General features: G+C 35.3%; 1 pseudogene; it reads left to right on the top strand.

Annotated features, from left to right (window-relative positions):
• The first annotated feature begins 19,514 nt into the window (after nt 1-19,514).
• Nucleotides 19,515-67,071, top strand: LOC112645649 (nucleophosmin-like; annotated as a pseudogene).
• The last annotated feature ends 5,018 nt before the right edge of the window (nt 67,072-72,089 follow it).

Below are 72,089 nucleotides of genomic sequence, written 5' to 3'. Positions count from 1 at the left end.
TATTATATCATCAGATTAGATTAGTATGGACTCCGCATTCTCTTGTCTTCTCCTCCCGTGGTAAGTATTTTTCTTTCTTTTTCTTCTAGTCACAGTGGTTCTTCACCTGTGCCCTGGGGATGGCAGGATTACTAACTTCTCTCTCAGTGGCATAAGCCTTTGTTCTGTTTGGGAGAAGGTTTTGGTGGGGTTTTGAAAATACAATTGACAGCTGCTTCTCTGTTGCTCTGCCACAGATGACCAGGGATCATGCCTCATCTCTTTTGGAATTGGCCTGTTTTTACATACTCACTAATTGGTTCCATTGAGACCACAATGGTTCTAGAAAAGTTATTATTTTGTAATTTATTTGCTTTTTTGTACTCAAGGTAAGAGCAAAGTATTAGCCAGCTCTTAATACCCTAGGAAGGGGATTTTACCAAAATACCTTTGAAACATCAGCAAAGACATGTCCAGGGAATAGAGTGGTGGTCTCCAGCAGCTGGGAGGAGGCCGAGATGGGAAGCTGCTGTTTGACAGATAAAATGTTTCCATTATGCAAACTGAGTAAGTTCTAGAAATCTGCTGTACAACATAGTGCCTATAATTAATAACATTGGATTGTGCACTCCAAATTTTTTAAGAGAGTAGATCTCATGTTAAGTGTTTTTACCACAATTAAAAATAAAGGAAGAAAATGTAGACTTCTGAGGTTATAATCAGCTGTTCTCCACAGAATTATTCTTGGACTCCATTCTCAATACTTCTTGCCACTGGATTAAACTTTGCCATAAATCCATTGTGGCTTTGTAAATATTCTTCATGTAAGCCAAAAAAATCTTGTCTAATTAGCAGTGGAAGATACAATCCAGAGGTCAAGAAACGTTTAATATTTGAGAAGTAATGGTATATATTTTTGCCTACTCTGTCATTTAATCTGTAACATAATGCCTTGAGTTAGCTTTTCATTTATATCACAATAGAAAGCCAGGACTCAGAATTGGAATTTGTGCTCATAGCCATCACATTATACTTCATCTATGTCCTAACAGTAACTTCAAGGCAGTGTAAGTAAGCTAAGAAGCACAATACACCTACCATTTTTGTCATTTACTTTCACTAGAAAAGTGAAAGGAGTTAAAATGATTTCGCTAGCTGAAGCTGCCAATTAACCACTAAGAAGAGAAGATCCTAAGAGTCTATGATAAGCCTTAAAACTCAAAGGCTGATGTTGTCTCCTGAAGTATGGAGAAGTTGGGTAATTTTAAAGTCAAAATTTAGAAGCTTAGCTCTGAGAATCTCAGCTCTGGCTTCATAATTAAATGATAATAAGTGATAATAAGAATATATATATCTGTTTATTAATCATGACATGGGACTTAGGAGATATAGAAGTAATTGCTTCCAATATAAGATTAGGCATCAGTTGTATAGCAGAAAGAAAGAAAAGCATTTTTCCAGCAGTAGTTTTTCACTGTAATAGTCTGAAAATAAAATACCCCTTGCAAGAAAGATTTATTAGTATAAAGAAAAAGGATATATTATAACTGACTGAAAGAATTAAAAAGTATACCAGCTAATTGCTAGAGAAAATGTATAGATTCATACTGAACCAGCATTAGAAAGTTTGAAATAAATATTTCATTTAGAAGTTTGATTTAAATTGCTACATCATGAAAATGTGATGAAAAGCATTTAATATAAGTATATACATAATATATAATCTATAATACAAATATCTATATTTCATAGCAAAAGTAACCAAACCAATTATGCATCTTAGAAGGCCTCCAACAATTAGGTCAACATAGTTTCCACTATATGAGTAGCCACAAAAAGTCAAGTGAGAAGACTAATGAGGCATATGTTTGAAAGGGCGCATAAATCATGTGCTTTAAGAAAACTTTTTATAAGGAAGAGATAATTACAAAATCTGTGAATGTTATCAGATATAAGCTTTTCTCATCAAATTTGAGTACCTGGATTATCAAGAAAAACTGAACAGCAGAAGTATGGATGTGGAGAACATATGATAAACTTCTTTTTAAATCCATAGGGGTGTGTTTCCTGAAATACATGAGTGGAGATGTCCAATGATCAACTAGAAATACTATAGAACATAGATATGCAAATATATATGAACGTTTTCAATATAAAAGTGGTTCCGAATTTATATTTGAATGATTTACATCATGAATTAGAATAATATCCAATAGAATGTGTTAAGTGATGAAAGAAAAAGACTAGAAACTGGATAAATGTAAATATTTAAGATATAAGAAAGAAAAGCTCAGCAAATGTCATAGATAAAATATGGGCCATGTACTTGAGAAACAATATTAAACAAAATGTCACAGAAACCTCTTAAGACAGAAGACAGAAGCCATAGATGGGGGTAATGCCTTTGAATACATGGAGGATTTGAAATGTGTCTGCCATCATTGATAACTTCCCCATGATGGATTCCAAGAGTAGTAAAGACACAGGATGGGAAACCTGCATGTAAAAATGTGGAGGCAGAGGAGAACAATGAAAATACACTGGCTGTAAGACAGGAAGTATTTAAGAATAATTTCCATCTGATTAGGAAATAAATTTATTTTTATTTTTTAAGATTTATTTATTTATTTATTTATTTATTTATTTATTTGAGAGAGAGAGAAAGACAGCACAAGCGGGGGGAGGAGTAAAGGGAGAGGGAGAAGTAGGCTCCCCCTGAGCAGGAAGCCCCATGTGGGGCTGGATCCCAGGACCCTGAGATCATGACCTGAGTCCAAGGCAGACGCTTAACTGACTAAGCCACCCAGGCACCCAGAAATAAATTTAAAATAAGAAATAGTGAGACGCAAAATTGGTTGGCATTTTATCGGCTATCACAATGGGTTATAAAGGCTCCATAATGAAAACATTGATTGTAGCAGTCTAACGGACATATGGAACAGAATAGAGTCTATAAACAGAAACAAACCTTCAATTTATGATTAATGTGGCATGGCAAATCAATGTAGGAAAGCTATGCCTGTGATATAAGAAGTTGGCACAACTGCGTAAGCATCTTGGTAAAAAAAATTTGGATCCGCACTTTACACTATACAACAAGAACAATTATAGATGAACCAAATGTTTCAATGGAAAATGAGAAAGTGAAAGAATAAGAGGAAAATACAGTAGGGTTTTTTTTTATGTGCACTTTTTAATTGTGGGAGAATACTGAAGTGTTGTTAGTTTGTCAGAAATTAGGGAAAAATTGCTTCCACTACACATGTGCATGCACACACACAATTATGAAGGAAGTATAAATAAAAATTAAAATCTGGGAAGATATTTACAACCAGTAACATATTATATTTTTCTTGTAAGAAGCTCTGTGAAATGAATACCAAAAAAAGACCTAAAATGAAATGGAAAGATTAACTAATTCTTTACAGGCAAACCCCACCAAACCCAAAAAAACCCACAGATGTTTTACTTAAACATATGAAAAATGTGCAAACTCCTTTAAGTAAGGTAAAATAAAATAATTTAAATAAAATGATTAAAATTCAGGGGTGCCTCAGCTGTTTAGCGCCTGCCTTCAGCCCAGGGCCTGATCCTGGAGACCCGGGATTGAGTCCCACGTCAGGCTCTCAGCATGGAGCCTGCTTCTCCCTCTGTCTCTGTCTCTGTCTCTGTCTCTGTCTGTCTGTGTGTGTGTGTGTGTTTCTCATGAATAAATAAATATATATTTTTAAAAAGGTTAAAATTCCATGAAGATCCTATCCAAAAGTTTGAATACAGTTGATGTTGGTAAGACCTGACTTAAGCAGGGATTTATTTGCATTACTGATTCAGCGTAAATAATCCCACTGGAAGGAGAATTTAGAATATTTACAAAAATTATGAATGCAGATTTGTGTTTCTCTTTCAGCACAAATTTCAGCACATTATTGAAATCCAAATAATGAGAACAAGACAGAAAATTCTGCCCCCTGTCCTCTCTTCCAGCAATATTGGCCCCCTTTCTGACACATCTATGCAGGCAGTTCCTGCTAAGGGGTTACCCATGAGTTGTCATTCAGGCCATTCCTCATACTATGAATGTTCTCCCAAATATTCCTAAATAAAATTCTTCCCTCCTTCAGGTTTTTGTTCACGTGTGACTGAGCCATGCCCTGACCCTATTAGCACATTTATATGGCAAAATGATCCTTGGTGGAATCTCTTTACTTATCGAATAAAGAGAGAAATTAATTCCATCAGTGAAAAATTAAGGCAAAATAAGTATCTGAGAATAGATCTGTTTAAATTGAACCAGAGGAGGATTTTTCAGAGAAGCTTTTGGTGTTCTTAAAGAAGATCTTCAGTAAAGTTAATGGAGCATTGCAGACTTCCCTGAATTCATGATAGAAGTCATATTCTACAAGCTATAGTTGAAACTGCTTTTCATTTCTTAATGAGGAGAGTGCTCTGTAAAACTTTTTTCTCACTGGGTTTTGTTTTTCTACATTATTGACTTTTCATTGTATTTAAATAGCAAGACATGACAGGTACTGGATGCCCGGGTGGTAGTATATATATTTGGTGTAAAGAATAAATGACTTTTGGAACCCCAATATACAACATTTTAACAAATGTTAAAATACCTCATTGCTTTAAGAAACAGAAATCTTATATTACCAGAAAAATCAAACTAGTTTAGGGTCTGAAATATTTCTCAACAAATACACCACAATGCACATAATAGTTGAAGCACCTTTTCTCTTTTGTACTGTGGAATCACTGGCAAATTGCACACTGTGGCATTTAAACTCTACCAGAAAAGCTTTCAGTGATAGTTACAACTTTTGAAGACTATATCTAAAATAACTTTTCCTTTGACCAGCAAATAACCCTTAGTACCTAACACTGTACCCAGGAAGAAGACAAAGCCAGAATATTCTTGCAATTGCTTTGCAGCAGCCATGTTATAAGTGAAAGACCACCACCACCATCATCACCACCACCACAAGGTAAACGTCTTAGAGTACTTTCCAGTGAGTTTTTGCCATGAAGGAAAATATCTTACCTTTCTTCTTATTTTGCTTTCATTAATTGTAAAGTTACACTGACATAGAGATGGGAATATCTCAGAGAAATCAAGAATACTTAAAATATTTTGTTAAATTTCACTCTTAGAAGGAGCAGACCAACATAAAAACACAATTAAAATTTTGAGGTGAAAATACTGGAATTCTACAAGATAAAGACAGTCTTTGTATAAATATAAATTCAAAATATCGTTAATGCAGTGGTGATAATTATTGCTTGGCAATGAATTAAGTACAGACCAGAGAGTCAGTTTACCAGGGTCATCTTGCTAGATGAAGATGGTTGGAAAATACCTACATGTGCCTCAGGTTTTCTGTGTGTGAACTGGACCATCTACCACTTTGTTATTTTTTTTTAACATTAAATTTTTTTCATCAAAAAAAAGAAGCAGGCTAAGGTAATATTTTTATCATGTTTTCTGTAAAAGGAACATAGTATTTTTTATTAGTAAAAAAACATAATCAAAAATTGTATCAGTTGGAAGGCTATCATCAAAAAGAGCCTCTTTCTGAAACTGGACTATTGCATGTGGAAAATCTATTACCTCCTATAAAAACCTGTGCAGGATAAAACAAGAGACCAGCTGTGTAACTGTACGATTCTCTTTCTGGATCTTTGTGATCCCTTCATTTTTCACTTTTACTCTGCCTTGCATTTCATGTGTCTCTGTCCCCAGATATACAATGGCTGCATGTTTGCTGGTATTTGTTTCCTAAGCATAAATTCCATAGAAAATCTAATGGATCTTGTTGAAATATATCTATACCTATATCTATCTATATCTATATCTATATATCTATATCTATATCTATATCTATATCTATATCTATATCTATCTATTCAGCTAAAGGCACTGCTAAGAGAATAAAAGGACACAGATTGAGAGAAAATATTTGCAAAAGATATATCCAATAAAGAACTGTTGAGACGCCTGAGTGGCTCAGTGGTTTAGTGCCTGCCTTCGGCCTAGGGTGTGATCTTGCAGTCCTGGGATGGAGTCCTACATTGGGCTCCCTGCATGGAGCCTGCTTCTCCTTCTGCCTGTCTCTCTCTCTCTCTCTCTCTCTCTCTCTCTCTCTGTTTCTCTGTGTATCTCATGAATAAATAAATAAAATCTTAAAAAAAAAAACAACTGTTATCCAAAATATACAAGAATCCTTAAAATTCAACTGTAATAAAACAGCAACCCAATTAAAACATGGGCCAAAGGCTTTAACAAACGCCTCAGCAAAGAAGATATACAGGTGGAAAATAAGCATGTGAAAAGATGCCCCACATCATATAGCATCAGGGAAATGCAAATTAAAATGGTGAGAACACTACTACATACCTATTAGAATGCTACAAATCTGGAATACTGTCAACATCAAATGCTGGCAAGAATGTGGAGCAAATAACTTTCATTCATTGCTGGTAGAAATGTTGAATGGAAGAGCCACTTTGAAAGACAGTTTGGCAGTTTCTTAACAAAACTAAACATATTCTTACCATACGGTCCTGCACTTGTGTTTCTTGGTAATTACCCAAAGGAATCGAAAACATGGCCATACAAAAGCCTGTACAGGCTTCTTTACAGCAGCTTTATTTACAGTTGCCAAAATCGGGAAGCAATCAAAACGTCCTTCAGTAGCTAAATGGATAAACTGCAGAATAATCAGACAAACAGAACATTATTCAGGACTAGAAAGAAAGAAAATATCAAGCCATGAAAAGACATGGAGGAACCTTAAATGCATATTACTAGTTGAAAGAAACTAGTCCGGAAAAGCAGTATAGCATGTTTTCAACTATGTGACAGTCTGACGAAGACAAAATTATGGAGACATGGAAAAGATCAGTGTCATGATCTCATGATCTTTGCCTAAACCCACAGAACACACCTCGAAGGTGACCTGTAACGTAAACTTGTCTTTGGGGATGGTGGTGTGGCAGTGTAAGTTTATCAGTTGTCACAACTGTACCAGTCTGGAAGGAGATCTAATGTTGACAGTGACAGTGTGGGGCCAGGAGTCACATGCTAAATGTCTGCTCCTTCCTCTCTCTTTTGTTATAAACTTAAAGCTGCTAAAAACAATAGATACAATCTAAGATAGAAAAGAAAAATGAACAGCCAGATTTGGGGAACAAAGAAAGAATTCCAAATTTAGTATTAAATGGAGAGGCTAAACAGCAGGTCAGGAAAAGCTGAATGTTAAATGAATGGATAGAAAATAGAGCTAAATTATTTACTCAGAGAAACTTACAAAGAAAAATGGTACACACAAAAACCAACAAATAAAACCCCTAGAGGAGGAGAGGTTTTAAGATTTGTCCAATCAGAAGCTAAGAAGAAAGAAGAAAGCAGATAGAGGGTAGTAGTATTTGAATAGATAAGAACTAAGAAGTTGCATAAAGTAAGGAAAGGCAGGATTTGCTCAACAAGAACACATCATACCAAGCAGGTTCATATAAAGGAGGTCACCATTTATAACTCCTCATATATGTGTACATAGAATATATTTCATAATAATAAATTTTACATACATTAAATACATGTTACATATTAATATATACATATAATTGAATAAATAAATTAATAAAAGGAAAAAAGCATAAAACATGTTTATTTGTGGTAAACATATAGTTAATAATTAAATTGATATTATAATATGATCTAATAATGCAGAGGAATACTTAATAAATGCAATGATAGTAATGGCAGGTAATATTTATGAGATTGTGCCTACTAGGCACACTGTGTAAAGCTTTCAACATGTATTGTCTCTTTTATTTCCCCTCATAATCCTATTTTAGAAAAGATATTTCTTGATGTTCCGTGGTCGTATAGGCATCAAATCTCAGGGCTATTCAATTCCCAAGAGTCTAGGTTCAATAATTGAACTTAATTCTTTTTGGCTATTTTTAATCTTTTATTTCAAATGCTCCCATATCTAATTGTTTTAAGAAGTAGAGGGATAATTAAATAACAGCACTCTAGTTTTGCAAGTTTATTTTTGCTCCAGATACCCTCAAAGTATGAAAAGTATATGAAAATAATTTGTTTCCTTGAGTAAATCTTCTGAACTGTATATATCATATATATCTGGTATTTTTCCCCCTCATTTCTGGTAGTTAGCCATAATTTTTGCTATCACTATTTGTCTTTATAGAAGGAAATTTCTATCTGGATCTCCGCTGATTAAAATTCATGTGTGTTTTTGGAATTACAAGGGAGTCGGGGGAATGAGCCTGTGGGACATACAGGCACAATTAGCAACTTCAGTAGAAAATTCGGTCTGAATTTGAGTTATCCCTTTCTCTTGAAACTTCTACCTTCATCTTGGCATTCCTTTTCTGGTCGACATGCCCCCCATGCTACAGTCAGTGTGACATCTAGGGATATCTGTAGTTTCTGGTTTATTGCCACATCTTTGCTTTGGTTATTATTTTTACTAAATTTAGCTCACTGGCTACAAAATCAACCACACAGTTGTTTGTCTGGTTGTTTCTTTGCTTCTTTCTTTCTATCTCCTCCCCAGAAGTTTCAACCTGAAGGTTGTTTCTTTATGTTAATTAGTGAGACATCTAGAACAGACAACTAATGATCATGATGATCTGTGTTGTCCCTCCTTTAGTCATTTATTAACTGGATGTCATGTGTTGTGCAAACGGACTTCAGATATATTTGCTGCTTTCCTTGGGCTTCCTGTATATGCAGTTGTCTTCTGCGATAAAGAAAGATACATCATCATTTAGGTTCTTCAAAAGCATTTTGGTTTCCCTCTTCAAACGGTGCATGGTGCCAGACACCTGGGGGGGTGTACCGGTAGCCAGAATCCTCCCTCAAATTAATCCAAATTTCACTGCAATGTATGTGGTAAATGATCTTCTTGATATGTGGTGGGGATCTATATTCTATTTTAATCAAATGTGGAATTTTTTATAGTTTAATTACTGTCTCCCTGTGGTTTTGAGAGAAGAGTAAGCTATTTTTAATTTTAACTTGTGCAGATTTTACAAGAAGCGAATGATATTAATTTAGATCAATGCAATTGATGGCCTAGTAAAAGAGCAGGTCTAAAAAAAAAAAAAGCCAACAGAACAAAAACAAAAACAACAAATTATTCCATTCATTTGCCACTCCTAAAAAGAAAAGTAAGCATTTTAAGCTAATGTTCATTTTCTTTCCTATCCTTCTCTTACACTACGACTGTGTATGTTTTAGTGTAACCATCTGTTTTAGAACCCATTTGAGTCCACATGACACCTATTACTTAGATTTATAAGACAGGTAATATTTAGCCAAATTAGCAATCAGAATGCCTGAATGTTTTAACATCATTTATAATTAACTGCTGGGTGTAATAACAAATAGAAACAGCAGCTGCAACAAAACTCCGATTAGGCAGTCAAAATGGGAATAATTCAAATTTATGGAAGGCCCCAAACTCATCTTCAAGCATGGAATAACATCTCAGTAATAATTCACCCTGTCCACTGTGCACCAACATCCTGAGCCAGTTAGAGAATACTTTCAGAAAATGAGGCCTCATTCCAAATCAACCTCAATCATTCTTTGAACCTCAGGATGAGATCTAATCTGAAAGTTGTATTTAGCCCTAGATGCACAAATTATTTGCAGTGGCCAAGAATATGGAATCTAGGAAATAACTTAGATTATTCAAGAATAACCTCTGAAACTTCTGTTGGGTGCATCATATCCAATCCACACTGCCTATGAGTAGATTAATGTTTCAGACTAAGTGGGGAGAGGTATTATTTTACTAAAAGAATTTCACATGCTCTGGAGAGATCATTTTAAAGGGACAGATACTAGTAGCTCCTGCTTCTATAGTATTTATTACATACTAGACACTGCTATAAAAACTTTGCATAAAATAACTTTTCTGTATCTACAGCTCTATTAGGTGTTTTATTATTTCTCTCCTTTTACAAATGATGATATTGAGACACAGAAAACATGAGAAGCTTGCTCAGGATGGAACATTAACTACAAGCTAGAGCTGAGTTTCAAAATCAGGTTGTCTGTTTCAAGACTTTAAGCCCAACCACGGTGATATCCTGCCTTTCTACAATAGACAAACCCACATTCTCGGTAAATGAAAGGTGCAGCTAACTAACCAATTAACTAACAAAGTAAATTTTAAAAGAACCCTCAAGAAATCAATATATACATAGAATATTTTAATAGAATGAATAGTCTAAATCAAATCTGAAAATAAAATAATACTCAAAAAAAGAAATTTCAGGGAAAAAAAATGAGAAACATCAATTCAGATGCTAGAGATGTTTAAACAATAACAGAAATGTAGCCACTTTATGTCAATAGGGAAGAAGAAAAGATTCTGATGATTGCTGCTTCTTGCCATATTATAGAAGATGTCCTAATTAGTACAGTAAGAAAAAATATGTAAATAGCCATATAAGGAGTTTAAAGCAGATGTAGAACTGACTTTTTTTAGCAGCTAAGATAATATTGTAAGTAAAATATAAAATTACGTATATAATTAGAATTATTATCTATATTTACCCATACTTCTAAATACCAGTTAATATGAAAATACATATCTACATTAAACTGTTTGTAAAACATATGTAGACATACCAAGAACTAAAAATTGTAAAACCAGGCAATCTTGAAAAAGACAATGACATAGCACTTCTTCTATCAGAAAATAATTTATTATAAAGCTATAGAATTTATTATAGTGTGATGATGACACAGTTTAGAGAAATAGCCCAATGATACAGAATAGTGAGTATAGGATTGTCTGTTATAATATTGTGACACTACAGTACAGTGGAGAACCTATAGTCATTTTTAGAAATGGTGCTAATTCAATTGGCCACACAGAGATAAATAAATAAATCTTAATTCCTACTGCATGCCTTACAAACTAATTGTGGGTGGATTATAAATCTAACGGGAAAAGTAAAAGAATAAATAAATAAATAAATAAATAAATAAATAAATAAATAAATAATAAATAAATACATAAATTTTATATAGTTTATTTAATAATATTTTGTAGTTAACTTTTTATTCCTATTCTCTGCTTCTCACTGGATAATTCTGATTGCACTATCTTTAAGTTAACTAATTTTTTTCTTATGCAGGCTCCATTTTTATTGAGTGTCTTGAATGGAATTTTATTTCATTTATTATATCGTAGAGCTGCAGAATTCTATCTGGTTCTTTTAATAATTTTTAAGGTATGAAAGAAATTATTATTATAGTATCAGCCATGCATCGAGAAAATTCCAAGGAAAACCTATGGAGAGTCAAATGTAGTGAATGACTCAAGTGGATGACAAAAATTGTGTGAGAACGTGAGTGAACAAATGCATCACTGCATAACTGATTTGAAGAGTGAGGACTCCGGTATGCTTCTCCACTATTCAAACTCTGGGCAGCACTTTACGATTATTGGGAGCAGGTGTAGAGTGGGGTGATTGTTCATTTTATATTTCAAATCCAAAGTAATCTAATTGTACAAAAAGCATATGACATTTTTTACTCAAAAGGGAGAACAGCAGTAAATGAACAGACAGGTATATTCTCTCGTGATGTAAAATGGTGCTGCACTGCACCTTTATCGCGTCCCTAACTGGAATGTCCACCTTGTCTCCCAAGACATGCTAAAGGCAATCCTTCAGCCTGATTCGGAAGGGCTCTGGAGGGTAACTGAAATCCACATAGAGAATAAACAGCGCCAGTGTAGTGGCTGCAGAGGTATCATGAAAGACAATATAAATACGTTTTTGTTTGTAACTTTATGTTCTATTATCTATTTATGATTAATTCTAAACCTATGCTAAAAGGCTTCTAACATATACAAGTGTAATTTGTATGATGGCAATAATACAAAGGAGGAGGTAGGATGTATATGGGAGAACATTTCTGGAGAGTATTGAAGTTAATATTATTTTGAACTAGATTGTTTTAAATTGAGATTCACATTTAGTTTTTTAACAATTACTAAATGGTAACATTATGTAGTGTATGTTACATATGTATTATATATTAGATATGTGTATATACAGGCAGCATTAGGTAGTATATATTATATATTATATATATGTGTATATATATGGATTATATATTGTATATGTCCATGTGTATATGGGTGTATACATATATACACTTACTCTCCTTGTGGAAGAATGATATAATTAGAATATATTATATTATAATTAGAATATAATGTAAATGCAATGACAGACGTATAAATGGGGTTCTCTGTGAGTCCTGAGTCTGGGGTGAACAGAGATCAGTGTTGAGAAGGTGATGGCTGACCAGAATCCTAGTCAGATGGGGGCAGAGCACTACAGAATAAGCAATAACACAGAAGAAAAAATTAACAAGAAGATTACATGCAGAGTAAAGCAGTTGGGAGCTCATTAAACATAGACAGTAAAGCTCAGAGGGGTTGTAAATAAGACTGAGGAAAAATAAAAGGATAACATTATTTTAAGGAAGAGAACAATGATCTTACTTTGATAGAAATTAAATTTTTTTTCAACTATACATTGCTGTGTAAAAAGTGAAGAAGAGCTATATGACATGAAAATCACATTCAGGACAGAAGGAGCAATAGTGAAGGTGGGGGATTGGATAAATGGTAAGAATATTCCAGAAAATAGAAATGATGGTGTAAGCAAGGGCATTACTTGTAGGAAGCAGAAAGTCATAGGACAAAGAAAAATAAACAGTAAAATGAAAAGAAAATTATGGAGGATAAACACAGGTAGAAAAAAAATCAAAGAAAAGTGCAAACTTTCCATGTGAGAATCTCACCAAATAGACAGTAACAGTTGTACCTGAGAAGGGAAGTTAGGGTTCCAATCCTTCTGTTTTTTTTAATAGTCATCCAGCAAGCTCCCCAAAAGCAGTACTGATAGATGCTATAGGTTGGATGAGCTCTACCCTCTCTCTCTATTCAAGTTAAGATGCTCTAGTTTCACAGGATACAACCCAACTAGACAAGCTTTATTTCATTGCTTAAATGCACCTGTGCTAAGAGTAGCCCTCATGCTATCTGGAGAAATAGCTTAGGGTTAACTCTAAAGCAATACTTGGCATCTCACTTTTGGATAATTTTATTTTGAATTAAAAATCTTAAAATAGTGTTATTTATACATGTCTATTTAGAGGCCTACTTTCTTAACACATGTTTGGAATATGCATAATTCTTTTCGCTTTTAGAAAGACAAAAAATAAGATGATAGTCTATTTGATAGATCACATTTCATGATTAAAATAGCTTAGCTTAAAAATAGAAAAAAATGGCTCTACTACTAAAATGAAATTTATCTAAATGCCATGACATTCTCCAGAGGCACCACTGCTCACTCTATGCTTCATTAAAAAAAAATCATATGTCTGTATGTATATGTATACAAACACAATATAAACATATAAAACCCACATGAGCATATAAACATATAAAATATAATATACAAACAATAAATGTTTATAGACAATATAAGCATACATATATTAATATAGAAATAATATACACATACTTTATAAATATACACATACATTTATAGATAAATAGTATGTGAAACATATTTTCACTTCTATATTTTTTTCCTCGTGAAGTGAAGAGAAGTGACCAAGTCAGGAAGCTTTTATACCTTGTAGACAAGGAAACAATACATTTGTGAAGCATAGACAAGATAGAGAAGTTTATGGCTTGGGGTAGTAAATTAGTGAAGAAGGAGCAATGTGTGTTTACACAGCCTTCTCAGCTCTCAGCTCCCTGCCCCTGGTGATAAGCATGTGTACCTCCTGGTCCGGGAGAGGGTACCTTTCACATGGGAGATTCATTCCCTGCTTATGAGGGGGGCAAATAAGAGTTCTTTATGCACTGGCTGTTCTTAAGTAACTCAAATTTAAAATAATCAATATGCCCAAGTGGTATCTTTTGGGGCAGTCCTCCCCGAGCTCCATCAGTAACAATGAGCTTCGTGCACCTAATGGTTTAGGTGGTTCTTTGAGCCGTGAAGCTATCGGAAGTATCATTCAGCATTGCTCGGGAGCCTTACACGTAAGAGGGTTTGTGATATTCAGGAAGCAAGAGAGCTGAGGCAGGAATGATGAGGAAATGCATGGGATTCATACCAGCCTGTGTCTTCCTCCCAGTTATCCCTAGAGATACTGTGACAGATAATAATGAGTTTACCAGGGAAAGATAAATGTTCTTCCAGCCAGTCTTATTTTTGTATTATCAGGCAGGGTTAATGCCAGCAACATGAAACACTTGAAGGAAGCTGAGAGGGGTGAGTTCTGGATATAAGAAAGAAAGAAGAAAGAAAGAAAGAAGAAAGAAAGAAAGAAAGAAAGAAAGAAAGAAAGAAAGAAAGAAGAAAGAAAGAAGGAAGGAAGGAAGGAAGGAAGGAAGGAAGGAAGGAAGGAAGGAGAGAGAGAGAGAGAGAGAAGAGAGAAAGAGAAAGAGAAAGAGAAAGAGAAAGAGAAAGAGAGAAAGAGCAAGAGCATACTATCTGTACACCAATTGAATTTTACTTTTCTAAAAACTAAGTTGAACATCTTGGCAAATTATAAATTAAAATCATCCATTGCATTTGTCATTAGGAACTCAGATGATTTTTTTGAAGTAGTAATGCTCTCCCATCTATATGTACAGTAGTTATATAATAAAGAGAATGTATACATGTGCATATATGTGTGTATATATATATATATACACATATATATTTGAACCTTACATTGTTATTGGATTTAGGTAAATCTGCTTGTGATTGTCTCTCAGCATCCTCACTGACATTGTCTGACAGGGTTTGTAATTCTTGCCACATACTTTGGAAATAGACCTTCTTAGGGCATTTCAGGTGGCATATTTGGGACAGTAAACTTAGTCCCTTGGTAATTATCGTAGATTCTGTTCCCTAAAGGCAGAGCATAACAAATCTTTTCCTTTTCCTTATCCTAAAACATTTCAAGTAAAATAACTGTGAGGCTATATCCACGTTTAGCAGGTGGGTACGCTCGGTTTACATGATCAAAAATCCTGTAGCTGCAACCCTCAGCCTAAATAAATGGTGGTATTATGTCATCTAGATGTTCTACAAAGGCTGAAACCAGCTGGGACTCATCGCAGAGCCAGGCACCTGCAACCTCTACTTTTTGTGTTTTCTCATAATTTGCTAGCATGTGTTCAGCAAGTATAATGCACAATGTCAGATGAGGCAGAGTTGGCCTAAAAATCCCTCATTAACCAACACTTGAATTAGTAACTAGAGTGTCTGTGGCATAGCACATCCTACATTTTGTGATTATACTTTTGATTTCACTTAAATGGAGAGTATACTTTTTTTCTCAAAGAGAGTATTTTTTTAAAAGATGGATTTAATCTGTTGTAAGAATATGGAAATAGTGTGATGGATTCAGTATTTTGACTTTCTAGACCATCTTTTGAATGTTTATTTTCCTTTTTGTTAAAGATTCATCTTCCTAGCATAAGGACAAGGTAACTCAATTTGACTGTATAACTGCTTTAACGGATTCTCATCTGGAAAGTATCCATCAGAATGCTTGGGATTTGCTTCAGGAAGGGTGAATAGTGGGGTGGAGAGTTTATTCCAAGTTGCATCAAAGGTCATTTTTGCATGTGAAGCAGAATATTGCAGCTTTGTCATCCTTAGAATATTACAGTTCACTTTGCTATGGGAATTGTTATTGCTATAAAAATTGGATGCAAAAAGTGATATGAAAGTTTGGCTGCAATTTTTTTTGACAACCTGCCAACAAATAATGCATTACTTGACATGAAGATGAGAGTGTATTCACTTCTTGTGTAGAAGTGCTTGACATTTGGTCAACACTAACATCCAATTATTTTATTGGGTTTTTGTTATAACACATTTTCAGCATATATTTTCAATTTGTGGAAAAACAATATCAAAAAGTATTCAAAGGTCATGAACCACTATATCAATACCCTAAAGTGGAATGTATTTGTAGTTAATGCTGTTATTATGCATTTTTGAAGAAAATTTAGATTCATTTACTTTGACTATAAGATTGATACTGATGAGCTCACTGATACTCTCGCTAAGGTTTATAAATAGCATTTTTGTAAAATGCCAAAACCTTATTTCCAAGTTATTTGAATATGCATGGTTTAATACCTCCAAAAATATCATGATTATGAGCTTCATTGTGTTATATTACTCATTAAATATAGATATTTTATTATAGTATATTATAAAATAAAAAATAAACCAAGTAATCCAGTCATTTGCTGAATATTTCATGTTTTCCATTTTTTATTGATTTTTAGCTTTAATTCCAGTATAGTCAATATACAGTGTTAAGTTAGTTTCAGATGTGCAATATAGTGATTCAACACTTCCATATATCACCTGATGCTCATCACAAGTGCACTCCTTCATCCCCATCATATATTTCTCCTATCGCCCCCCCACCTCCCCTTCCAAATTTTTAACATTCAATATGAGATATTTTGAAATAAGATGAGTTTCTTGAAATATAGAGCAGTCAAGTCTTAAAAAATAAGTTGCTAGTAGTTCATAGAAATGGCTATATCATTCCCTTAAACAGTGAAGTAGTAACAGAAATTCAATAACATCGTTGCCCTCTGGAAGATCAGGAATAATTTAAAATATCCCATAAGAACTTACACCATTTGTATTTTATGCCTAGAAAAATCTTAAGGATTTATGTCCTGTATATAGAGCCCTAAGCAGCATAAGAAACACAGAAATGGGAAAACAAAACCAGATGAAGCAACTTAGTAACACCCTCTCATCAAATTACAGAATTTTTATTGTGGTCTGGCATCTCTATCATATCTGCTATGGATTTGTAGTTGCTCCTTTTTACAAAGTAAGAACCTATGTTCTCAGTTCCTATACTTCTATATAAAGCAATAGATCTTTAAAAGAACAATAGAATTCTATATATCGGCCAGATTCAGAAAGCTTCCAACGGTTTCATAGTTCCAACTTCATTTTATGCATTAATACATCACAATGGCAATGTAAAGAATATCAAATGCCAATGTGGGGTAAATATTATAGAGTTGTGCATATATATATATATATATATATATGAAGAAGCTTCTATTGGTAATGCTATGAATTGCTCTGCAGTTGGTAGAACAGACACAAAAAGAGATAATAATAGAACATCTGAGCAAATGCCATATGGGCACTGGAAGAGGGACAAGTACTAATGCCGTGGGATTAAGCAAGATCACGCATTTCAAAAAGAACAAACTGAAATAGTGTGGACTGTGCAGGAATTACTTCAGCTAGTCCTATCATCTAAATGAATCTTTAAATATGCTAGCTTAGCAGATTTGAAATTATATATAGGACAATTATAATACGCTTGTTAAAATAAAAACATCATCAACACCAGTTTTTACTTGCCCCTTTGCAAAAGCATAAACCTCATTCACAATATTTTAAATTGCAATGTAAACATACAATAGCTATTAAGGACAATTATTGTAATAATAATATAGGTTGTAGATGGTTTCCAATAGTAACAAAACAAGATTTTTTCCTTAACTATGGTAGAATGATCACCTATGAGAAATTTCCAAAAGTCAAACACAAAACCAAAAAAAATCTATCAGATTGCTGATAGATTTTAATATTCCCTTTCCTCCAGAATGAATGTCTCTTACTATTAGAATTGTTTTCTAGAATGTAGGAAAAAATATGCTGATATATCAAGGGCGTTAGGGATGCCTCAAAGGAAAATAAATATATAATTAAGGTCATAGAAAATTTTCTCTGAACTCAAACATGTTATTTTCCTTTGTCAAATCTAAGCCTTGATTTACAATTTATGAAGGTTTTTAAATATCATCAGAGTCGTCATCATGATTCAGTTGAGAAACTTAATATTTCCTTATTTATAGACTAATGTTTCTGTTAATGACATTTGTTCTACTTTTTTCTCCACTTGATCGCATCACTTTCAGATGTACTGCCTGGCAGGTTGACATCACTGTATTTTTTAAAAAATCTATTAATTTCAGCATATAAGTAGATTTCTCTGCAGTGGCAAGAGAGTGTCCAGGGTGATTCTCCGTAATGTTTACCCAGATTCTCCCAGCGGTGGTGTCCTGCTAACCCCAGCACAGTGCCACAAGAGAATCAAGCACTGATTCAGTTTTGCTCATTCAGATTTCACTGGCTCCATGAGCTCGTTATAGAGCCACTGTTCCCTGCCTTCTCTTCCCTCCCTGGAAAGCATGAATATGATCTCTGTCTCTCTGATTTTATCATGTCAAGAAAGTTATATAAATAGAATTTAACGGAATTTAACTTTTTGCAGTCGGCTTTTTTCACTTGGTATAAAGTCTTTGAGATCAGTAGGTTGTTGGGTGCATCAAAAGCCCCTTCTTTATTTGGCTGGATAGTAGTACATGGTATTACATGCCTCAGTTTATTCAGGCATGCTTCAGGTGAAAGACATCTGAGCTGGCTCCCATTTGTGCTATTACAAATAAAACTTTGACACATCTTTGATTTTCTTGGCCTGTGGATTGTTATTTCATGTTCAAGTGTTTAGAGATAGTGCTGTTGTTTTCTTTTTTTTTTTTTTTAAGATTTTATCTATTTATTCATGAAAGACACAGAAAGGCAGAGACATAGGCAAAGGGAGAAGCAAGCTCCCAGTGGGGAGCCTGCTGCGCGACTCGATCCCAGAACTCCAGGATCACAATCTGAGCCCAAGGTCAGACACAACCGGTGAACCACCCAGGTGCCCTTAGTTCTGTTGTTTTCTTGTTACTGACCTATAATTTTATTCCGTGTGAGAAGAAAATATTTTGTATGATTTCAATTCCTTTAAATTCTCAGTTTGTTTACTGAACCAAGTTATAGTTTATAATATGGAATGATCTATGTGTTCTTGAAAAAAGAAAAGGTGCATTATGCTATTGGTGGGTAAAGGATTCTGTGGATGCATCTATTGGATCTGATTGGTTGATTGGGCCATTCAGGTGTTCTATATTATTTTTGATTTTGACCAAGGGTGTAGAAGCCCCCAAATCTATCATCATGGATATGTCTATTTCTCCTCTTAGCTCTATCAGTGTTTACCTCATCTATTATGAAATGCTACTCTGAGATGTATGGACTTAGGATCATTGTATCTGCTGGATTGATCCTTTTATTGTTATTCAGTGTTCATCTTTGTCTCTATTAATATTCCTTGCTCCTAATCTACTTTATCTGACACTCATAGAGCCACTTCAATGGTATTATTTTCTTAAAGTGATGTTTTCATGGCATATTTTTCCCATCCTTTTACTTTCAGTTTATGTAAGTTATTATATTTGAGGTCAATTTCTTTCAGACAGCATATAGTTGGACCATATATACACATGTATACACATATATATACATATACATGAATATATATATTCATTTTACTCTGCTAATCCCTGACATAGAAATAGAGAATGACGTCCAAGACCACCTGTGTCAGCCCCCAGCTATTTTACTATTTCAATCGGAGACATCAGACGTGTGATTTAGTAAGTTTTCAGATGATTCCAGCCCTCAGCTTTCAAGCCAAACAGGCTGATGCTGACGAGAACGGACTGGAGATGCTCTTCCCATCCTCTTTCACAGAAACTATAAAACGGTGAATATGGTTGATTTAAGCTGCTTTGCACGGGGGATAATTGTTTTGTCAACAACGGGTACTTTCTTTTGCTACATGAACAAAACAGCAAATTTTGAAGGAAAGAAGACAGCACAAAAGTACATACGTTATGCACTTCCATTTGTATTGGTTTTAGAGAAGGTAAAACTGACCTATGGTGATAGAAATCAAAATAGCAGTTAACTTACGGGCTATGGGGAAGAGAAGCACAAGAAGGAGGTTATAAAATATTTTCTTTTTTATCTATACTTGACTTGCATGGTAGTTCAATACCTGTGTTCCTTTCATTAAGAAATACTCAGAAATATCCTCGGACTCTCTATATATTTATAATAATTGAATAATAAAAATTTACCAGTAATAAACAGGTAAAAACAAATATCAAAGTAAACTACTTCTTGGTGCCTAGATGAATTTATTTATTATTTTACCATTTTATTTTATATTTCTATTACCATGGAAAAAAAGTAACAGAACCTTAAGTGCATGGGTAATCCTTCACTTATGTCAGCTTCTGGCTAGAATTCCATCACTGTGTTCCTTTTCTTAAAACGAGGTCACTTTTCAGCTCTCAACCCCACATCCCATGTGAGTCTGTTCCTGACTGTAAGCAGGAAGGATGATCCCTGGGCCAAATTTGGATCCTAAGAATATCATTTCCTTTGTGCTTACCTGATTTGAACTCTGTGCCTCAACCATGATTTAAAAGTATTGGCCTTCCTCCCAGTCAGCTGACCCCACGTCCCACTCAGTTATTAGCAATCGACTTCTGGGTGTCTTGAGTGCTCTGTGTCCTGTGTCTGAATCTCCTTTTTCGTAATCTCCTAACAGAGATCATAAAGAAAAGCACAAACTATAATTCTGTGCCAGTAAACAGCTTTCTGCGGGCAAAACTGGGTTAAGCATAATCCACGGCCTTACAGTATGCACCAGGCAGCAGATAAAATAATCTCATAACAAAAGGGAAATAGATTATTTTGGTTTAGTTACTTGTTAACAGAGTTCTGGGAAATCCTCACCACATCCCCTCTTTCCCCAAAGAACTCCTACCAGTGACTGAATTCAATAAATTCCCATTTTTTATCTCATGTATTCCAGACACATGCCACCTTATCAATCTCCTTCAACTATGTACGTGGAACACAGCTCCCACCTTTCCAGCTTGGCCTCCCCATGTCTCCACACCTCTTTTATGTTGCCTCACTGTGAAATTCTGACATTTACTGGTTTATGTTGATTTTCCCTGCTTCCTATGAAGAACATGTTTGGCTAATTGCTTAAATCCCGGTGGCTTCACTGTGTACCGTCCTTACTCTTCATTTCACATTCCAACGTATTTCAGGAGATTTCACAGGCGACAAAAGTATCTTTTATGTGCTTTTGTGATACACGCTGTGGCTGAGGCAACACAATCAATAACTCTTTGTGCTCTCAATGCTGTATGTGCACAAGTGAGTGTGGTTGTGAGTGTGGTTTATATCTGTAAGTTATGACAACTCAATTTCTCCCCATTTTCTCTCCTCAGAGTCCCAATTCTCTTGCAGAACAGTCGATTGAGAGCCACGTGTTCTATCCTGATCAAAACCAATGGTTCTCTTGGATCCTGACCCGTTGTTTTAAGACAAGTACGACACATCTTTCTTGCCATAAATAATTCCTCCCTGGGCCTTTCATGCAAATACATGCATGGTATGTCTGCTCTAAAATCCCAGCAGATTTTCTGACATGATCTTTGGCAAATAGTGTTCATGCTGGATGTTAAAAGACCAAGGGCAAAGTAAAATATAGGGTACACAAATTGTACTAGATATAGTTTTCATCTGGAACTTTTTTGAAGAGGCTACAACCTGGCTTTGTGGCTGCCCACTGCTATTCCATGGACCTTTCCAATGAAGCTTGTACTTTATGCTGCTATCCACCAATTTGGAATTTGCCTCTCTGTGTCCTTCCTTTGTCTCTAAAATGCACTTCCTACTCTTATCTTGCTGCACTGACAACAGGGCCCAGAATTGCTGTCTCAGGAGACTTAACTGCAGGCCCTGTCCTCCTGTAAGATAAAGTCCTTCGCGTCTTCTAAGCACCCTCTTTTTAAATAATTAATCTGGGGACACAACATTAACTACAATTATGCAACTGACTATCATAGAAATAAATGCACAGAGGCAGGAATTCACCCCTGGAAAAATAGTTGGAGGCATTTAAAGAGAACGTGATTAAAAGGAAGTTGTACACATTTGGAATACGTGACTTGGTATCAGAATTTGGTCTCGTTTATGACATGCCACCAGATATTAGGAACCTCATATACTCTTGGGTTTTAAAATCTACTCTTCTACAAAGGCAAATATTAAGAATGCCTCACTTAACTTTTCTCCTTCCCTTTTCTTCACGTGTTGTAATTATAACCATTTCCACTGAAAAAATGTAGTTTTGAATGGGGTTACTCTAACCCTCTGTTTCAAAATTATTTCAGGAAAATCCTCACTGAATGAGTTCCAGCAGCAGGTTCTGACTAAGGTAGGTTTTGGGGCCTTGGCTCCTATGTCAGAAGTATTAAATTCCCACCTCGCCTTAATTGACTCTCTTTACTGTCATTCAAATGAAGCACCAGGCTTCAGCCCCCTTCCCCCCTGCCCTGTAGCCTGCCTGGTGCTCCACCTGGAAACTCAGATGCTAGGTGTCACTTCACCTCAATGAACTGCCCTGGGGGGTCCTCTGTGAAAGGAGAAAGCAAAGGATGCCCAATCATACACAATACCTTAGATTCAAAGGGACTTTTAACTGGGAAACAAACTAGGGGTGGTAGAAAGGGAGGTGAGGGGGGTGGGGGTGACTGGGTGACGGGCACTGAAGGGGGCACTTGATGGGATGAGCAGTGGGTGTTATTCTATATGTTGGCAAATTGAACACCAATAAAAAATAAATTTATAAAAAAAAGATTCAAAGGGACAAATGTGGCCTCTGTGTCACTACGGAACTGCCCGTGAGAAATCGCATGCACACACACACACACACACACACACACACCGGATTCTCCAGGCTTATTTGAATTCTCTGCTGCACATGTTAACGTGCTGTGTTAGAGGCTTAATGAATGCCAGAACATAAGTCTCCTATTCCCCTGAATGTGAAAGACTTGAGAAACAAGTTGAAGTGGCAAGTCCGTTGTCCCTTCCATTAATATGGTATACTCATCAGTGGCACTTGTGATGAAATGCCTCTGGAGACTGATGTATTTCTGTGGTGACCTTGCCAGCTTGCCCATTTCACAGATGGGCAAGACTGCACATAGAGATGCCGCTTGAATTTCAACCTGTGAATCCAATGGCTAGCACATTATAAAATGGGCATTTCCGTGTTGTTCAGCATTTCCCTAAAAAAGTTAAGAATTTTTGGTTTGAGGAGAATCACCACTACTTTAGAATGGTGTTAATAGTAATGGTAAGTGTTAATAATGAGTTTTAGAACTTTGACATACATGAATTTCTAGCTTATACTGAAGAGCCAGCTCTTAACTATCAGAGAGAATTGTGTGTCATAACACGGTGAAAGAAACAAAGCACTTCCCTATACTCCAGTGGCTTAAATGATCTCTCTAATGATCCCAGCAATTTATTTCCAAATTATTTTCAAGACAAATATACTCAGGATAATAAAGGAAAGGGGATCACACTAAATGAGCGTATGACACTTGTAAAATTTATCATAAACCCACGTCCCCATATCTCATAAGAAGTTGTAAATTTGATTAGAATGTTTTGAGGAAAAGCAATATTCTTAAGAAGAGATCAAATTCTGTCTTTTAATGTTACAACTCACTGTGGTAAGCTAAACAGAATATTAGAATATATTCCATTTGCACAAAATGTATTTTGTGAAAGATTATGAAGCAAATCCAATTTCTAACCTTCTAAAGGAAAGAGGGGAAAAACTTACATGCTACATTTCTATCCCTTGCTGTTTTGAAACATGACACAAATTTTGATATCAGCATTTTGAACCTGTTATTTATTACAGCTTCAAGAATGTGCCCTACTGTCTGCCTGCTGTCTAGGACTGAGCCAGTTGATGATGAGGAGTTATGCAATTTAAAATAGCCTGAGGAAGCCTTGTGGCAAAGCTTGCAGTTCATTCTGTGCATATATATATATATATATTTTTCTAGTTATATTTTATTTTTGAAAATCTACATTAAAATATAGTTAGAGTTATATTTTGTAGTGAAGCAAAACATCATGATAGCTGCACATGCTATTTAGGATTGAACATTTTCCAGGGTAATGATAGTTATTTTCCTGTCAACTGCCATTCGGCAGGCAAATATTAATCTGAACACTAGCTGCATTCATTGTCTTGAGGTAGGTAAGATTTACAAAACCCTGTAACAATTGCTACTTCAGGAAAAATATCTTCAATATGTGCCTTATGAGTAAAGAAAAGATTGAGGAATGAGCCTATATTTATGGGATGCCTCTTACATGACAGTCACCTTTCTAGGCACTGTCTTGTTATATCACATCTGTCAAGAGAAAATGCTATACATAATCTTACTAAATTTGTCTAGACCCTTTAGTCAAATCCAACTGAAAAAGCTTTTACTAGATTTTTAAAATATCCTGGTTAGTCATTTTTGGTGTCATTGAAGCAAATATAATGCTCCAGAAAGGAAATGAAAATGAGCACACATAAGACTACAGAAAATTAATATTATCTGAATGAAGTATGGCCTTATAAATGTAAATATACTTAAAACTCTCCATGAATATTTTTATTTAGCAAGAACAAAGAGACAAAACACTCTTTCCCACTCGCTCTCTCCAAATTTACTATTTGAATAGAAGTAATTGAGTTGCCTGGGTGGCTCAGTGGTTGAGAATCTGCCTTCGGCTCAGGATGTGATCCTGGAGTTCTGGGATCAAGTCCCACACTGGGCTCCTTGCATGAAGCCTGCTTCTCCCTCTGCCTGTGTCTCTGCCTCTTTCTCTGTGTCTCTCATGAATAAATAAATAAAATCTTTAAAAAATGAATAGAAGTAATAATAATCTGGTTTATGAATTTTCTTATGTTAATATTTTTAAAGTTTAAAATGACATTTGATGGAGATGAAAAAACTAATTGACATCACACTGCACCATCTTTTTCAGGTCAAAATAGTTCATGAGTAAAACGAGTGTGTTGGCCATGTAAATTGAGTAGACATTATGAACCATAAATGCACAGCCTACCACAGAGCTCTTGCTAAGAACAAGTTCTCAGGAAATTGCAGGAACCCAGATAATGCCTTCAAAAGATCTTGATGGAAAACCTAAACAGTTTCCCTTCCTAATAACATGTGGAAGAGGGAAACTTTTTTATACAATCAAACTTATTAGATATGTTAGCTCTTTGTAAAGGTAAGTCACTCTGTAGAATAAAGCCTGAGATTAAAGCAAATAAAAACTTAAACAATAAGTATCCCAGGAAAAATTCCCCATGGTCTACCTACCACAGTGATTAAATTTGTTGTTAATTTTTTTAAATTTTTATTTATTTATGATAGTCACACAGAGAGAGAGAGAGAAAGGCAGAGACATAGGCAGAGGGAGAAGCAGGCTCCATGTACCGGGAGCCTGACGTGGGATTCGATCCCAGGTCTCCAGGATCGCGGCCTGGGCAAAAGGCAGGCGCTAAACCGCTGTGCCACCCAGGGATCCCTGTTGTTAATTTCTACAATGTAGTAGCAAATTACTTGAATAGAAATATTTGTTTTATACATCATGACAATTACTCAAACTCATGTTGATTAAGAAATTAAATATTGTATTATTTTCTGTGAATTTTGGATGCTAAAATATAAAAATCCTTCCTAATTCTTTAATAAATAAGCTATTTGTGTTTGATATCACTTCCATCTATCATGCACTGGCATATAGAGTGATATGAATAATGCAGTGATGCTAGAGAAAATATGTTTTTATGTTTTTGTTTTTAATAATTTTTCCAGACATAAAAAGAAATAATGGTATAAGACTGCATAAGCCAGTAATCAGAGAGTCAGCAGATTTCTCTGGAACACCATGGAAGTTGAAACACAATGGAATGATGTCTTTATAAACCTCAAGGGGATTATAGACCTAGAAGGTGTGGACCTAGAATTCTATCCACAGGCCAAGTATTAATTGTTACAGTCAAATCAATGTGATTTCTTAGAATTGCATTCTTGCCATTAGAATACAGTGAAAGAAAAACTACTAAATGGTTATTATTAGATTTCTTCAATCAGTAGGAAACTTTATAATTAACTTGTGTGCACATTTTATAGAATTCTTAGGTAGGTAGGGTCAGATAACATGTCTGACTCTCTCAGCTCAAGTACTTAATCACATGTAACAGGATTAGACAAATGGACAGGAAGACTGCTCTTAACTGTTAATAGGGTAAACTGTTGTTTAAATTTATCGCCAAGTTTGCCTGAGAAGAGCCATGGGTGGCCACTGCTCAACTAAGAGCTGAAATTGGCCATATTACCCATAATGTGTCATGTGGGCCTTCTGCTGGAAGTTGCAAGCTTACAACAAGCTCCAGAGTTCCAAAACACTTGCATGAGACAGATTCTGCTGGTTTAGTTGTGTAGGTGAGAGACAGATTTCTGGTGCAATTCTACTTTGTCATCTTTCTGGAATCCTCTTTCAAAATGTTTATGTATTTTTGAAGTTCTTGGAATTTTTATAGTTGTATATAATTATCTACTTTATCTACCTGTACAAATATTTTCTCTAATTTTAGATCTCTTCTTTTCTTTCAGCTCCCAGTAGGATATTACTTAAAAAAAAAATCCAACAAACTTCTTTTTTTTCTGTCTTTGACCAGCAAAAATTGAGCTCTTCAGAAATACCTTTGACTTTCATTAAGACCATTTTTATTAAAGACTCTCTGTCAGGTATTCTGTAGATAAAAGAGAAGTATCTATAGATCTGTACTACCTAGGAAGCCTTGAAATGGAAGACAGAAGCTGTCTTTTGCTATACTTGGTCAAAATCATTATGTCTCTACCTGCCCCAATTCTTACTGGATAGCCCTCTGAAAATGTGAATTTTTGCAAGTAGGCATTTATTTAGCTAAGGGATATGAAAGGTCATGATGTTCAACCTTTTTACTAAATACCCCTTGGATTCGACCACTGCAAAAAATATTAGAGGATTAAATTGTAATATCTAGACTCATCACTGTTTGGAGCAAGAAAAAAAAGTCAGTTACTATTTATTATATTTACGACTTATCCTGAGCTACTTTTATTTATCTTTGTTGAGGAATCAAGCATTGGTCTCAGATCCAAGAGCAAGAGAAGCAAAGACTGAATTCTAGCTTCTGGACTAAAGTAGGTTAAGGGCTAAGCTTAAATCTCATGTGTATGAAATATGTTTTAATCATTTCCCCTAAATTTTCCTTCTCATTCTTTTCTCTTCTGTCCTCACCTCTGCCACTGAGGTGTGTCCACACTTCCTTATCAACTCTTCACCTTTGATGTTGACATATTTAATAATGATAGCCAACAAGATCTTATCTTTATTTTTCATTTTGACACATTTTATATGTTATTAATTATCTAATTTCATACTAACATTTCCCCCAAATAATTAAAAACAGATACATTTTATTTGATAGATAAGTACTTCTTGGAATATTAACAATGGGTCACAAACTATATAATGTTGCAAAGGTTTTTTTTTTTTTTTTTTTAAAGATTTTATTTATTCATGAGAGACACGGGAAGAGGGGCAGAGACCTAGGCAGAGGCAGAAGCAGGTTTCTTGTGGGGAGTCCGATGTGGGTCTTGATCTTAGGACCCCAGGATCACAACCTGAGCCAAAGGCAGAAGCTCAACCACTGAGCCATCCAGGCATCCTGATGCAAAGGTTTTTAAAGAAATCACTTGGGCACTAACCTCCAGGATCTAACTCTTTCATGCATGAAATGGATAACTTGGTAATTATATATAATTAGGAAAGTTTTAGAATACAAAAACAAAATATGTAAGTATTATTGAGCTTAGAAGATGGAGTATCTTGTTTTGGGGCACCACGTGTGGGCAAATACTGGCAGGAAAGAATGAATATGGTAGTGATGATAAGCTAATTTTTGAATAATACTTAAGTATTTTGAATAAATACTTAATACTTTGAATAATACTTACTCCAGGCTTGCTTTCTTTTTTGTTTCTTTTCTTTTTTTCTTTCTTTTTGTTTTTTTTTAAAGGAGGGAGGAGGATGTAGGGAGGGGCAGAGAGAGAAGGAGAGAGAATCTCATGGATCCTCAGGGGGAAATGGGGCCTCAACGTCACAACCCTGAGACAGTGACCTGAGCTGAAATCAAGAGTCTAATGCTTAAGTGATGGAGCCACCCAGGTGCCCCGAATCTCTTTATAAATACAGACTAAAAGACCTAGATGAATCGAATATGACATGATACATCATTGCTCTTTTCTTTCACCTCCAAACCACCACCACTGCAAACTCCAAGCCATCCTCTCCTCCCTCAGCTCCATCAAAAGTGACAGATTGCAGTCTGTACCTTTTAATCAAAGTGTGTAGGTAACACATGGAGCTGAGGAGATAGTAAAGGATTGTACTGAGTAGCCAGTACAGTGGCCAGAATTCCAAAGCAGCCTCTGGACCCAGAGTTCTCCCAAAGATATATCAACCCACAGTTGACCATGGCCACCAGAATGTAGGAAGTCTTTCTGAGATAGTGACAGATTTGGAAGAATTCAGCTCAAACCCTAAGTCTTATGGGCAGCTGACTGCTCAGATCCTCACTGGCCATTTCACAAATCTGATAATAAGTCCATCCCACATTATAGTGGGCCTGCATTGTATGGTCTTGTTTAGTCCCCATGGCAACCCTGGGAGGTAAGTACTCATATAACCTCTTCTACTTTTGCATAGGAGGAAATAAAGGCACAGAAATTTGAACTAGTTGCTCCAGATCAAAGAGTGACTCTCTGAAAGAGCAGGTCTCAGCATCCATACTTCCTTCCTAGCTCTCCATTCTAGTGACTACTGATAAAGATGATCACATAAATTAAAATGTGAAGCAAAAAGTAGGGGAAGCTATAAGTAAAATAAGGTATGGATCATAAGAAAAAATATCATTTGGGCAGCCTGGGTGGCTCAGTGGTTTAGCACCTGCCTTCAGTCCAGGGCCTGATCCTGGGGTCCCAGGTTCAAGTCCCACATCCGGCTCCCTGCATGGAGCCTGCTTCTCCCTCTGCCTGTGTCTCTGCCTCTCTCTCTGTCTCTCTCTGTCTCTGCCTCTCATGAATAAATAAATAAGATCTTTTAAAAAATCATTTAATCCTCTTTATTTTTTTAATATTTTTTGTTGTTGTTGTTCATTTATTTGACAGAAAGAGAGAATGAGCATGCACAAGTGGGTTAGAAGTAAGCAGAGAGAGAAACAGGTTACCCATTGAGCTGGAAGTCCCACGTAGGGCACAAGCCCAGGACTCTGGGATGACGACCTGGGCCAAAGGCAAATGCTTAACCAGCTGAGCCAACCAGGCGCCCCTTAATCCTCCTGCTAATATGAATCCAGACTGATAATTTGGGTACTAAATGGAGGAGTCATGGAAGTTAAATCCTACACTATAAAAACAGGGCTTTGTTTCATCAGGCCGTACGATCTATAGGTGTAATATAGCTCATGATTTGGGTTGCAATAATATTTATTTAAATTAAATACAACATCAAGAATGTTGCATATTAGAAGTAGAATTATGAATATTAAAAAAAACAAAAAGCTGGACTTTTCCTCTTACACAGCAATTGACAAGTTTGGACCTCATGACCATTTGGCTTCTCTAAGTGCTAACTACTGTGCTAGAAAGGCGTGAATACTTGGCTCTGAGAGCCGTAGAAGAAATCCAGGTCATCCAACGGAAGATTAATAATTGACTTACCTGAAAAATACCCTCCCGTCAACACCTGGGACAATCCCACTGCTGTATGTCCTCCTTGACTCCTCTCCTGAATCAGTGCTCCAAAGGGGACCATAAAGGAGGGAGGCTGGCAGAAAGAAATGGGTTGGGACCAAGCTGGCAATCCGCTTTGGAGAATTGAATGCCCCGGCATCATTGGAGACATTCATAATTTATCAGTGAAACAGTTCAAGGAAGTAATTAAACTTGAAGGACTTACCTGCTTCCCTTGCCACCCCCCCACCAGGCCTGAAGTTAAAAGGGATACACCTCAAAAGACAGCATTATAAAATGTGGAGTTGGGAAAACACATAAAATCACGAGAAAGAGGAAGCAAAAATCTAGGTCTCTTTGCTCAGCATTTTCTTTGCCACCGGGAACTGGAGCAGCAGCCCGCTGATTCTCATACTGAAATGATTATGAGGACTCTCTTTCATTATGAGTTTTAAGGGTCTAGGGAAATTCTTTTTTTTTTTTCTCTCCAGGAAAAAAAAAAGTTATTTTATACAAGTTGCTTTGAAAATCATGCCCTTTCTAATACAAAAAATCATTTCCAGATTCCAAGATTCCTCTGATTAATTTCTAAAACACCACAGGTCTCCTTGCCTCAGGAAAAAAATGGAAATTTCAAATGTTTTTTTAAAAAGCATATTTATCTTATGGAATGGTCTTTGGCGCAGTGCTGGGCCCGTGGAGAACACTTAGGCTTGTTCACAATTACCCAGTAACTTCTTTTTAATGGAACCCCCTTACTGGACATTTCTGTCACTGTCTTGAAGAATTGATGGGAAGTCATATTAAGATGACCAGGTAAGCCTGTTGTGCTTGTCAGCTTTCTGAAGGTCACTTTGTCCAAGCTCTGCACTTTATCCTGAAGAAATGAAGGTGACACGATTTACCCAAGCACATAGCTAGTGAGTACAGAGCTGTTAATTCTGCCCTTCTGGCTTCCAGGACCATTTATCATTTCCAGGCATCCTCTTCAAATGAATGGGAAAGCACGCAGGATCCTATATGGAGTGAAATCTTCATACAATTATGATATACATAGATCTCTTGTTTGCTCAGTGATCAAGTAAGTCATTTATAATTTTCAAATTGTGTCAACAAGTAGATAAAATGGTTGTTTGATGAATCAGATATATTGAATTAAGTAGAGCCCATAAGCTAAATATTAATGCATTGTTTATTTGAAATAATACTCGATATAGTACATTGTTGCACTTGAAATAAATTGAAATACTTCTAAAACTTTCAGGTTTGGAAACACCGCACAAAGTAGCACAAGATGTCTCCTGAAGAATGTCTTTGCATGTTGCTAACATTTCAACTTAGTAGCCAAATTAAACCACAAGAATTTCTGGGGGAATTTTTATCTGAAAAGACAAACATGAATGAAGTAACATATGCAAGCTGTCCAGCTCGAAGACCCTTTGGGCCTTTAAGAATTTTCCTTTCAGATGAAAAACTCATAGTATCACAGAGAATGTGAAATATATCACTAAACAAAGTGATCACATTTAAGCCAAGAATCACATGCCCAGAGCTGTTACTATTTTCTACTTGAAAAGTGTAGTTATTATGTTTGCCAATAATTGAACAATATTTATTCCTTCTGAAACACTTTAGTGTTCAAAGTTATGTTTAAAGATTTATTTATTTATTTTAGAGGGGGTTGGGGGGCAGAGGGAAAGAATCTCAAGCAGACTCCCCGCTGAGTGTTGAGCCCCACACAGGTCTCTATCCCATGAATCCATCAGATCATGACCTGAGCCAAAACCAAGAGTCAGTCACCCCATCCTCTGAGCCACCCAGGCACCCTCAAGGTTATGTTTCAGTTTGAAAGTTTAAGACTGAATATATTTTAGTCGGAGTGGGTTGGGTGGAATGGGTCTGGGAGAAAATAAAGAAGCGAGATCAGCTGTGTTGCTTTTTCAAAACATCTGTGTTGAGTGATATTTTACACACCATAACATTCACCATTGTAAATGTAAAATCCAATGATTTTCAGTACATAAAGTTGTATAACCATGCAAAAATTTTGTTTTGAAACATTCCCATCACCCCCAAAATGTCTTTCACGTCCAGCTTCATCGCTAGGCAGCTGCTGACTTACTTTCTGAATTTATAACTTTGCCTTTTATGAAGATTCCATTTAAATGGAATCATTTACTATGGAGTCTCTTGCATTTGCTTTCTATTATTTAGCATAATAATTTTTAATTCATCCACATTGATGTATCAGTAGTTTGCTCCTATTTATAGCTGGATAGCATTGCATTATTCTGCTATACCACATTTTGTTTATCCATTCACCTCTAAGTGGAATGTGGGCTTATTCATACTTTGAACTATTACAAGTAAAGCTGTTATGAACCTTCATATGCGAATAGTTCTGTGGGCAAATGTAATGTCCCTAAGCTAGGTTCTTAGGAATGTATAGTATAACTTTAAGGAAATCCAACAAGACTACTTCTTCTTGAATCAGTTCAACAATTTGTATTAACTACACTGTATTATTTGTTGACAAAATGTTGTACATGATTTTCCCTCCTAATTGTTTTAATTTCTATAGATTTGGCACAGTTATCCACTCCTTCATATTTTGCTTCAATTACTTACTTTTCCTTTCCCTCTCTTTACTTCTTTGGAGACTGTAACTAAGGTTTGTAGTGCTCATGTCTCTTTTCCCATAACTCATTTGTGGTGTCACTGAATTTCTTATTTGCTTGTATGCTTTCTACTTCATTGTTTTCCACACTAATATTTATTGTTTTAATTATTCTGTTTTATTGGTCTTTTTTTCCTTCAATTTTCTACCATCAACAAACTGAACACTATTAATAGATTCATAACTTCTTTGCATAGAATATGCATATGCACAGAAGACAGTCTTTGTAAAGAAATCAAAATAAAAATTTCATTGGAAAAAAATTAAGACATATAACAAAAATTTAATAAAATATGTATTGAATCATTGAAGCATAAGAATGTAACCTTATAGGATTACTTAAAAAGCCACAAATTAATGCAAAGTTCATGGATAGAAAGATTCTGCATAGGAACATTCTCTTCAGATTTGTGGACAAATCAGTCATTTCAGCCATAACCCCAGAAGGATTTTCATACATCTTGAGAAGTTGATTTAAAATTCTTTAGGGCCCAGGGCAGAAGCTCTCTCTGCCCATGGGTCCTGTCCCCCTGCTTTTAATAAAACCACCATTTTGCAGCAAAAAAAAAAAAGAGGAAAAGCAAGAGGTGATAAAATAGTGACTCTGACCCAACTAAGAATCAAGCTGTTTAAAGCTATACCGAGCAAAACAGTGCAGTATTCATCCAAATGTAGACAAACAATGAACACAGCATGAAACTGGATGAAAGACCTCACCTTTATTGAGTGATTATGGTAGGATAGCATGTCACTGGGAAAAGATTTTATAGCTAAAGCTGCTATAATTGGTGATCTATAGGTATATTTTTTAATTGGAACTGACTCCCTATCTTTCACTCTTCACTGGCAAAAATTCCAAGTGGATTCAAATCATTAATATAAAAGGCAACATTTAATATATCAGAATAAAGTATCAGTAAATAAATTCCAGACCCTGGACTGAGAAAAGGCTTTCATTAACAGGATACAAAAGTGTGTAAAACAAAATTAAATAGTTGATACATTCAATTATATTTAACCCTAAAATTTCAGGATAGCAAAAAAGAAAACCTAAAAAACCTTAAAAAACCTTAAAAAATAGAAATAAGCCACAGATTGAGGAAATTTACCTGACATATATACGACTAAGAAAATTTAATACTCTGGATTTAATACTGATTAAGACGAGTTAGCCAAAGATCCCAACAAAAATTGGATTGCGGGAAATCTCAGATATGACAAAGTAAAACCAATTCATTACAACCATGTTGAATAATAAACTTTGTTACATCGTTGTTGATTTGCTACCATAAACACAAACTCCTTTGTTTTATCAAATCTTCTCAAATAATTGTTCCTTTGTCTGACAAGTATAAAAGCTGCCCTCGTTGGTCACTTCTTTGAGTCCTATGTCTTTGGGGCATACAAAATTAATATTTTCTCCTGATATTCTGTTTTATGTTGACTTAGTTATAAGATGAGCCAAAGAATGCAGAAGGGAAGAAGGGAAAGGTTTTCTTTCCCTATGCAGACATATTCTATGATATTTGGTTATAGGAGATTATTAAAACAAGTACAGCTGGCAAGATTCAAATTCTATAATTAGAATGGGCAAGCCTGTTTTTATTAGACACCTTAGCATGTGTCTAGGCTAAAAGGAAGAGGAATATTTGAATTCCAAAACTGACCACACACCACACTGAGGCATAAGATCACATTAACTGTGGCTCTGTAGACTCTTGGGGGCAGTCTTGAATATATATTGGTGCCACGATGATGATATGAACTTTTATGATTTTTCCTTTAAGATATATTTCTGCATGAAAGGAAGAAAAATCAGCAGAAGAATCTATATCTGACATCTAGAAAAAGAGGGGTAAAACAGAAGATCACTTCAGTCTTTTCATTTTAAATAAATCAATATGTTATAAATAGAAGTGGAACTGCAGTGCTGCGAAGAGAAGGGCAAAGGAGCCACACACTTACTTTTATAAGATTTTGAGAATGTCATCTTTGTTCAGCGAAATCTCAAGGAAAGTTTTGGCTTGCCTGTTTATTTTCAACTTGAAGTGAACATCTCCTTAAAGCAATTTTATCGGAAGAACTGAGCACATTTTCACAAACACGGCACCACTTACGTTTTCACGTGGTGTATAGTGTTTGTTGAGTAAGAGTATTTAAAAATGGTGGAGTCCCAAATATATGTCCACGTCCTAATCCTGAGAAACTGTGACTATTTCCCTATATGGCAAAATATATGATTCAGGTAGGGACTTTGAGAGGAGGAGCTTATGCTTAATTATCCAGGTAGGTCCTAAATCTAAGAACAAGGGTCCTAAAAAAATGAGGCAGAAGGAAATTTGATACACAGAGAAGCCATGTGGTTATGGAGACCAAGACTGAAGCGAGGTGGCCACAAGCCAAGGAAACCAGTGGCCACGAGAAGCTAGACGAGCAAGGAATGAATCCTACCCTGGAGCCTCTGTGACACCTTGATTTTGGACTTTTTGCCTCTAATATTATGAGAGGATAAGTTTCTGTGGTTTTAAGTGGCCAAGTATTTGGTAATTTGTTATGGCAGCTCTAGGAAACTCATGAAGAAGCCACAGGAAAGTAATATAATTCCTACATTAGAAAAATAGTTGTTAAAATGACCTGAGAGATTAAATAACTTACACATATTCAGCAGTTGGGTTTCTAATATAAGCACAAATGCTAGAATTCTTGAAGACACAATTATATTCCCTCCCCACATGATGAAGAATAAATACATGAATCATTTTTTTTAAGACTGTAACAAAAATCTTATATCCATGTTCAGAATTGGGATTTGTGATATGTAATCATTTATGTTCCTCCATGGAACAAAGTATTTCCTTCAGACTTGTACAGCATGCTTGGTAGAGTTAGTTGTCAATGTGTTTTCTCAGCTTGTAAAATAATTAATGTGACTGGTAGAGAAACATCCTATAACAAACCATATGGGGATACCTTTCCTAGCTGACTTCAGTCCTTATGGGAGTGAAAACTTTATGTTCAGATTCCTTTGTTATATTGTAGAAATTCCACTGGGCTAAGCCATCCTAATTTGTTATTCTATATAAAGATAGAAGGATTTTATATTTCTCAGAGAAAGTATAGAATGTATTAAGCAAAACTTGCAGGTAATTTCATAGGGGAAAAGAAATACATTTCTCAGAACATTTAAGATACTAAAAAAACACATATATGGTTTATAATTCCCTGACAAGGGATAGTAGTTTGATGCATATTTAGATTTTAGCTTATTGTCATTTTTGCCATTTATTTTCATTTTAATATGTACCCTTTTGCATGCTCTTTTCAATGCTGAGGGGAAGATAACAATGATCTAACTATTCTATATTTTCCTGGGAAAAGTACTCCCTATCACTTATCATTCTCAACCAATTCATAATTTATTTAATTCTCTACTCTATCAGCTGTATCCTGGCACTAAGGAAGACATACAAGTATTCAAGATGTTTATATGCTTTTTTTTTTTTTTTTTTTTTTTTTTTTTTGCTCAGGAGTGTATTTCAGCACCTTAGGACAGCACCTAGGTTAAAATAAATATTTGTGAAATTTCTGAAAGAGCAGTTAACATCATATGAGATTGTCTAAATGATCTCACTATCACTATCACATTTGTATAGGATATAAGTCATTGTAGATATGTGTATTACTTTATACATTTGGATACAGATGCACCAAGTATATGCATTTTGGAAAGGGTAACAGGAAGACCCAAGTCTTGCTCTAAACACATATTTCGTTGAGAATGCACTTACTTTCCTCTAATATTTAGCAGAGTGATATCTGCTCTATAATGAGGTGCAAAGTGTATTCCTCCTATTATAAATATGACATTACATACTATCAGTACAATCAGAAAAGCTGTGCTCTTTATTTGTATTTAGGAGATAGATTATAAGAATGAGGTTTTTGTTTTGTTTTGTTTTTTTGAGAAACACCATGACAATACAATTTGTAATGGATATGCCAGTATCATTAAGCTATGTAAACTCTCCATAGAATGCCTTGTGTATTGAGCATCTTTTTTTTTTTTAATCAGTAACGATGAAGCAGAAGGATGCATAATTACCAAACTGTTGAAAGATCTATGCTGTCCACATTTCCTTGGCACACATAGGTTGAGTTCATTTTATTTTATTTTTATTTTTTAAAGATTTTATTTGTTTATTTATTTTGGAGAGAGAGAAAGTTCTAGCAGAGGAAGGAGAGATCCCAAGTAGACTCCATGCTGGGTGCAGAGCCTGATGTGGGGCTTGATCTCACAACCTTGAGATCATGACCTGAACTGAAATCAAGAGTCGGAAGCTCAACCAACTGAACCACCTCGGCACCCGAGTTCATTTGATTTTAGACCAAGACACATTTTCCAGTTGTGTGAAAAGCATGGGTTTTATATTGCCTCATGTTTTGGCTAATGCTGGACAATTTTTTTAAAATTTAGGTGTTAATTCAGAGATTATCCTAAAATGTTGGTGCCAAATCTAGCCAGATGAATCCCTAATTCTTCAATTACCTTTACACTTGTTCTGTTACTAAATTTTCAGAACAGGAATGTACCTCTTGGCGACTGATTTAGGTATAAATTAAAGTGGCAGTTGGACATGTAAGCAGAAGGTCAGAGTAAAGAAAGCTGTGTTGGGAGAATTGACTGGGTGGTTTGTACTTGTGTGGAGTGATTGGGAAGATTTGCTTCACTTCTTACATGCTTATTGCGAAACTCTTCAGAATTAATAACAAAATTAAAGCACCTCACTGATGTTGGGTTCTGTGATAGATGCCTCAGGAGACATGCATGTAAGTAGAAGCCATTTCAAGCTTCTAGAGTTTCTCGGGCCAGCAGCGAGAAACAAAACCAAAAAAACCCAAATGTTTGCAACAGAATCAAGAAGAGGATAGGTATGATGATAGGAGCTCTGGTGATGTGAGTGATAACTGACAAACAGCATCTTTCTGCCATGAATTGGATGAGAAAAGCCATTATGAAATGTTTGTGTTTGAAATTGACCTTAAAGAGAAAGGTTAGGATGGTTTAGTTAGTTTGTTTGTCTTGGTAAGAATGCCCAACATTAGCTCTACCTTCTTAACCAAAATGAAAGTGCACAGGACCATGCACACTATAGATAAGAAAGACATGGACTCCATCCTCACCAGCCAATGACCTTCAAAGGCTCCACCTTCCAAAACTGTCCCTATGGGAATCTAGACTTCAACAAATGAATTCTGAGGGACATAAACATGCAAACTACATATCAAGCACTAATCATGAGGGCTCAACCTGACCTAATTACCTCTCAAAAACCCCCCTCCAAATACCATCACGCTGGGGACTAGGGGTTCAGCATATGAATTGGAAAACCTGAATGTGCAATCTGTAATGAATAGTTCTTCCATCTTGCCTCCGACAGAGCTGGGTTTTTAAAAAAGCAAGTTTGAGACCATACTATGAAGGGGCTTGGATATGCCAGAAGGAGAAATTTGCATGCAAATTGCTAAATGTTGAAGCTCCATTTGAAGGTTCGAAGAAGAAAATGTGTTTCTGTTTTAAAACAATGGTTCTGGAAGTGGCATGAAAGATAGGTTGAAGAGGAGGGGATTTGGAGCCAGCTTTCAGGAAGGACAGCAGTGGAATCTCGTGGAAATGAAAGGTAGCTGGATAAGGCTGGAGGTAGAAAGTGTTGAACTGAGTGGCAGAGGAGGAGACTATATTTTTCATTTGGATGAATGTAGGACACATGGATTTAAATGTTTCATAAAATTTGAACTGATATAGATATTCGATACCTGTAAACTCTCATTAATACTGTAATTGTTCCACATGTTCTATTCTTTCCAGTGAATGCAAAGAGAAACATATTAATATACATTTTTATATTTGTGCTATTTTTTCAGACCTACTTTCCCCTCAGGTGGCTACAATACGTTTATTTGCTAAAAATCTGAAATAGTTTTTCTTCTAAAACCAGAATCCCAGCCATGTGCTACGCCAATCAGACCGATGTACTGAGAGCAATAACATTCACAACTATGGTATGGGGTCCTAGTAGATGGAATGTGAGCCTCAAAGATAATTTTATAATAAACACTATCATAAGAAAGTATGTTTGTGAGGAGGAGTCAATTATCCGATGAGGCACATAAATTCTCCATACCTCTGATAATGGTAAATGTGTAAGACATTGTAAATACTGTCAGTCAAAATGGGAATGGATAAAAATAACATCCCAGAGATGCAACATGAACTTTACTGATTTTGCTTCATATTGATTGCTTCCTGTAGTCTTCACAGTACACCTATTTCATTGGACATGTTACTTTGCAAGTAGCATTTTACTGGAGATAAAAACTCACCAGGAAATTGCCATTGGAAATGACTTAGGCGATTAACAAAACTTGAGAGGACTAAGCCATGCTAATGCAGATCTCAGCTAATCCCATGAAAGACGTGCATGTAGGAAGATCAGGAGAGGGGAAAATATCTTATTTCATATTTTGCCATTAGTGTTTTCTAGGAAAGAAATAAAATGTCTAGGAAGGAAATAAAATATTTCAGTGGCGTACACACAAAAGGAACAAAAAGGAAAGAACACGAAGAATGACTTCAGTATTGAGAAAAGTGCAACGATATGGATGCAAACATAAAGGACACAGTATAGGCAAGAGTAACATACAATTAGAGCCAAGACTGAATTGGAAGAATTATTTCATTCTTAAACAGTATTTTAACTGTGGTTATCCTAACTGCGAATGGGTAAGAAAAAAAAAAAGGTGATGCATTTATCAAAAGATCTGTGAATTGAAATGGCAACCAAATGCAGAGCATAAAGTTAAAGTCACATTTATTTTTCTTTTTAAACATCACCAATTCTGTAACTTGGCAGGCTTTATCCTAGAAGGAAAATGTATTGAGTGTTATAAGCCAGGCATTACAATAGCTATTTAAAAAAAAAATCAGTAAGACAAAGAACCCGCTCATGGGGTAGAAAGATATTTTAAATAAGGACATCGTATATGCAGACATGAAATAAAATGTCATTTTCAAGGAGGGATGAGAATTAAGGTATTTTCAGTGAGAGAACGTGAGGATAAACAGTTGTTATGACTTAGATCTTAGCCGAAAGTATCTAATCCAAGTTGAAATAATATTTATTTCACAAGATCAGTGAAGCGGCCAAATGAGACAAACTGTCTAGCACCTCAGTCCAGAGCCCGGGCGTCCCTGGGTCCTGGGCTCCAGCAGTTTTAAGCCCCAAATGCAACCCTCCACCTGCCCCAGGGGCAGCCTCTACCCTGCTCACTGCCTACAAGCAAGTGCACATCGAATTGTGCGTGAGTTCAGTTCCAATGCCATGGAACAGTGGTGTTGGGACATCAAGGGATAGTGTCCCCTCCTCATTTCTGTCATGCAGGCAGCTCTCAGCTGCATCCTGTGTGCATTCCGGAAGTCAGGGCGGAGGAGAGCTTCTACTGCTCCCATAGCAAGCTGGATAGTGCACCATTATACTGGCTTTCTTCCTTCACTGTCTCCATCTCATGCCAGGACCTCTCCTGCTGGGATCTCGTCTCAAGTAAACCCTCTGCCCACAGGACCACGTCTCAGGCTCCATCTCCGGGGAAACCCAAAGGAACACACTGACGCATATCAGGTACACAAATGACAGATTCCTTTTTGCTTGTTCTAATGCATTTAAACTCTCTCCATTGCCTACCAAAGTAAGTGCAATTTTCTCTTTCTGGCAATTAAGGTCATCCACAAAATGGCCACCAATTTTTTGTATAACACATCATGATTTCACTCTTTCTCTATGGGAGCTTTACTCAGCCTCCGACTCTTTCTCTAATGCAGTTCATGTTGCACACGGCTGTGCTCCCCTGCCTGATCTTTAGACTGGTTAGAATGCTCTTAATCCCATTTTGCACATCAAAATTTTATAGAGTATTTAAGATTCTCATCAAATACTATCACCTCCATAAAGCCTTTCACAATCTTTCCTACCGAACATTTCTTTTCCAATGGGGTTCAGTGGAATCCCAAGACTCCTTTATCTGTAGCTCTTATTTACCTTTAAATTTAAGACTAAGCCAGGATGTACTTGTTTTCTAAACTCTGACTAAATTTTTAGCTGCTAAACACCAGGATGAATCCTAATGTTTTCATATGTTTTACTGTGCCTGACACCCTACCTTGGTATGGATGCATGGGTATATGTGTGTATCCCCTCTAGAGCTACATACTATATGGATATAACTTATATGTAAAGTATTACTCTACTAATTATTTAATGCGTATTCATTATTTTAGTTATCTAATTAGATATCTAATATCTAATTATTTATCTAATTATTTTTTTGGTTCTACAGATTATATATGCTAATTGCAGAAAATTAAAGTAAACAAACATTTTCCCAAATCTCACTGGCCAGACAAAACTGTTGATATTTCACTGTTCAACATTTTAAAGTTATTTTAATTAATGATATTATTTTACCATCTGTTAGTAAAATTAATAATGATCACATTATACATAGTAAACCTTCAAATGTACATAAAATAAGCCATAATATCAAATCTATTAATATTTGATGCATTCCAGATGTGAAAATATAGGAAGAAAAGGTTTTTTTTTTTTTTTTTTTTTTTAAACAGCTATGAAATATAACATTCATCCTCATCAGTTGGAGGAGTATCTCTGCTTAGGTAAAACATCCAGTTTTAGGGCTGCCTGGTGGCTCAGCGGCTGACCATCTGCCTTCGGCCCAGGCTATGATCCTGGAGTCCCGGGATCGAGTCCCACATCTGGCTTCCTGCATGGGGCCTGCTTCTCCCTCTGCCTATGTCTCTACCTCTCTCTCTCTCTCTGTGTGTATCTCTCATGAATAAATAAATACAATCTTAAAAAAATCCATTTTTTATTATAATATACTTTGTTCTTTCAACATCTTCGTAACCATAGTCATTTTCCCTCATTTTATGTTTGTGAGTTTTTAGGCATTATATAGATATAGTTTTACCTACACTGTGTTGCCAGCTCCCAGATTCATTTTCAGCTGTCTATAATGTTGGATAAAAGTGATGAGGGTAGGGGCACCTGGGTGGCTCAGTTCCTTATGCATCTGACTTTGGTTCACGTCATAATCTCAGGGTCCTGGGATCCAGCCCCACAATAGGCTCCCTGCTCAGCAGGGAGTCTCTTCTCGCTCTCCCTCTGCTGCCCCCCTTCAGGCTTACTCTTTCTCTCAAACAAATAAATAGAAAATCTTTAGAAACAACATGACAAGGGTAAAGAACATCCCTGTCTCCCACTTACCATGAAGGAAAAGTATTCAGTCTCCATTAGTCATGTTACTTGTAGGGTTTTATTCCTAGATTCCCTTTGTCAAACCAGAGATTCCTTTTTATTCCCACTTGATGAGAATTTTTAATCAGAAGTGGATGCCAGAGTTTCTCGAATGCTTTTTCTAAGTCTACTAGAAGTGATTATATAAATTCTATTTTTATTTTGAAACATGGAGCATTACATTGATTCACAAACAATGAATAACTCCTGTGTAGTTATGAAGTATGATTCTTTTTAAAAACTGGTAGGCTAGATTTACTAAAATTTCATTTAGAATACTTACATTTACCACATAGGTGATGTATAATCTATTTTGCAGTATTGAAGGTCATTTTGGTTTTATTGTCATGTCTTTGCTCTGCCTATGTGCGTGTGTATGTGTAATTAGTGTTGTTTCTTAAAGATTGCCAGGTAGTAACATTAATATTATTACCAAACATTACAAAAATGAAGTATTTGCTGGAATTCTCCAGTAAACTTGTGTGGTTTTGGAACATTCTTTGTGTCCAAGTATATAACTAAAAATTTACTTTTAAAATTTAGAGAAAGTATTTTTCAGATTTTCATTTTCCTCTTGATAGAGTTTTAGTTTTGTTTTGAGTAGTTTGCCGAATTTAATCCATCAACTTAATTGCCATGAATTATTCATAATATACAGTTTTTATCTTTTAAAATGTGGCATCTGGGGGATCCTTGTGTGGCTCAACAGTTTAGCGCCTGCCTTCGGCCCAAGGCATGATCCTGGAGTCCTGGGATCGAGTCCCACATCTGGCTTCCTGCATGGAGCCTGCTTCTCCCTCTGCCTGTGTCTCTGCCTCTCTCTTTCTGTGTCTCTCATGAATAAATAAATAAAATCTTAAAATAATAAAATAAAATAAAATAAAATAAAAAAGTAAAATCACTACATCTTAAGTGATACACCTTTCTCATTCCTGATTTTTTTTCCTTTATCTTTCTCTTGCTCTTTCTACCAAGGGATTTATTGATTTATTGTTCTTTTCGAAGGACTAATTTTTGACATCACTGATTTCTAAAAATCATTTTTTCTGTCTTTTAGTTCTTTGACTTCTGCCCCTGCATTTATTGTTTCTTCTCTTAATTTGTCCCTCTTTGCTTAAAGACTTTAGGTGAAAGCTGAGATAATTAGGACATTTTTTTTTCTTAGACATTTCTTATGTAGCCATTTATTGCTTTAAATTTCTTCCTAAGTGTCTTTATTTTCATTCTGTTCAAAATAGTTTGTTATTGACCTTTTGATACTTCTTTGATCTGTGTATAATTTAGATGTATATTAAGTTTGTGAATATTTGAGAATTTTCCCAATATTTTCCTGTTAATTTCTAATTTAATTCCCCCGTGGTCAAAAAAACATTGCTGATATGGTTTGGATCCTGTCAGATATATGTGAGTCGTTTTATGATCCTGAAAACAGCCTATCTTGATAAATATCCCATGTGCTCTTACAATAAATGTATCTACTGCTGTTATTGAGTGGAACATGGTATACGTTTTAATTAGAATAAGTTGGCTGTGCTGTTCCAATTTTCTACATCCTTAGTGATTTCCTGTTTGTTCTATCAATCATTGAGAGATGAGTGTTGCAATCTTTGACAGGAAATAGCTATTTACTTATTTCTCCTTGGAGTTCTAGTCATTTTTAGATCATGTGTTCTGAAGGTCTGATGTTAGATGAGGTGTGTAATTGTTTTTGATCATTAAGTCCCCTTAATTAATAGCACCTTTATTATTATGCAATGACATTGTTAATCTCTGGTGATTTTTTTTTCTCTAAGTAGTTAATCTATTTATTTGAGAGAGAGTGAGACCTGGTGAGTGCATGGGCTGGGAGGAGGGGCAGAGGGAGAGGGAGATGCAGACACCTGCTGAGCAGGGAACCCAACCTGGACTCCATCCGAAGGACCCTGAGTTCCTGACCTAAGCCAAAGGCACACACTACCCACTGAGCCACCCAGGAGCCCCTCTCTCTGGTGATACTTGCTACTCTGAAAAATAATTTGCTTAATATTGACAGAGCCACTCCAGTTGTTTTCTTCAAATACACTTATTTTGAAATATTTCAGATTTAGAAAAAAATTGCAAAGAAAGTTCCTTAAATTTCCAGATACACATCATTCGGTTTTCCCTTTTGTTAACCATCTTACGTAACCTTGGTAGATTTGTCAAAATTAAGAAATCACCCTGCCATCCCCACCCCTTCAAGCTTTCCCAAGACACATTCTCTGCCATACTTGCCTGGAAAGTAGCTGGAGACAAGCCAGGATCCGAGTCCTGACGCCTGGGCTGCCAGGGCTGGGTACTGCTCCCACACATCCATGTAGACCGAGCTGGGAGTGTGTATGCACACCAAACCACACGTATAAATAGTTATGTGTATCTCTGTCTGTCTCTCCATTGAGCTCTAGGGGTTCATCCTTGCCTTCCTACCTCAATTCCTTCTACCACTCACCATCCATTTACATAGTTTTGACCAGAGAATTCACGTAAGACAGATACAAAATCGTTTACTCCTGTGCTCATGAGAAACAACTTTAAAAACTGCAGACTTTAAAAAAAGAATTGCCTATGTGATATATAGATTTTTTTCTCCTATCATGTTTTGTGTAATTTTAGTGGTCGCTTTAGGGCTTAAAATACGCATAGTTAGCCTATCACAGTCTGCCTTTAACCAATGTTGTATCTCATCTTCATAGTAAAAGGATCTTCCAATAGTATGCTTTGCATTAATCCCTTTCTGACTTTTGTGCTTCTGTGACGTTTCACATGTGTGGCAAACCATGCACTTCATTGGTACTAGTTTCGTTTAGTTCCTCAATCTTGGTTTAAAAATATTTAACAGATAAATCTTGTATCTTTCCCCATGTTGTTGCATCTGTGGTGCTCTTTCCCTTTGCTTTCCTCTTTCCACCTGGTATCCCTTTCTTTCCACCTGAGCAAATTCTTTAACAAGTTCCCATAGCATGAGTCTGCTGCTGCTGAATTTTTTTAGCTCTTGAATGTCTGAAAGAGCCTCTACTTCATCTTCGTTTTTGGCAAACGTTATTTCTGGACATCAAATTCTACCTGGACACTTTTCCCCAGAGTTTTAAAGATGCTGCTGTAGCATCTTCTTGCTCTCATTTTCATATTATTTTCCAACAACAAAAAAATCTATTGTGATGCTTATATATTTTTTCTTTTAGTTGTCTTTAATATTATTTTTTAACATTGGTTTTGAGCAATGTAATTATGCTATGACTTGCTGTTGTTTCCTCCATGATTCTTACACATGGAGTTCCTTGAACTTATTGAAATTATTGGTTTATAGTATTATCACATTAGGGAAAATATTGACCATTGTTCTTCAAATATTTTTCTGTCACCCCTGTGGAGATGCTAATTGCATATATATTCCTTCTCATGAGGCTGTCCCACAGTTCACTGATGCTTTATTCAATTTCAATTATTATTTTTTTCTCTATGTCTTTTCTTTGGGTAGTTTCATTTGCTATGTCTTCATGGTCTCTAATCTCTTCCTGCAATATCTCATCTCATCTTCTTCAATTCATACAACATGCTTTATTTATTTCTTTATTTCTGGTTTGTGTTTATCTCATACACTGTAATATCACGAATATATGAACAGCACACACCTCCATAAATTTCTTCATTTAAGTCACAATTGCAAATTGTGTAAGTGGTAGTAGAATAAAAGGTAAACCAAGATAATTTAAGCATAAAATCAGTCAGAGTCTTAACTAAGGAATTGTCTCAACTGAGGCACGAGGGAGTTATCAACATAAATAAATGCTGAAGGAAAGTTCTGGAATTCTGTGCCCGCACTGTTAAGGTCAAAGCTGGTATAAAGGCTTCTATTCTTTGATTTTTAACATCCTGTAATGGTTAAATAAACAACAAAAAATAGACATAAAACATAGAGATGGATGAAAATAAACATGTCTACTAACAACAAATTATGGCAGATAAGAAATATATGAAAAAAATATCCATTAAATAACTTGTTTAGACTAGAATATAATCTCTTCTCTCATTTTCCCTCTTAACTTTATCTTTCTCTCCTGACAAAGCCTCTAAGTGAACTCAACCCTTAACATTTCTTCAAGGATAACCAAATGCAGTATTGACTGCTGCTAATGGAAACTATCCTGTAATGTGTCAGATAAGTGTCGACTTGAATGGGCCCTTCAGTCACACACAGCAATTCCAGCATATTTTGTCCAGTAACTTTGTTCCTTTCTTCTCTACAGGAATCATTCACCCTGTCCTTTTCATCCTTTAATGCTTTCCCAGGACACATTCTCTGCCATTTTTTCAACCTTTATTTTTCTATGGAATCTCAAATGAATTTTTTAAAAAACCCAATTTATGAACTAAACTAAACTCCCATGATCCTGTGACCTTCCACTTTTCTTCATCATGTACACACACTCCTCATGTGACAAAATTTCCAGAAAAATTTAAGTATGCCCGTTTTCCCCATTTCCTCCACTGTAGTTTTGTCCCAAATTAAAACCACTGTGGGTTTTTTAAAAGGATATTTATTTATTTATTTATTTATGAGAGACACAGAGAAAGAGAGAGGCAGAGACATAGGCAGAGGAAGAAGCAGGCTCCATGCAGGAAGCCTGATGTGGGACTTGATCCCAGAACTCTGGGATCATGCCCAAAGCCAGAGGCAGATGTTCAACCACTGAGCCACCCAGGCATCCCAAAACCACTGTGCTTTTATTCCCACTATTCTTTAGAATATGTTCTTGGCATCATCACTGACCATCATAGTCAAGTCTTCACATACTCTGAAATGTTAATAAATAAAATAAAATGTCTTTTTATTTTAGACAGAAAATAGAGCATGGGGGTGGGGGTAGAAGGGACAGAGGGAGAGGAAGAAATAGTCCTCACTGAGTGTGCAGCCTGATGTGAGGCTTGATTCCACAATCCTGAGATCACAATTTGAGCTAAAATCAAGAGTCAGACACTCAACCAACTGCGCCACTTAGGCACCCCTTTAAAAAAGTATGTCAAAACAGTTTCTTAGGTACCTAGGTCAGTAGATTTTCTTGGTAGATGGCTAGGTCAGTTCCTTCTGGCTGGAAATAAGAGCCCCACAAGAGTAAAAAGGTAAGTTCAATATACTACACATATATTTTGTTATCTTGCCTGTATATATTTTTTAAATTGAAATTGAAATGGTTCAGGTGCATCTACTTTGGTTGGCATATACCACCTGTATCTCACATACAAACATTTGAGTTTTCAAACATATAACTATTCACTCATTAGCCTTCACATAATGAGAACTTTTTCCAAAAGTGTTCTTCTAATGCCAACCCTTTATTATATGTGAAGCTAAATAATTGTGACATAAGCAAACTTTGATCCTGAGAGATGTGTGGGCATGAACCAAGCACATTGTCTGGCAGGTCACAACTTACACATCAATTCAAATTGAAGTCATTTTGGGGGATGGTGTGCCACAATGGTTTGAATCAGGACTAAAGAAATGTGCACCATTTGTGGTGGACTAAACGTTTGTGTTCCCCAGAAAGTCTTATCTTGAAATTCACCAAATTCATCTGCTGAAATTTGCATCTTAAATTTCACATGTTGAAATACCAATATGAAAATATCAGAAGGTGAAGCCTTCAGGAAGTGATTAGGTATGAGGGTGGAACCCTTGTGAACTGGGCTAGTGCCTTTGTAAGAAGAGACTTTGGAGAGAGGATCTTCTCTGTTTCCTCTGCATGAGGATACCATGAGAAGACTCTCAAGAATTCTCAGTCTCCAGAAGTGTGAAAAATAAATTTCTGTTGCTTAAGCCACCTAGTCTACGGCATTTCATTATAACAGCTCAACCTAAGACAACATTGAATACAAAATATCATAAGACTAAGTATTCTTTATGTGCTTTGATTTTAGGGTAAAGAATAGTCTGGGACTAATGTCTAAGAGATGGAATTGGAGCCAGGTGATGGTGTTTGCAATGATGGTATCATAGAAAAGAAGAGTTTTGTTAGAGCTAAGACAGCCTAGAGAAACATACCCCCAAGCCTTGGGTAGTAGCAAAAGGCAGAGCAAATGCTGGTAGTGATACTGACAAAAGGTTCTAGAGTTAAGAAGCTTCACATGAATGTCACTTCCTGTTTTACAGGCATAAATTTGGCATCAGGTTGACACAGAAAGCATAGATCAGATGAAACTTCCAGGTTACAAATACTTTTCTTGTATTCTCCTGAATTTTGATTAAAATTGATGCCAGTTGATTTTTGTGGAATAAATTGCATTTCAAAATGATTTAGAGATATTTTAAAACAGTGTTTAATAACTGTGAAAAGCCTATATGAATTATGATAGCAAAGTGAAGTCCTTCGGGAATGTGTTACATAAGATTGTGGTCTGTTTGCTCTTAGCAACTTATTTGGAAAAGAACACTACTCTTGTTCATCCCCAAATAATCTGTAGAAATTAAAATCAGCATGGGAATGACACTCTTAAATGTAAATATGTTCGGCAGGGAAGTAAAAGGGTTAATGTTTTATTTAACAAATCTGTTGACCCCAAAATGAAGAGCTACAACAGATGGTTGTATTTAAATATACACAGTTATCAACATACCCCTATTATTTAATGCAACACATTGTAATGAGACCACTGAGAGATTTAAGTAGTAACCTCCAGGGATCCAAGGGGAGATGCAAGTGGGATGTAGTAGGATGTTTAATATTAAGTCTAAGTACCACATGTACTGCATTAAAAAAAAATAGAGTATATAGAGCAGACACAGCAGTGGAGGGTTCTCAGGCTCCTGAGAATCACGTGGGAGACTTTCCACTCACAGATACCTTGCAAAACATCTCTGCAGTTGAAGGAGGGCAGGGTGGCTGTGACTTTAAGCCACTCCATGTTTTCTCCAGCCATAAGTAGGTGTAGAACAGCTCCTGCATATCTGCCATCAAGGGCTAAACACCTGATTGCCTTCTAAAGGACTGTCTTGAAATCATCTGTTTCTAACTGGGTTTTCTTCTACCTCTCTGTCCTCCTTCAGTTTCCTAGTACTTCATCAGCTAGATTTCTTAATTAAAAAAGAAAAATTCCCTAGATTTTGTTCCTGGAGAATTCATAGCCTCATGCTCTTGCATATGGTGACTGTTCTGTGAATATTCATTAAATAAAAACATGAAAAATAATTTGTTTATATCAATCCTGATTAGTAGAAAGTAATCCTCTTTTAAGAAATATGTGGAGGAAAGTCATAAATGATCTAGATGGAAACAGAAACTCTTAAAAGCTGAGAAAAATTTATATTTAGACCAGGAGACTCTATGAAATAGTAGGTGACATATGTGACATTCAAGTCATAGGTATAAAATAATTTAATGAGTGAAATGCCTTAGATAAAAGTCTTAGTTAGATGACAGGTGAATTTATAAGTTAATATGAGTTAACACAGGGAGGTACATAAAAAAGGCTATCTTCACTATGTGAGTTATCTAACATGTGTTTTTCCCTAAGGACTATTAAATGGAAAATTTCCAAAATTTCAGGGAAAATTAAATATGAAGGTAGCCTTTGCTCAGAGGAATATTTAACATTTTGTAGAGACAATTATTAAAATCCCAGCTTCTAAGATATGTGAACACACACAGGAACGAACATGTTTTGATATCACATAAGAAGAGATACCTTTAGTGCCACACAAAATCTAGAAAAAAACTTTATTGTTTATAAATTAAAAAAAAATGTCAAAACAGAAATAACATATATGGAAAGAAAAAGAAAAGTATTGATGCTACCAAAGAATAATGTATTTTGTTCCAAGGTCAAAGAGCTAGTGACAGTAGAGACTGTCCCAGCCTAACATTCCTGGAGGAGTAACTGAACCGGTTTCTGCATGTCCCGCAGGCTCCTGTTATCCAAAACGGTGACAGTGTGACACGTGCTGAAGTCAGTTTTGGCAGTTTTGATATTATCCAGACTCATAAGTAATAATGCCTGAGTTCAGAGCCAGCAGAACTATAAATCTAATAACCACCTGTGGATTCTAGGACACATAACAGGAATAGGAACTAAGAGAAAGATCGATTGGACCCCTTGTCAGTCTGATGCCTGGGAACTCAGACATAGAATATTTCCATCAGTGGGCATGGGCGGCATTGGCTCCATTACCCACACTATGTGCTTTAGCATTCTAACCCCACAGTGCTTAGCAGGCTTTGTGCCAGGTGATGTGCAAGGAGCAAGATTGCAAAGATGATATCCTCAGTTTGTGTTGGTGAAGATAACCAGGGAAAGAAGAAAGTGCAACACTGGGTATTGGCAAATGATGACCTATTATTATAGTGGTCAAATGAACACAATTTTTTTAAAAATACAGCTAGCTGGTAAGATTTTATTGTCAGCCATTTATTTTATTTTGAAATTAATATGTAACTTAAGATGACGTCATGCTTGTTCTTTCTATAGAATTTTTAAAAGGAGACTGAGATTTCTGATATACTCACCAAGGCATACTAGCACTTAATTTAACTTAAAAATTTATAGAAGACAATGAATATGTTGGGAGGGAAAAAATGTACTTTACCCTTCTTGGTTCTTTGGTTGGTCTAATAATTTAAAATTAAACTGGACAGTTTAACAGGAGAAAAACAACTTTAATTATGCATGTATGGGGGAACCCATAAGAATATGAGACCCAAAGGAAGCCAGTCAGTCAAGGCTTATATGTCATCCTGAGCTAAAGCATGGGAAAGGGACCTGGGCTTCGAAGGAGAGGAGGATGATTCACAGGACAATAAGAAGGGTAGATGCTTGGTAATTGTTTGAAGGGTAGATGTTTGGTAATTGTACAGATAAGGGCATTCAGATAAAAAGTTATCTCTGTTAATAGCTCTCTTTCTGGGCCAGGCTGCCAGTCTAAGTAATTTTGATAGGTAAGGGAGAGGTAAAAGTGGTTTTTTTGTTGTTTGTTTTTTTGAGGCTTTTGGGTCTTGATTGCCTTTAGCTCAAAATAATTCACAAGCCAAAGTGGCATATTCTGGGGTCACATATTTTGGTCCCTTTCAACCGCAATGTATTTTTTTTTTTTTTGCAATGTATTTTTTTAATCATAGAGTCTTGGTTTATGAAAATGTCATTTTTGTACATAAACTTTGTGCATGTTGTTTAGGATACAGAGTGATATTTCAATTTAATTGTTTTAATAAGAATTTATATAAAATATCAATATACAGATATACAATTTTTGAGTATTTCATATTACTCAGAAAATTAATATTCTCTGTCATTTTCAGGCATAATATCTTTAACAAAATAATTCCACATTTTTAAGCAGTTCTCGAACAGATAGCAAATTTGACTTATAAATATAGTAAGTTATGATCACTTTAATCATCACACAGAGTTTTTTCTTTTTAAAATTTTATTTAATTAATGAATTTATTTTAGAGTGAACACAAGTGGGGGGAAGGGCAGAGAGAGAGGCTCTGCTCTGAACATGGAGCCCAAAGCAGGGCTTGATCTCAAAATCCTGAGACAATGACCTGAGCCAAATCCAAGACTTGGACACACAACTGACTGGGCTATCCAGGTGCCTCTCACCATACCATTTTAATTAAAATTCTTCACTATTTGTTATATTTTGCATATTTTCAGTTGTCAAGAAACTTAAATATTTCCAAGCTAGCTCTAATAACACAATAATGTCATTGTATCTGATGCATATAATCACTTATTCCAAAACTACTTAACTGGACAAATGGCTGCCAACTTCCAAACACAGTGAAAGGCTATGGGAAAGCTTGAATGAAAACTCCAGTTGAGTGAAACTTATATTTAATGGTGGGGAAAGGGAAGTTGATGAATGAATATATATATATGTTATGCTATAATTAAAGGAGTAAAGTAATAAGCATTTTTTCCCTTGTATAGTGAAAAATCTTTTAGTAAGCATATAAATTATTCATATTTTGCAGTGGTAATTAGTGATACAAAAGAATATTGCAGAAATTTAGGAGAAGGTAAAAACCACTTCTAACTATTGTTTTATGTTAAAACTGGACAAAATATGTTTCTAATATTGGTAAGTCTAAAAAAATTAACTACTTTAAGTGATAAACCTCAGTAGATGTTTAAATATTAGTCGGGAATTCAGAGAGAATTGTAGAAAGTGGCCTCAAAATTATTTGTCTTAGATCTCAGTGCAGATATAGTATAAAATGCACAAAGTTCCTACGAAAAGTGTGGTTCCAAAATGTCGATGGAGATCGAAGTAGCTCTCCAATTCTAAAGGCACTGTACAAAGATTTTCTGTGTAAATATTATCATATGTCCCTTTGTAAACTACTCAGTATGAAGTATGAAATATAAAGAAAAATGGACCAATTCATATCATGCTTTATATATTTTACTTGGAGTCTACGACCTCAGAAACATGAAAATCTATGATAGAGATTACCAGTCCAATTAAAATAATTTAGTTTCTTGATTTTTTTATGGCATCTTAATAAAGTGGGTTTTGTTTTTGTTTCTGTCTTATATACTGAACAAAATTATTTGGCAAGGGATTTGTCATAGTATTTTATTCTCATGCATCTGTTCTATACCCTAATTATCCTGCACTTTTTAATAATACATTTACATGAGTGACTTTAATCTCCTGAAGCAGCACATAGCTAAGAGGAAGTTAATGTACAAGTAAAAAGAATTCGAAAACCTAGATCTAATAGCCCATAGCATCACATGCCTGGACTTGGTGTGTAGCATAGCTTTTCTACACTTTACTAAATAAGGTCAGTAAGTTCAATTTGTTCAGACACACACACACACACACACACACACACACACAGATGCAAACATGCACAATTACATGGTGAGAAATGTAATCCAACAGCTTGCAATTTTTATTTTGGTCACAAGGCTAGATTTAGGAGTTTTAGTCACTGAAAGTTAAAACACATGTTATCATTCGGGGCATGCATATTTTATTTCTATCCCAATTTTTATGTAAAAGTTAGATTTTTGCCTTCATATTGAGCCTACTTATATATCATAATATGTTTAAATGGCTGAATTCAAATAGCATGGACCCATTCATAGACACCTTGGTATCATAAAAGTAAAACCAAAGGAAATAAACCAGAAATGAGCAAGGCTCATGATTTGGCTACACATTGCTTAGTGCACAAAAGGAATAAAAGAAGGGATTGTTGGCAGAAAACTATGCTTGCCAAGTGCCTGTTATCTAACTTCTAGCCACATGAGAACTCTAAACGAGTTCTTATTCTCATATAAACTACCTGATTGATTCATTACATTATATGCTCTTAGAACAAATTAAGAGATACTCTCCAAACTGATTTTGGTTATTATTGTCAAAATCATGCTTCATACTAGTACCTAAATAGAGAATAACAATTAGAAATGGATCTGGTCGAGAACTGTAGTAAATCACACTGATGACCTTCTTTCCAGAAGAATCTCCTGAAGAACAGTGCACTAAATGCACCGTACTATTTGTAGTATTCAAGAATGGCTAACCCTGGTCCATGTTAACCACGGATTTTTAAGAGAAGTGAACACATGCATAAGTGACTATGTTACCATAGGGTCAATTCATACACACAGACACATGCACACACAAACATATAGGTATATGCATAACTGCATGAATCTCTTATTTTAAAATTGTACGTGTAAGTTTGTAGTTACATATACAGGTATAAATAAGTATAAACATCAATACAAATATATGGATGAATATTTCTACCTTCTACAATATCAGGCTTTAGAAGGCTCATTATCTGGCACAACTGTGATCTAATTATAGTTATGACTCTGGAGTCAGTGGGCAATGGGGTAGATTTTGAAGAAGGTTAGCGTCTCCTCCCAAAATCAAAATTGCTTAGCTTCATTCTGGGAACATGTTTACGCATGATTTTTTAGATTTATTTATTTTAAAGAGAGAGAATGTGTGAGCAGGGGAGAGGAGGGGCAAAAGGAGAGGGAGAGAGAGAATCTTCAGGTAGACCCCACTGCCAATGTGGGGCTCAATTCCACTACCCTGAGATTGTGATCTGAGTGGAAACCAAGAGTCAAGGCTTAACCGCCTGAGCCACCCAGGTGTCCCTTACCCATGACTTACTTTCTTATAACTATGGTTGTCATATTTTTGATGGTGGGTATGGGGGGGGGGGAGTCATATCTTTTCTCTTTTACTGTCTGCATTGACTTCACTACTATTTTTATTTTTTTCTGTTATTGAACATCCAGGTCACAAACTAGACCATTTCACAATGCTTTTATGCTGTGAGCACACATTTTTCCTAGCTGCCCAGCCATGGCAATATCATAATGCCCTAAACTGGTGGCGAGGAAAGGGATTCCCTCTGGAAGCTCTTGAAATTGTTTTGCTAACAAAACCAGATTTTGCCTGCTTTGCATGGCCAGTGGTCCCATGTAGATTCAATGTAAACACTTTCCTTAGGATGTAAAAGCTTAAATTAGCCCCCCATTGTATTCAATCCATCAAATGGAGTAGTTTATGAACCAATAGATTCCTGTTTTCATAACTTACTAGCCTGCAATTTACTCAGAAAAGAGTGAGTTAAGATAGGAAACAAATGAAAGCATGCTCATGCTGAAGAATGGGAAAAACACTAGCAATTGTCTGCAGGGCTCCTAACATAACGGAAAAGAGTCATACTTTATGAATGAATAACACATAGAAAAGCTGGGCTAAGAAAAAAGTCAGGATGAAAAAACAGAACTTCATCTCAATTTAGTACCATGTAGCAAAAATTGTGCGCACAAGTAATTTCAAAATAAGGCAACTTTGAATATGTGCAATAATTTTACATGAAAAATTATCACAATATGTTAATGCTGATGCCAAATGCAAATGACTAGGTATTCTAACTTCAATATGATCCTTTTCAAACTATTCAAAGTTCTAGCTGGTTCTAAGAAAATATTCCTTCCTAAATTCTGACTCAAGTTTTATGAGCAAAAATTCATAATATAGGTTTTAAGATTATCAATATAAAGAAAACAAGAGATTATATGGCTAAGATAAGATTGACCAATATCATTACAGTCATTGTATGAAGCTAGAATAAAAAATGTATTTGATCATAAATTTTAAAAAGTATATTCTAAGACATTTAAAACTGTTTTACTTAGAAAGTATTTTAAAATCTAAAGTGACATTCGGGATGCCTGGTTGACTTAGTTTATTGAGCATCTGACTCTTGATTTCAGCTCAGGTCCTAATCTCAGAGTCATGGGATCAAGCCCTGCATTAGGCCTCACACTCAGCATGGAGTCTGCTTGTCCCTCTCCCTCTGCTCCTTCCCCTGCTCTCTCTCTCTCTCTCAAATAAATAAAATCTTAAAATAAAAATAATGTGACATCCCATTTTGGAAAGAAATTTTTAGCATGTTAGGTATTAAATGAATATTATAATAATTTTTAAAAAACTAAAGGGAAAATAACTTGACCCCATAGATAGTTAAATATCTATCTCAAAATTTATAGACCAGCAGGTTAAATCAGTGTACTTGTACTTACATTACTAGGCAAACAGTGAATGTGGGCTGCCCAATATTATCATTACAACATGATAAATTTTAAAACAAACTGTTCCTAACATGCCTAAAATATATCTATGACTGCTCCAAATTATGGCACCCTTAGTGTGGTGACCTTATTCTTTTGCTTTCATCACTTTGTAAAATATTCTGGATGGACATCATAGCCTAAATAGTTTTATCCTTTGAATAAAATGGTACAGAGATTAGTCTAGCTTTGAAGTAACTGAGAGATAGATTCATTCAACTTTTCATTGGTTGATAAATCTCCTCTTGCTTTCAAATCTACAAATTTGGTATCATATTTCATATTATAGACTTTTATGGATATTGAGCTAATGAAAGTGGAGTACATGGCATAACTAACCACTTAGTTGAATGACATCTACATCACATAACAGAGGAAAGCATTTATGTTGAGTGTGGTGAAGGATGACAAATTATAGAAAATGAAGAGGAAAGTGGAGACAGGAGGGATAAAAAAGAAATTCTAAATTCATTGTAGTGTTGGCTAAAAAATGTTTATAATGTTCATGCCATGGAAAAATGCTATTTTTAAAATAAATAATACTTGCACACATATTTGTATAAAGTCTAGTAGAATTAATAATTTTAGGTATGTTTAAATATCAAGGATAGCTATTTAATTTTATAAAATATTTTACTTATTTTAAAATCATCACTTAGCTGTGTCTGTCATTATTTGTGACAGCAATACTTTTTAATATTCAGCACAGAATCTTTAATAGTTTTTGTGCAATGACTCCTAAACAGTTTATCATTTTTATACTATTTTGAATAATTGTTTCATTTTTAATAGCTTATAGATTGCACATAAAAATGAGATATATCTATATTACTTCATATATGTAACCCCGCTAAAATCATTTATCACGGTGTTTTCTATATGCCTCAGACTCTTCTGGAAACATTCATGCCTTCCGTAACTAACTGCAATTTTACTTCTTTTCCCATGCTAAGACCACGTAAATTTTTCTTGTTTTGTGCTGTGTCGTGCCATCTATCCAATGTTGAACAAAAGTAGTGAGAGCAGATCCTCTTTACTTATTTCTACCAGAGGAGGGACATTGCTTAATATTCTGTGTTTGAGTATAATGTCTGCTGTACGTTTTCCAGTAATGACTTTCAATGGAAAGATAATATATCTTTTTATTTTTAGTTTTCCATGAGTTTATTCATGAATTGGCTTGAATTTTGACAAAAATTTTCTTGGTATCTATTGAGAAGGGTGTCTAGATTGTCTCCTTCTGTCAATATGGTGATTGTCTAACCTTTAGATATTAATGCCAACGTGCACTCTTGATATCCCGACCCCCAGTTAGTGCATCTATTCCTCTTTTGTATTGTTGGATCTGATTTGGTAGTACTTGTGAAGAATCCCTGATAGAGATTGGTCTGTAATTTATATTTCTTGATGACATTTTCAGATCTTATAAAACTTGTTGTAAGGTATTGCTTCTTGCTCTATTTTCTGGACAGGTTAGTGCTCTACTCGGACCACTCTCGTCTTTTACTGGCTAGAAGCAAGCACTCAAAGGCTGCAAGTGCAGGAGGCTGGCAGCTCTCAGCTAAGTTTCTCTCCAGGAACTGCCTTGGCCTTCAGGAGCCTCCTCCTCCTCAAGGCCTCATGGGTGTGATGTCTCAGGCTTTTGAGAGGTATGCTGGGGGCAAGCCATGCACTGAACAAATACACTGAAGCTGAAAGGGATTACTCATCATTTAAAAGGCTATAATTTGAGCTAGAGGTCTACCTTCCAGCATATCAGTGGTGCAACACCTCCTCCAAACCGAAGAGTGCTTAAAACAGATGATTAGGTCCAGAGTTCAATTACTAGAGCAAGAGAATATTGGAAAGAATTCAATTCTTAGCAAAATTATCTCCCCCAAATCCATACCTTTTTGGCACCTTGGTAATCTTCTATTCTTTGTCTTTTAAGCAGTTTCTGTGATCAACCTAGATTGGTACTGAGAATGCTTTTGATGAAGTTAAAAATGAACATCTGAATTAGCTTTTTTTGTTGTTTTCCGGAGTTTATTCTCTGGTCTGATTAGATTAAAAAGGAGTAAGAAATCTGTTTCTATTTCTTTTTTTTCTAAGATTTAAAAAAAATTATTCATTTGAGAGAGAAAGAGATAGAGAAAGCACAAGCAAGAGGAGAGGCAGAGGGAGAAGCAGACTCCCAGCTGAGCTGACAGCACAACATGGAGCTCAATCCCAGGACCTAGAGATCACAATCCGAGCAGGATGCAGATGCTTAACCAACTGAGTGACCCAAGTGCCCTGAAACTTGTTTCTATTGATAAAAGGTACACTATCCACACATCACACAGTGGCAAAACAGTTACTTAAATAACCACTTGTAGTTACAAAGATATCCAATGAGTAAAAAGCAAGTGCTCTGGGTAACAAAGTGATTGCTGTGATAGAACTCTTTAATATAAATAAGGAATATATGTTTCACTAGTTATTACTATATGTACCAGAGAAATTGGTGGAAAAAAAATGACAATATCAGAGCTACTGATCATCAAATCAATGTCCTGTAAAGGACCAGAAACATCTATGATTTCATGAAAAGAAAATCTTATCTCCTCTATCCTCCTGGCCAGGATTTGTGTAAATGTGATACAAAATCCCTTCCTATCAGTGGCTGAATTAGACACACACTTAATCCACTAACTCACAAGATCTGTAATGTTAAAATTAGGGCAAAATAATATTAATTGGGAAGGTGTGAGATCCTTAATATGGGGAGGTATGGAGATAGGCAGATTCTGTTGAATTTGATGGTCCCAAATGCCATCGAGACTCTTTTATCAATGAGAGACCTCATCCCATCCTTGGTGGGGGAGCTATAATGGCTAAAGTGGCCATCATGAATAGACAGTTCAGTTGACTAAAATTTGACCCTAAAAATGGTCTACAGCAATCAAGTGAAAATATCAGCCTTAGTGTATTACAGAGAAAAGTATCCAATGACTTATGGAGATTGGCGTGTAAGGGCACGTTTATCATGTAAGACTGACCAACCCTAAATTTGTCCCTCAAGACTGTCCAGAGGACAGTCTTTTCATGAGAGATGAAATACATTCTTGACAAGAGTCCCAATAACCTTGAAGAATTCTAAAGTGACTGTTACCTGTAGACAAGACAATGATGGGACACTCAAAGTGGGTTCTTTGAATTCTGTAAGGATTCCTGGAGTCACAATGGCCACATAGTGATACTTTATCACTGAGAGTGAGACAGGCAGGGATGCCATAATAGGAACAGGTCTGAAGCCATTAAAAGTACATCCACCCTGGCTGGCTGGAACTCCCAGATACTCTATCATATGTGATTCCAGAAATTGTGCAGTCTACACCAGCCTCTTACGATTTGCCCATGTTGTGGATTTGTACGTTACATGTACATGGCTTAACATCCAGAATCAGAGACCGATGTAGAGATCAGATCTGCTCTTTGCAAATCCCAGAAGCAGCAGCTCCTGAGCTATGATCTCTGTCTCATTATGAGAAGAGGCAATGCTCTGTTGGGACAACCCTTCTTGGACTATGATCCAGAAAGCAACTCCAGACAGAATCCAGGGTCATCAAAGAGGCCACTCATCTGTTCCCTGTCTCTCAGGGATCACGGTGCTGCACTGACAATTATCCAGTGTCCTAAAGCCCTCAACTACTAATATTTTGTTCAGTCCCAGATGTTGACAGGGGGAAGCAGCTCCTGTCCCAGTTATTCCATACAGACCATAAGCTATGTAGTCCATTTTGTTCTGATTCTTTTTTTAATGTTTAATTTCTGTGTTAAGATTTATTGACTCTAAAAAAAAAAGATTTATTGACTCTTTCCTTATTAAGATCATTTACTTATGTATCTGAACATATATTCCTTTAATTCTTTAAATCCCTTTCAAGTCCAGGATCTGACCTTTGAATTTAATTTCAATTGACTGTTATTATTATTCAATATAGAGCATCTTCTTCTGTCCTATATTTTGGCTGTCTCTGTCCCTACTGTTTTTATTTATTTTATATTTCACATCAGATAACAGTTCTTTGTAGATGACACGAAGTAGAGTAGTATTGAGTTCTGTTGCCTTTTTCAGAAGAATGTTACTTCTTTTCTCAACAGGCTTTCAGATTATCAGATGCAACTGCAACCATTCTTCATTCTGCATGTATAGTGCATATTGAATGCACACACAAATAATACCTTTAAATACTATATATTTTTATAACAGTTTACAAATATAGCTTTAGTTCATTTTTTACTTTTATTTTTAATACATTAATAAATACAATAGTTTAACATGTCATACTTTAATCATTGAAATGCATTCATTTCACATATCTTGTGGAAATAAGAGATAATTTAAGCCTATTTCATCAACTCAACTAACTAAAAAATGTTTTAAAAGTGTAAGATTAAATTTTTCTTGATGAATATTAGTATTATCTCAAAATTGAGGGAAGAAGTAGAATGTTATGTTTCTAAATATTTGCCCAATATTGAATCACTCCTGCTGAATCTCTGGGCAGTATAAAATTAAGGTGAACTGGGAGAATGGAAATCTTTTTTGTATCCTGAACTCTGTTTCTAGTTCTCATTGTCTCTTCTTCGGGTTTCACTCCTTAGCTTAAAAACAGGTGGAAAAGGCTCTGGGGAAATATCTGTGTCTTATTCCTCCAAACTTGAGACAAGGTCACACAAAGGAAGCCATCTTCCTAGAAGGCCTAACTGGACTTTCCCAGAACTGCCCATGTCATGTGTTCTCTCTCTTGAGTTTCACTCCTGTCTTCCAAGAAATAAGAATTAGATCTTTTAGGCAGTTTAAAAAAATATATTAGACAAATAGAAACTACAAGAAGCTACAGAAAAGCACTTTTTTAAAGAAGAGCTTTATCTTCCTTCTTCTGAAAATATGTCCTTATCACATTGGCAATTTTTTTGTGTATGTTGACTAAAATTAGCCTGTAGCCCATATCAAAGCTCAGCATGGGTATGGGACAGTTGTGAATTCATGCTCATTTGAATGTATGCCAAGTGAGAGTACATCAAGTTAAATTCAATGACTGGACTCCTGAATAATGAATGTAAATTTTAACTGTGCCCCTTACGTTCACTTATCTCTTCCTATTACTATCGATATTTGTTTACACTCAAGAACTTACAGAGACTACATGGAGCTTATGGATCTATGCTGTCTAGTACAGAAAACAGGATTTACTAGTAGTAAACATAAAATCTGTACTTATCAATTTACATTTGAAGTTACATTTCTAATTCATCATAGTATATATGCCACATGGCAGCTAAAATCAATTCTTTAGACAGTAGACAATCAATGCATGCTTACTGTAAGATTGGAATAAAATATGCTACTACTACTAGGGAACAGATTAAAATCTCATTTCCTAAAGAGACTACATTTTCTATATAAAATTTCAATTTTTTTTTTCACGCAGAGTAAATTAAAATGACACACAGAAGGATATTGAAATTGTTAACTAGGTGAAATGAAATAGTGTTTGCTTTGCTCAATATTGTCTCAAATTCTGTCTTAGGGACTTTGAGGTATCACTTACGTATTTAAGAGATTAATTTGGCAGTATTGTTAAATTACTCCAGAGCTGGATATCACTGAACTAAAATTAGATTTCACAATCTGAGGCTAGATATTTTAAAAAGCTTCAAATATAGTTTCCATGACTATTACATAAGTTTTGAACAAGTAGGAATTGATATAAATGGAAGGCTAATGCATTCACTGTTCTCACTAGGCATTAAATAACAATAAACTGAATACAACAGGTAAAGGATTAACTTTTTATTTTTTTCGGCTTTCATACTAAAAGTTGCATCTATAGTCAAAAGAATCTTTTTTTTTTTTTTTTTTTCTGAATCTAAAACTGAAACCTTGGACCATATTGTCCCAGATTCACTTAAACTTTCCTTTCCCTTGTGAAATTCAAATATATAGAATGCACTTTCTGGAGTTGCTTTTCCTTTGGTCGCCCACGTGTAAGAACTGATAATGATACTTTTTGCTCCTCTGTGCATTACAATCTCATTTCTTTGTTCCAACTTTCTCTCTGACCAATCTGAGTGCCTATAACATAAAACCTCTGCTAACTTTCAGACTATTCTTGCTTCTTGCAGTGAATAAAGTCTTTCTCTTCGTTGATCTTTTGTGGTCTTTATTTCAGGAGGCTTCTCCCTCATATCAGTCCTAAATTGATTCAATTTCATATGGAATAGATTGTAGCAAGCTTAGTGAACATGCTCTCGATTCTTACTTTCTTGGTTTAGCATTTATCTTCAACAATTACTCATCTTTGGACTATTAGTACATTATTGAAGCTTTCTAAACCCCAGCTTTTCCATTGATACAATACTTATGTTAAGGGATTAACAAAGAATTAATAAAGTGAAGTGATAAGGCAATTAGATTCATTTCTGGAATATGATGAGCACTCAAAACTCAAAAAAACCTTTAGCAGCTATCATCTTTTAAAAAGAAACATAGTATTTTATGATATTATGTAAAGGAAGTGGATTTTCTAATGTCAAACATAACACCTCTGAATTCTCCAGAACTTTAAGAAACTTATTTAAACCCCTCATTAGACAATATTTACATTTTACATAGCCACAGAATGTATCACAAGCACAATCATGGAAATCTGACAGAGACATCATGCTAAATAGCTGTTATGTCTTCCTTAGTGTCATATTAGTCCAAATGTACTTTTTGAGTGGGTAAAGGATAGAGATTCTAAATACGTTAAGTGCTGTTATGTTCTCACCCCACATAAGGCACATATTATATTAGAAGAAAATTTCACTAATGGCTGAAGTTGCCTTCCGGCAACAAATAAGTCCACTTCATTATTTAAATGAAAGATTTAAAAATTATAGTGTTTTTTTAGAAGCAGCCTAACATTAGAATGAAATGAGAAAGCTCTCTGACGTATCTGGTAGCATAGATTGTGTGTAAATAAGACACTAAATGTAATTAGTTTCCATGGATATTGCATATCTTGAAAACTGAACTTGCCATCCAAATTTTATCTCTAGTTTGAACTCCATTGCCCAAGCTGCAAACCACCAGGGTACACTGGACTCCTGTCAGTCTTGTCACAACTATATTCAAGTCACATCATGCCTGCAGATGCTCCCATTTTCATGGAGACAAAAGCCATAATCTGTGCCATGCTCCCTGAGTTCCTACACGAATACCCCCAAACGGATAACCTGGCTAAGCTCTGCTCTCCCACCCACTTAACTCTGCACCAGCCATTCCATGCAACCTGGTTATGCCTGGAATGGACATGTTTTTGTTTCAAGGCTTTGTATTTAATATATCTACCTGATTGACTCATCTTGTATCAGGTACCCCTAGGACTTCATGTTTCATATTAGTCACTCTCTGTGAAAATATTTCCTACACTATGAGACCTTCAACTGTCAATTGACTCCCATATGAAGTCCCTATCACCTTCTATGCTTTATTTTCCTCCTATGACTATACCACACCTAATTAGTTAAAAACTATTTGTTTATTGCACATCTCTCTATTATAATATAAATTCAAAGGCAATGGAATTTTGTTCATTTTATTGGCTGTGATATACTCTGTGCCTAGAAAGGCAGAAGCTGACGAATAGCTGTTAAATGAATAAGCAGCAAGGATTTGTAGACAGGAAAATACAGATGCATGTGAAAGTTGTGGCAATTCTCTCTTTTTGAGAGCCCGGAAGGAAAGAAAGGTGATTGTGAGGTGGACATTTATGACCAAGTCATAACAAGTATTTCCTACAAGTGTGAGAATGTACAAGTGTAATTCGGTTTTCTTCTCTCTCTGTCTTTCTGTTCCTCTCTCTCTCTCTCTCAGCATGGCAAATTCTAAAGCACAGTCTCACCCAAATTGCTAAGACGTCTACATAGAGGAGCAACAATCATTTATTTCAATGGAAGAATTTCTTAATCAATCACTTTACAGTGCCAATATACAAATCATCTATGGATTTTTTTGGCATCTCATACTCACACACCAGCTTTTAAGATGATTATATTTTTATAGGCTTTATAAATCTCAAAAGACAGCTCCCAGAGCATTAGTTGAGGTATGTGCTCACTCTATCACCAAGTCTTTCTCTGGAACAGAAAATCAGAGTAAAATGTTCCGTGCTGCTTTTTCCTATCTTCTCTTTTCTGTCTCCTTCCCTCCCATCTCCTCCTTCCTACCATACTACCTCCCTTCTTTCTTTTTCTCTCTGTAACAATATTCCTTCCAAAATAATTTTCTGAAAAGTAAAAAAAAAAAAAAAGGGAATAAAATAATTTAATGATTTCAACCCCACACCCTTTTCTTAGCAAGGATATAAAAAGATTTTTTTTAATGTAGAATTTTAGCTGAAGCGGAGAGAGTTTGTTTAGCAGTGATTCGATTGAGTTCTCTAGCTACAACCAATCAAAGCCTGAATTGTATTTAAAAAAAAAAAAGAAAAAGAAACTAGAATAATATTTCACCACGATGGTCCAAGAAATATGGTGAAACAAGATGGAATTTCTTATTTTTTTCGTTGTTTTCCTGTTTGTTTGTTTAAGATTTTAATTCTTTATTTGAGTAAGAGAGACCACGAGTAGGGAGGAGGGGCAGAGGCAGAAGGAGAAACAGACTCCCCCATAAGCAAGGAGCCAGACATGGGGGGCTTGATACCAGGACCCTGGGATCATGACTTGAGCCAAAGGCAGACGCTTAATTGACTGAGCCACCCAGGCTTTCACAAGATGGTATTTCTTTAAACTAAGAGAGCAGATGTGAGCAGATACAGTGTGTTCTCATCAAAGCCCAACAGCAAGATTAACCCTAACCACAGAGAGCCGATAAGAGAAGACCAGAGGTATTCAGCACCTAATTGCCATGTTTTACTTTGACAGTTTGAAATGTTTTGACCAAAAGAATGAAGTTAACATTGTTAACTGCCATAAAGGGAATATATAGAAATTTACAATCCAGCACGAACACATGACTTTGGGAAATGCTTTTGTGTTTGTATTTAATCATAAACAATACTTTTTCAAAAATTCATTGTAAAATCTGAATTAGCACTAAAAAAATTTAGATCTTACGTTTAACTCTAATAAATCTACCCTTAAGCATGCTACGTACAAATTAACAGCCAATAGCAGACTCCCAATTTCTAAGGCCAAAATCAAAACAAAGCAAGAATTATTTGAAGAAGGGATTTAGTTGTTTCTATATTTGGATGAAGCTATATAATGCCTTTCTATCATGCAAGCCACAAAAATTATTATCAATAGACTCAAAAACCAAAACAATTAACTAAAGTATCACAAACAGTAAATAACCTCATGTTTACAAAGGACAACAACACTTTCTGATAATCTTTCACAAAGACCTCTCTTTTAATGCCACATAACTTTTCAAGCCCCCATTGACTTGTTAGTAGTAAAAGAGAATTTTGCTATTCTTGCTGAACAGAAGAAATAATGCCTTTCAGAATAATGTGTCATAAAACTAAGGTAATAAAATTATTAGAAATATTTGTAATAAAGTAAAGCAATATAAACTGTGAATGGTTGGCTTACTTTCCCAAAAGAAATCATAATATCACATGTGGACTTACATAAAATTTAAAATGTTTCCCTTGGTGAACTGAAATTGTGTGTATATATATATATATATATATATATATATAACATATATATATTTTTTATATATAAATATAAAATATTTTCCTCTTAGGGATATAATTATAAACCAAATCTGAGAGCATTTTATATGGTGTTTTATCTGCCATACCACAATCTTTATCAGTGAGCCAAAAATAAATAACCTAAACCTTTTGTAGTAGCTGTCACTGGAAAACTAAACAAAGTCACCATTCATCTTGCTCATAGTCATTTTAGCCTTTAGCAGATGTGTTCTTTGAACAAATTTATTGGCCTTATGAATAAAGATTAGCACTCCTCTGTTCAACTCTGTTGGGAAGAACATTATTCTACTGTAAATGAACAAAAAATTCAACTAAATGAATGCTTTAAAAGGAAAAGAAACAGTTTGAACTCTGTTTTCTGAATACAATGTAGGATTGGTTTCCCCAGGTGTGTATAATGAGTATATTAGTTTTATCAGTACATCCATCTGTAATAATCTAGATAAAAGAAGGTTGAAATTCCTGTTATAAATATATTAGTTAAAATTATGAAATTTAATTATAATCATGATTACAAAAGTGTCTATATGTACCCTGATATTTTTTTTCATTTTTCAGTTATCATGGTTTGTAAACACGTATGCATGCTTACCCATGTATGACTCATGAAGAATTATAGACAACTCCTCCTCTCTTAAATCTCTGAATACAGCTACATGTTTAATATTATATATTGTAATCATATTCACATTGAAATGAAGGATGCTCCGTGCACATATGCAGTGTTCTATAAAGCAGAATAATACCTATTTCACTACATTTTTAATGAAGATTAAATGAGATACCTGCATGTGTACATTGTAAGATATAAAAATCTTAAGATATTTGATTATCTTCTTTTTTACCTATCTTTTTAAAGATATTTGATTACCTTCTTTTTGTCTTTCTCAATGCCACATACAGTCCTATGTAAGAACATGCCACCATTATCAAAAAGTTTTATCAAGTTTCACATGTACGTAGTTATATACTACTCATGTGGGGAAGACTTAGGTAAGTCAGTCCTTTACCACAAGAGGTTGGATTCCGCCCTGGTCTGATTCCGTCCTGCGCAGCTGTTCTGTGGAACAGTTGTTGTGTATCTCTGTCACCTTCTCGCCCACTGAAGTGCGTGCCACCACCCCGTGGATGATTCGATGGACATGAACATGAGCCCCCTGCGGCCCCAAAACTATCTTTTTGTTTGTGAACTAAAGACTGACAAAGATGACCACTTTAAGGTGGATAATGATGAAAATGAGCACCGGTTATCTTTAAGAACGGTCAGTTTGGGAGCTGGTGCAAAGGATGAATTGCACACTGTTGAAGCAGAGGCAATGAATGATGAAGGCAGTGCAATTAAAGTCACACTGGCAACTTTGAAAATATCTGTACAGCCAACGGTGTCCCTTGGGGGCTTTGAAATAACACCACCTGTGGTCTTACAGTTAAGTGTGGTTCCCGGCCTTGCATATTAGTGGACAGCACTTAGTAGCTGTAGAGGAAGATGTAGAGTCAGAAGATGAAGAAGAAGAGGATGTGAAACTTCTTAGTATATCTGGGAAGCATTCTTCCCCTGAAAGTGGTAGCAAGGTTCTACAGAAAAAAGTAAAACTTGCTGCTGATGAAGATGATGATGATGATGATGATGATGATGAAGATGATGATGATGATTTTGATGATGAGTAAGCTGAAGAAAAGGCTCCAGTAAGGAAATCTATATGAGATACTCTAGCCAAAAATACACAAAAATCAAACCAGAATGGAAAAGAGTCAAAACCATCAACACCAAGATGAAAAGGTCAAGGATCTCTCAAAAAACAGGAAAAGATTCCCCAAGCGCCAAAAGGACCTAGTTCTGTAGAAGACATTAAAGCAAACATGCAAGCAAGTATAGAAAAAGGTGGTTCTCTTACCAACCAAGTTCATCAATTATGTGAAGAATTGCATCTAGATGACTGACTAAGAGGCTATTCAAGATCTCTGGCAGTGGAGGAAGTCTCTTTAAGAAAATAGTTAAAAAAAAAAAAAGAAAGAAAATAGTTTAAACAGTTTGTTAAAATTTTCTGTATTATTTCATTTCTGTAACAGTTGATATCTGGCTGTCCTTATTTTTATTTTTTTTATTTTTTTATTTTTATTTTTGGCTGTCCTTTTTATAATGCAGAGTGAGAACTTTCCCTACCGTGTCTGATAAATGTTGTCCAGGTTCCATTGCCATAAATGTGCTGTCCAAAATGCCTGTTTAATTTTTAAAGATGGAACTCCACCCTTTGCTTGGTTTTAAGTATGTATGGAATGTTATGATAAGACATAGTAGTAGTAATGGTGGTCAGATCAGACAAATGGAAGTGTTGGGGAGACAAAAATATACATGTGAAATAAACTCAGTATTTTAATAAAGTAGAAAAAAAAAACCAAGAGGTTGATTTCCAAGAGCTGTTTGTAATTAGATTGAAATTGAAGGCATTAAATACTCTCTTATCTAAATTTGTTTTGGAAGTCCTTTAAAATTTTGTGCATTTTAAGCTTTATTTCTTCTACTCCTACAGATTACTTATAACTAAGGAAAGTAGCAGACTATTCATCTCTGTTGTTGAACTCCTTCATTTATAAAGATGTATAATAGTGTGGCAAAGAAGTAAACTCATGTGAGAATATGTGTAACATAAATTATATATTCCTAAAAACAACTACATGCATTAATATAGTGTGATCACACAAGTATGTCATGTGTATTTATCCATAAAATACATATAAGTGCACCACTTTCTTTAGTTTTTGTATTTAGAAACGCCAATTAGGAAATTCTAATTTATTCTGTTGTAGTGCATATATTCTGTGGATAGGACTTCAGACCAAGGTTTTGAGTTTAAGGGCTAGAGACAAGTGAAGGAAAATACTGTCTAGCTTCCTGTGGTTGTATGGATTAAAGAAAGAAGCAAACAGAAAAACGTTTGATGTTCCAATTCTGGCTTCATTTTTTTTTAATGGTTAGTGGATTTTGATTACTCTCTCAAGAATTGTATCGTTAAAAAGGAATTAAAGCAGATTCTAATCTAATGTTTATCTTCACTACGGTGAAAGACATAGCCTAGACAGAAAAATGTCTTAAATGGCTTACCTGTGTGGGACCCAGGAGCTGGACAAGACTGCTATCTGGTAGTTGCTTCCCTACTGCGAGACATCTGAGTTGAAGTTCCATGCCAGAACACACTTGCAGTCTTTTCTGGTCTTTATACCAACAGTTGCACTCCAGATGTTAATAGATAATAAGAGAAATGCCTTTATTCTGTGTTCAAGTACTTTAGAAAGCATTAAAGTGAGATAAAGTTAATTGTCTCTCTAGAAGATATATGACTTGGCCAGAAAAAGAATATAACTTTTTTCAATTTGGAGCCATGTGGTCCAATTAAACATTACTTAGTAGGTAGCTGGAGGGATTGGGATTTTTGCATTTAATTTCTGACACCTCAAGAAAGGGCACAAAGTTGCTTTTTAGTGGAGAAGATTCCTTAAAGTTTGTAAACAATTGAATGTCTTTTTCAAGGTCTTTATGCATCACTTCAATTATCTATAATTTTTTTATCTGTCACTTATTATATCTGAGGGTAATTTGAATTAGTCTACATTTGTCAACATTAAATTTCATTTGCCACATGTCAGCCTATTTAAGAAGCAAATTCAAAATGTATTAGAATGCATTAGATGTAAGTTTGAACATCACTATTTAACTCTTCCCTCCTAATCTATAAATCGAGAAATTCCAACATGTTAAGAAGAGGCTAAATGTCTAATTTCATAATTAAAATAAAATGAAAAACTGAAAGAAAGAGAATACAATCTGGAAAAATACCTTCGAGTGAAGAAAATTTTGGCTTTTTTATAGTCAACATGAGTTTTTACAATTTCGAGTTAGCAGCATTGTTTCCAAAATGTTAAGTCTGAAAAGGAATTACAAGGAGTTCATACTTACCAATTCCTTTGAAGAACCTGGTAAAGTCAAAATGGACACATTTTAAGAAGTAAGCCTACAAACAAATGGAATAGATTGTCAGTAATACCATAAATTATTAAGTTTTACCTAAAGCTTATTCAATTACAACTAAGAAAGTGAAAAATCAATAATTTGCCATTAAAGGAAATAGATAAACATAACGTTAGCAAATAGGTAACAAAACAGTTTCAATATATAAATTAGGATGCTTTGATTATATGTGACTAAAGCCTTGAAAGAATTAACTGATATTTATGAAGCACTTTAGATATATTATCTAGATAGGTACATTTCAAAGGGAGTGCAGAATTTTCAAGTAATTGTAAAATGTGCTAGTAACTTATGTTATATGAGCATCTCACTTGCAGTTTAAAGCTATTTTAAAAGTTAAAATACTAATATAAACATATGTTATTGTATTTCTATGGGAGGAGCTTGTATTGATAGTGTTCTTGGAACAAGTCCAAGTTACCGCATTTAAAAATTATGAGAATTGAGGATCCATAAAAATATGCCATCATTTTGGAGGAATTGCCAAATAATCAGACCATAGAATAAAGTGTACACTTTCAATAAATATTTTCTGGGCTTTAGTTATATTTCAAAAATTATTAAATTTTGATGGGAGGTAACTAGAACTGCATTATGAGAATATGTGTCTTCCTCAAAAAATTGAAAGCTGGGACAGATACTTGTATATGTGTGTTCATAGCAGCATTATTCACAATACCAGAAGGTGCAAGTAACTGAACTGTCCATCAATAGGTGAATGGATAAATAAAATGTGATATATATACACACAGTATGAAGGATATACAGTGGAATATTATTCAGTCTTAAAAAGAAAGAGAATTCTGACATCTGCTACAACATAAATGAACCTTGAAGAAATTATGACAAATGAAAAAGCCAGTTACAAAGAGTAAATGCCATATGGTTCCACTTACAAGAGGTACCCAGAATATTCTAAATCACAGAGATAGAAGGTAGAAGGGTGGGTACCAGGGACTAGAGGGAAAGAAAATGGCAGATTATTATTGAATTGGTCCAGAGTTTCAGTTTTGCAAGAGGAGAAAATTCTGGAGGTGGATGGTGGTGATGGTTGCACTACAATGTGAATGTCCTTAATGCCACAGAATTATAATCTTAAAAAATATAAAAATGGTAAATTTTATGTTGTGTATATTTTATCACCATTATAAAATATGACCTAAATCTATCTATATCTATCTTTACCCTTATCTACATAGTTTTACCACTTAATGTTATGTTGTCTTCATGTTTGAATATTGTACTATTATATAGGACATGAATTTCATATTATATAATTGTAGTTTAATTTCTAAAAGCATAAAGGAGAACAATATATATAAATTACAATTACTAAAAGTTGATTTAATTTAATTGGTTGTGAATGTAAAGAGAAACCATAATACAATTGTTAGAGAAAGATATGATAACAGGATGGCTTCAATTACTTTTTACCGTCACTATTGTCTAAATACTTATTAATCAATAGAATTTAAATAAGTTGGTGAATTGGCAGAAAATACTATAACAGGATGTACATTTTCAAATTTGTTACTATATTTTCTGAAATTCTGAGACATTTTGCATCCTAGTCTTAAGAGATGAAAATTTTTAAAAAGATTTTTTTTTCTTTTCAAGTTTTTATTTTAATTCTACTTAGTTAACATATATGGTAAAATTGGTTTCAAGTGTAGAATTTAATGATTCATCACTTACATATATTACCCAGTGCTCATCACAATAAGTGCCCTCCTTCATCCCCATCCTCAGTCTAGCCCATCCCCCATCCACCTCCCTCCATCTACCCTCAATTTGTTCTCTTTAGTTAAGAGTCTCTTATGGTTTGCTCCCCCCCCCTTTTTTTTCCTTCCCCTACGTTCATCAGTCTTATTTCTTAAATTCCACTTGTGAGTGAGATCACATGGTATTTGTCTTTCTGTGACTGACTTATTTCACTTAGCATAATGCCCTCTAGTTCTATCCATGTCATTGCAAATGGCAAGATTCCATTCTTTTTGATGGGTGAGTAATACTCTATCGTGTATATGTGTCACATCTGCTTTATTCATTCATCAGTCAATGGATATTTGGGCTCTTTTCATAACTTAGCTATTGTTGATAGCTATAAACATTGGGGGGGATGTGCCCCTTTGAACCTGTATTTTTGTATCCTTTGGGTAAAGACCTAGCAGTGCAATTGCTGGATCATAGGGTGGTTCTATTAGTAACTTTTTGAGTAATCTCTATAATGCTTTCCAGAGTAGCTGCACCAGTTTGCATTCCCACCAACAGTGTAAGAGGGGTCCCCTTTCTCCACATCCTCGCTAACATCTGTTGTTTCTTGCATTGTTAATTGTAGCCATTCTGACAGGTGTGAGGTAATATCTCATCATGGTTTTGGTTTATATTTCCCTGATGATGAGTATAGAACCACAAAACACCCCCAATAGTCAAAGTAATCCTGAAAAAGAAATACAAAGAAAAACAAAACTAGAAGCATCATAATTCCGGACTTCAAGTGTGAAGCTATAGTCATCGACACAGTATGGTACTGGAATAAAAACAGACACATAGATCAATGGAACAGAATAGAAAACTCAGAAATGGGCCCAAAAGTATAGTCAACTAATCTTTGACAAAGCAGGATAGAGTATCTAATAGAAAAAAATCTCTTCAAGATCATGTTGGGAAAACTGGACAGCCACATGCAAAAGAATGAAACTGGGCCACTTTCTTACATCATACACAAAAATAAAATCCAAATGGATGAAGGGCCTACATATGAGATGGGAAACTCAACAAAATCCTTGAGGAGAACACAGGCAGTAACCTCTTTGACCTCCACCATAGCAACTTCTCACTATACACATCTCCAGAGGCAAGGGAAACAAAAACAAAAATAAACTTTTGGGACAGAAGCAAGACAAAAAGCTTCTGCACAGTGAAGGAAACAATCAATAAAACTAAAAGCCAGCCTACAGAATGAGAGAAGATATTTGCAAG

The sequence above is a fragment of the Canis lupus genome, chromosome 1 (assembly GCF_003254725.2).
Source record: "Canis lupus dingo isolate Sandy chromosome 1, ASM325472v2, whole genome shotgun sequence".
Classification (NCBI taxonomy): domain Eukaryota; kingdom Metazoa; phylum Chordata; class Mammalia; order Carnivora; family Canidae; genus Canis; species Canis lupus.
The sequence above is the reverse complement of the archived record's forward strand: the minus strand, read 5'-3'. Positions and strand labels throughout refer to the sequence as shown.